Here is a 72,089-nt window from a genome sequence, read left to right on the forward strand (position 1 = left end):
AATTTGACTATATACAAGGAACAGCTCCGTGGAGTAAAGAGGAGACATTTTTGCACAGTAAATTTTCAGAGTAGAACTGCACTGTAACTTGCCTGTGGCTGCCTAACCAATAGACAGTGGCGAAGTATCACTGTTTTCAAACAATTCAAGAACTTCATTCCTTTAAAAAAAAAAGAATCACCCCAGAGGATAAATGTATGTGAAAACTTTACAAGAATGTTTAGCTGCAGCTGAATGCTTTACAGCTCTAACTAGATTTGTGTTTCTACTCTCCTGTACATTTACCATCAGGCTTTTAGTCGTTTCATGAAAATATCAATTCCTATTTCTAAAGAAATAATTTACTAACCCTGACCAGCTGCAAGGAATCCAAAATGTCAAAGGTATTAAGTCCAGAAATAGTTGTAGCCAGATGCAAAACATTATTCTTTCCAACGAAGGTCCCTTCTTGACACTTGGTATATGTATGTATGCATTTAGTTATTAAAGATATATTGAGCAATGGTTACTTGCACTTTTTAATATATTTTAAATTTGCAAACACTTGGTAGAATGTATTCAGCCCATAAGTTCTCAAGGTGAAATAAAACAATGGCTAAGATCTCTCATATGCAGAGATTTTCCAATAACTTTGTGCTTTAGGGGAAAAAAAAAACTCTGAGGACCACAGGCAAAAACAGTATAAACGGAACCATCTGACTGGGGATTGCAAATGACCAATGATGTCTAAACTATGCAAGTGTAGTGCCAGACTGGCCTGAGATTAAGTTACAGTGTGGAATGACCTCACTGCTTACACAGAACTCAGCTCTTCCTTAGGTCTGGCAATTAAATTAATCAGGAATTTTACTGTACCCATGTCTACATCTCTTTCTGTGAAGCTCTTCAAAGTTCATCAAATCACTGAGCCTGATATTCATACCCTTATATGCTATTTGGGACCTTGATTATTATGTTCAGTGGGTACTGTAGGCAGTGACTGAAAATGTTTATAAAAGAGACGATAAAAATCAGACAAAGAGGCTCCCTGTCTGCGGCCATCTGTTGTGTTACGTTTGACAAGCACTGGAGAGGAGAGAAATGTTATCTGAGGACTGAATAACTTCCTAAACTGAGAGAGATTTGGGTAAGTTCATTTGTTTTTTCTGTACCTTTTCTTCCTGTTAAACAACTTTTCCCCATGACTGACACACAAAGAAAGGAACCAATGATCATCCCAAGCATCAAATATTACCGAAAACAAGCATCATCTGGCGGTGACAGGGGAGAAGGGATTTGTGTTTAAAACTGGCTATTGTTGATAGTTGAGTGACAGAATAGCTGTTCTAAGCAGCTTGCCCAAAAATGTAGATATCAAAGATTCCAGCAGCTTTATTTCTTTGCTCTGTCTTCCAAGACCCATCCCCATTACTTCAGGTAACACCTTACGGTAGCTGAGCTATACCATTTGCTAACGTATTTATTCCTTTTAGGGGGAGATTAGTTTGTAAGAAGCACATTGTAGCCAACTACCAAAGACAAAAGCCTCCAAACTAAATCTGGAATCTGAAAGAATACTTAGCAAGTTACACAAAGGCAGAAAGAGAACGCATTTGCATTGACCCTCAGAGGAAAAAGTTGGCAGAACACTCTCAGTGAAATAAAACAGTTGGGGGGAAACACATGTCCTGCAATTCCTTTGCTTATGATAGCAAGTATCATTTTCAATGGTCTTGAGAGAGTGAAAACCCCTCTGCTTTTTTTGGATTAAAATGAATTGATTCAACTGTAAATTAGCAACAGATGGTGTGTGTGTGTGTGTGTGTGTGTGTGTGTGTGTGTGTGTGTGTGTGTGTGTGTGTGTGTGTGTGTGTGTGTGTGTGTGTGTGTGTGTGAGAGAGAGAGAGAGAGAGAGAGAGAGAGAATTTACAGTTTTGGGCCCTATTTTCCACTCCCCACAATTTTTTAGCACAATACAGTTAAAAAAATGATACTCCACATATGTAAATCAACCTAGAATTATAAACATGCCACATATTACCAGTGTCATCACTGCCAGACTTTAATTAATCCTTTAGCACAAGGTCCCAATTCAACAAAATACTTCAGTACATACCTCAAGCTAAGTTCTTTGCTGAATAGGGAGAGGTTTAAGCATGTGCTTAAATGTTTTACTGAATCAGGGCCCAAATCCTGGAATGATAAACAAAGGGTAGTTATGAAACACAGGTGAGCCCTCATCTGACAAATGAAATAGCTCAGTTTAAAAATATGTAAGTGGATTGATTTAACATAGGAAGCAGCCATTGTAACTGGCATGCAGTGGCTGCAGGTTGTCTACCTTGGTTAAAGAAAAAGGGGCCAACTTCTGTTCCCATTCACACTACTGGAGACCCACAGTGTCAAATTCACCATTGGCATAAGTGAGCACATCTCTGAGTTCAGGCAAGTAGCACCCATTTAAACAAGCAGGAAAGTTAGTCTGGATGGATGTGAATGTGGACAAAACTGTGCCTCAATTGATTATTTTCCTCAGGAAAACCTCAATTTAATTCCTTACAGAAGAGACCCATGAAGGAGGACATTTCCTCTCTGTTTTAAGTTTATGCATAAAGGGTAGTTATAGATCCAATCCTTATAAAGAAAAGGGTAGAGCTAGGCACAAAACCATCTTTTCTAATGCCATTTCCCCCCTCTTAGTGTAATGAAAATTTGTGAAGTTATTTTGCAAATTGCGTGCTCATTTTTGCAACCAGTTTGTGAATATCTTGTGGGGAGGGGTTATCTTAAAATAGAATTTGCTAGTTTCATTTTACACCTGAAACACCACAGGAAAAGCTAATATATGAGAGAGAGACTATTCTGATAAATATTATCTGTTTTAACTTCAAGATACATTTGGTCAAATTCTGCTAACACTTACAAGGCATCCAACACCATTGTACCTGTTTAACAAAGCACAATTTGACCCATTACTTCTTTCCTAGGTATATGTATTGAAAACCTCCTCCACACAGTGCCAAAGTGCAAACATATAGGGCTAGATTCTGACTTAAATTGTAATCCTACATAGGGCTAAATCCTGCAGCCCTTACACAGGAAAAGTCACCATTAAAGGTAATGCTGGCTTTGCCTGAGTAAGCACTGACAGGAAGTGGCAAAATTCTGCAGACATCTCCAACCTGATGCCAGAAAACACTGTAAGAAGAGTGGCACTCACTGAATCTCTGTTCTGATTGAAAGCTGAGTTTCCCTTCATTTACATGAAAGCACAACAGATGAGCTTTCCCCTCTCCCCCACAAAGTGATCTGGAATTTTATCTGAGTAGATCATACTTTGAGCCAAAATACTTTGACATTTTTAAACTGTCTTGTTCTCAGACAACCCTGTACTGTCAAAGGGCAATGTCATGCCAAGTAGTATTAAATTTACATCGTCCTGCTGTATTGTGATATATGGATGAGTATACACATTATACACGTGTGTTCTCTGCCTGTCTGCTTTGTTCTTATAAGCAGAACTGAGCACACTATGCGCAGTGAATTAATTCAATAAATATACCCCCTTTTCTCAGTTCATGAATTATCGTAACCAACTGATTTTTAAAAATGTATCTGTGGTTTGGAGTTGTTTGACAGAGTGGTTATGCGGGCAAATTTCAGTCTATCAGTTGTGTACAGATGCTATGCTTAGACTTGTCACAAAAGTCATGTTGTTGTTTCTGCTTCCTGATTAGACCACTGAAACTTTAAAACAGGCAAATAATTAATAGCAAACACTCTCATCCACACTTGAATGGAGGTCTCCATAGCCGCAGTCAAGCCCAAAGCATTTGCGTGAATAGCCATATATTTGCAAACGTAGGAAAACGGGCTGGAACTTCAATCAAGATTTTAAAAAATGAGTACTAATTGGCACTCATTTTTGAGCACCCAATTTAGCACACGCTCAAAGGGGATGGATTTTTTAGAACCATGGAGCACCTGCCATTTGAAAATTAGACCTCTGAAGTTGGTGTCATGTTTCATGGCACACAAACAAAGAAGCTAGATAATAAATACTCTTGCTGGAAAGATATAACATAACATAACATAACACTCCTTTATTACTTAGAAATCAGAATGATAACACACAAGAACCTGAAACCAGAAAGAGACAAAAACAGGCTGCTCCCTGAAAGAGAGAGGCACAACTCACCCGATCTTAATTTATATCAGAGGGGTAGCCATGTTAGTCTGGATCTGTAAAAGCAGCAAAGAATCCTGTGGATCCTTATAGACTAACAGATGTTTTGGAGCATGAGCTTTCGTGGGTGAAACCCACTTCGTTGGATGCATGAACAGCATCTTAATTTGAATATAGTAGCTGACAGTCTAGATTATGTGCTTTCCTACAGAGTCCCCTAGCCTGCAAGCAGGATTAGGAAAACACCCTGACCATTTAAAGTAGCAATTTACAATTTCAATACACCACAGTTGAGCACCCAAAAGTTGAGGCAGTCACTTTTAAACATCTTGGCCATTGGTTTAAACAACATTCTGATGTTGGACTCTCAGGCCATCAAGCCTTTGTGGTTGAGCAGGAATGGACCAAATGGAGAACGATTGCTACGGCTGATTGTCTGGCTAAACGTTGAAGAAGAAGAAGAAGGTTGGTTTAAAGCCAACAGCCATCCACAATCCAAGCACTGTAAGCAAACACTGATTGACAGCATTCAGCCAGTTGTACTTGCAAGTGGGAGGCAATCAAACAGAGAAACCCAAAATATCAGGTTTCTTATTCTTGCATATCTTGCTACACACAAGAAGCAAACAGGCTGAACTGTGTGACAATACAGCATGCACAGGGCCACACAAGCCAGCATCAGATTTGTTAGTGTAAGAACAATAGCATCCTAATAACTTTAATGTTAGCTATATTGCATCTTTCATCTGAGAGAACAAATAAGTTTATAAGTACTCTATGATATTTATTCCTGCTAACTTCCCAGCTATAACAAACAGCATCACACCATTTGTTATAACTGGGAAGACAGCAGGAATAAATGTATTTCTAAGGGAGATTGCATTTTGGTACTTCCAGCACCGATGAGTTAGCAGGCAATGTCAATGTAAGAAAGGTTACACACATTTTTTGAAATGGTATGAATGGGAGAGTAGAGCGGGGCAGATATGCATCTGGATAGACGCTTTACTACTTTGTCTGATAATGGAAGGAAGAGAAGGAATTTTAATGTTTGTTGCAAACTTTCTTATTCCCGAGCAGCTCAAAAATTGCATAATAGGCTATCGTGAGCCATGAAATATAGACCCGAACTTCCCCAAAGCTTAGGGCTTTTGGCTCTTGTGTTCTCATTTGGGCCTCATTTCTAACTCTTGTTATTTATTCATGTTTCTTGGATTTGGCTGTCGATTTGAATTTTCCTTCTGGAATAGTACTTGCCCACACTAGTTTCACTGAACCTTTCCAGGGGGCCGAGTTTGCATGATTTCATAAAAAATTATTTTTGCTGAGAGTTTCAGATTCATTCAAACGCAGAAACTCAACCTGAAACCAGCTAGTTTAATTGGATCTGTCAAACTGAGAAATGCCAGTGTTTCTCTAAAAGACCAACACATTGCTGGTCTTGCAATTAAACTCTATTGTGAAACACTCAATCCTCCCTTCTTGCTGCAATCCCAGGGAAGCCAGAATCTCTCAGCAAAGAGATTCAGCTAAATTTCTTGAGAACCTTCGGCTGCTTAGATAGTCAAGTTGAACCCCCAAAACCAGGCAAGTTAGAAACTGTTGATCACCAGTTTTGTTATGAGAGTTCTGCACAGCTCTAAATAGTACCTGGGTTTTGAATGGTGGGACTTTGTTTCTTTATTATAGAAATTGTTACATTTTCACCCCAAAGAATAGGGTGTTTGTTTTATATTGGGACGTTTACAGAATTCTCTTAATGGCTAGAACAGTTGCAGAGAGTGAATGAGCCTGATTAGCTGAACCTGGGTTTACTATGCAGTGACTGTACCAATGGTTCTCAACCTATTTACCATTGTGGGCCACATATGCAGCTCTCTGTGTGTTATGTGGGCTGCATCCACATAATATATAGTATGGACCTGAGAATGCCGCATGGGTCGCAGCTGTGTGCTGATTGGGCCACAGGTTGAGAACCACTACTGCAGACATACCCTCAGTGCCCTGTGCACTGCTCTGGCAATGTACAAGTGCCTTAAACTGGCACGTGCACTTTGCACTCACTTTAAGTAACAATCTGTAACGAGAACGATGTACGGCTGAGACTCAGGCCAAGTATGTTTTATTCTTCATCCTTCCTTGTGCTCATGTAAGGAATGTGAAACTGAAGCTATTTACAATATGTTGAAATCAAAATGCCTGTCTCCCTCTCTATCATCTGGAGAGCTGAAATATTGTGGCGCCTATAAACCAATCAAGGATTTTAGAGCACTGTTTTCCTATGAAAAGTGCCCATTTAGAGCCCAACCCCAGAAGTTCTGAACACCCACCACTCACAATAGGTTCATCTGCCAGGATCAGGCCCTCATGGTGCAAATTGTATTAAGAATCTAAGTTACTGTAGTTTTAAATCTGAAGTTAAATCTCAACTGAATGAAGCCCCAAAGCTTCCAAAAGATTTTATTTTAAATTGCTTTCCTATTTCAGACTCCCTGTTTGTGTACATTGTTTGTAAGCTCCTTTTACACAGTGATTCATTCATAGCAGCACTGGCTGCTAGATTTCCTCCAGCTAGTGCAAGTCATTAGTTCAGCTGCAAAGCCCTCTTGAATTCATGCAATAGTTTGTGTCTTGTGGACATTCTGTGGGTTTCTTTCATGCTTTAAGCTCCAGTTGGGCTATTTATAAATGTCATTTTCAAGTGTTGCACTCTGTTAAAACTGCAATCACGGTTGTTTTACACTGTATATTTATACAGAAATGTGGCTAGTCAAGAAGCATAGAAACCTCAGTTCTGAATATAGTAAGTTCAGTTTAGAGCTCCCTGTGCACCCAGAATAGACTAAGCTGAGGCAGATCCTCCCAGGTATGTTTAAAAAAACAAAAAAAAACAAAACTTAAAATGTATCATTAACTTACAAGAACACAATCAAGACTGACAGGAGAGAGCCAGATTCTTGTCTATTTCATGCCGCGTGTGTAGGCTGTTTGATCACAAACAGCCTAGGGCACTGGGAATGGTGGTGGATGGTCACTCAGCACACCTGGAGTTAGGACCATGTTACACCACTTGTTTTGTGACAGATGGTAGATTTTTCATTTTCAAGAGAACATTGATTGTAGGGTAGGTTATCTGTAGGGATGGTTAGCTATCGAGAGTTCCCATCCCTCAGAGCAAGACTTGTGGGCACTCAGATACCCTGCCTACACACAAAGGCCTAGCTGCTGTCCTGTGCACCATTAGCAGTGCTGGGGCCCCCGCCCCTCGGCATTTGGACTGGTGTCGAAATCTAGCTGAATCAGTCAGAATTCCTCGCAGGGGCTCTCCAAAAGCATGCACCAGTGCGCTTGTTGCACCCCCCTAGAAGAGGGTGCAGTATCCTTCCCTAGCCCAGCTCCATTGGCTGGTGTGGAACAGATGGAGTAGGGACCACAGACTTACCCTCATTCCTTTCCTCCTCTTTCTGAGCACCTATTGCCTGCAGAAGCCTCAGAAGGAAGCAGGTGCTATGCTCTGAAGGTATGTCTGCACAGCAGAGGGGAGCGTGCTTCCTAACACAGGTAGACAAACATGCTAGCTTAAGCAAAGTTGGCATGGCAAAAATAGCAGTGTGGCTACGGCAGCAGCTCAGGCTAGTCATCCAAGTACAAACCCACCCGACACCTGGGTATGCACTCAGGCAGCTAGCCCGAGCCACTGCCCACACCGCTCTTTTTCGTGCACTAGCTCGAGCTGAGCTAGCACATCTGTCTACCCGCCCTGGAAAGCAAGGCCCCAGCTGAAGTGTAGGTCGACCCCCAGCGTGATCCAGAACAGCCCCTGTGCAGGGGAGCAAGGGAAGGGGAGCTCCTTATGCCTTTCCCTGCTTGCACAGCCAAGCAGAGGCTTGCCAGAATCTGGCCAGCAAATGGACATGGAAGGTGCTGAGAGATAAGGGACTTTATGCTCTGTGGATCTGCCAAACAAAACAAAGCTCCACTAATTCTTCTTCCAGCTCCCCTCTAGGAAGAGCACGGTCAGAATTCCCATTCCTGGCTCCTCCCTTCTCTAACAAGAAAGGATACGCCCCCTCCCAGTTATACCCTAGCCGTATACCCCTCCTGTTAGAAAAAAAGGGCAGATTATCCACTCCCTACATGATTTTTGGCTGGTGCTGGTCCCACTTGTCCATACGGAGCTACTCTGGGTTCACTGCATGTTGCCTGCTCCCTGGAATGAGGATGGGGATTAGGCAGTTCATACTGAGAGGGCAGGTCTAGGGTTCCAAGTAGGGTGTCCTGGCCAGTGCAGGCTGAGACTCACTGCAGGCTGAGACTCAAACTTGTCCCAATGTTTCCAGCTGGCGGATGTTCTGAGTGTGCTCTAGGTCTGTATACGTGTAAATAGTTACTATTAGATGGTGCTCAAGAACATGGAGCATAGCCCCTCCTGGGTGTTGCAGGACCAGTACAACTTGTGGAATGCAAATAGGTTTCCTTATGCAGCTCTTCACTAGTGCCTGTAGTGGCCAACATAAGCCCGGCAGTTAGCCAGTCTGCAGTTGAGGAATTCCAAGTCTCCCAAGTGTTAACTGTCGTCTTTTTTTTTTAAACTATAGAAGGAGCTAGTAATAATCTCTATGTTGCATAACACTTTCCATTTTAAGAGTCTGGTGACATGTTTTGAGAAGCTCCACTACATCCATTGTTTGCAGTAGGCCTTTGAAATCTGACAGGGAGAAGGCCCTTGGGCTAAAGATATGCTTTTTCTTTGTTCCATGAGATTCTATTCAGATTTAAGTATCAGAGGGGTAGCCGTGTTAGTCTGGATCTGTAAAAGCAGCAAAGAATCCTGTGGCACCTTATAGACTAACAGACATATTAGAGCATGAGCTTTCATGGGTGAATACCCACTTTGTCACATGCATCCACGAAAGCTCATGCTCCAATACGTCTGTTAGTCTATAAGGTGCCACCGGACTTTTTGCTGCTATTCAGATTTAGTTGAGTTAAAGACATTTGACAATTGCTATTTCCCATTCTGTGCACCAAATGAGGCTGGGTCTCATGGAAAAAGTAAGTAGTAGTTAAGGTTGCCTGGGTAACCTAAACACTGGCAATGCCTAACTTCTGAGTGCTTGATTTGCAACCTAAATAATTTTAAATACAGTTTTGTATCTAATTATATGAAGGTTAATGTGACATTATGGGATGCAATCCAGGCCAGTGAGGGTCTGGGTCACCCCTGCTCTGAATGCCTTGCTCCAGTAGCTCCCACCTGGGCTGCTCACTGAAATCCTTCCAGCATGCAAGCCACACCCTGAGTATCTGTGTGTAACTGCAGCCTGCCAGCCACACTTGGGTTTACATGCTGTCTTTTACCGACTTCTGCTAGGTGACCCCAAAAGACTCCAAGTCCCCAATTACCCGCCCCCCGCCGAAATGTGTGTCTTACACTGCCCAGCCCTCTCCTGGACAGCCCAGGGATATTAGGTCTGTCCATTGTCCCTTTAAGAGAATATACAACAACTTGCCACCTTAAATGGTGTTACCCAGACCATCTAACTTAAACACACTGGGTTAGTTTCAGTTAAAGAATAAAATAAGTTTAACTACAAAGAGAGATTTTAAGTGAGTACAAGTAATGAGGGATAAAAGTCAGAAGTGGTTACAAGAAAAATGAAGGTTAAACACTTCCTAGTGCCCAGCTTCACAAACTATACTTGATTTAAGGTAGAGTCCTTACCAATCCTTCGGAATTCCTGACCAAACTTTTCATGTCAGGACCCCTCCCCCAAAGCCCAACAGCTGTTTCTTTTGTCTCCTCAGGTACAAAAGGGGAGATTGCTTGGAAAAACTACCTATATCCTGCCACTTGGTAGCCAGAGGATGGGGAAGGAAGGACCAGTGATTAGGGCACTATCCGGGGCCTTGAGAGATCTGTGTTCAAGTCTCTTCTCCATCACAGACTCTTCTGTGATCTTGGGCAAATCCCCAAGTCTTTCTGGGTATGACTACACTGCAATTAGACACCCACGACGGGCCCGTGCCAGCTGACTTGGGCTGGCAGGGCTCAGGCTAGTGGGGGGATTTAATTGCAGTGTAGGTGATCTGGCTTGGGTTGCAGCCGGCGCTCTGAGACCCTCCCACCTCACAGGGTCCTAGAGCCCAGGCTCCTGCCTGCAACTGAACATCTACACCACAATTAAATTGCCCATTCGCCCAAGGCAGCTGGCACAGGCTTTTTGATTGCAGTGTAGACATACCTTGTGTGTTCCCCATCTGTAAAATGGGGCTGCTAGAACTTCCCTGTACAACAGGGGTGTTGTGAGAATAAAATAAGATTGTGGGATATTCCCATAGTAGGTTATTGGGGGTCATGTAAATACCTTAGATAGATAGCTTCGTGTCAGTCTTATTTTAATATTGAATGTACCAGCAGATCTTTTTATAGAGAAGTCTGATAGCATAATAGATAGGAAGCCACTGTCGTTCCATGGAAGTCACTCTAAAATCCTGTAAGAGTTAGCAGAGATTACAATCCTCCTTCCTACAGGCTTTTGGAACCATCCCATAAATTATTACAGTGGGGAAAAAATATAAGATGGTCCAAAACCAATGAGTTAGTTTTTGTTAAATTCGTTAAAGTTTTTCCAAAAGGGCCTGTTACATAAAAATAAATTAAACTTAATGCAAAAGATGCACAAGGATCGCTCAAGGCACAGTAAGCCATTTAGACCCAGGTTTACCTTCCTTCCATCCAAGCTGAGGTTTTAGAAATGTTATTTAATAATTGGACCAACTTTCTCAGGATCCCCTTCCTTTTTAAGCAGCCTGCACTATTATTGATGGGTCCCTCATTTGGGGAATGATTACTGGAAATGGCCTTCAGATCACCTGCAATTCAAGTGACTAGACAGCTACATCATACAGTTTGCCCTGTTTCCATTTCCACACATAACGCTGTGGCCACAGAATGAGATATCAAATTGAAGCTCCTTTCAAAGCATAACTCTGCCCTAGCCACGCTCACATGTGCCAGATGGGCATGTGAAATGGCTGCTTTGTGACTGGAGCTGGCCAGAATTGCCCTTAGGGAGCACACACCAGAGCAATAGCTCACTGCTGTTGGAGAGGGTGCAGCATGTTCTCTGTTCCATATCCTAACAGCTCCACGCATCGGTGCAGGGTGATGGGATCATTGTCCTGTTCTTACCCAGCACCTACAAGGGTGCTAGAAGGCAGCAGAGACTGAGCTCCCCAGTGGTAGCAAAGGTGTGTCTTTCTCTGCTCTTGTGCACTCATGCAGAGGCTGACCCGGGTCTGGCCCAGAATTGTGCCCTTTGGGTCTTTGCCCTCTATCAGCCTGGAAACAAGAGCATCCAACATCTCAGTGTCAAAGAACAGACTCCCTAATTAAATAGGACAAAGTCTTGATTAGAGACAAAGAAAACATCAATAAATGTTGGAGACCAGCAGCTGGTAAATCTCTACACAGGAAAACCAATGACTGTGGGATACCATTGTTAAAATTCACAGCAGAGATTACTTACCTTGGCAGATACATATTCGAGACATACAACCTGTAGCTCTTTAGCTCAGAGATGGGCAAACTACGGCTCCCGGCTGCTGAGCTCCTGGCCTGGGAGGCTAGCCCCGGCCCCTCCCCTGCTGTCCTCCCTCCCCCACAGCCTCAGCTCGCTCGCTCGCTCGCTCCGCTGCTGGTGTAATGCTCTAGGCGGCGGGGCTGTGAGCTCCTGGGGCAGCGCATCTGCAGAGCCCAGCCTGTAGCGGCGCCAGCCACCAGTGCTCCAGGCAGCGTGGTAAGGCGGTAGGGGGGTTGAATAGAGGGCAGGGCAGTTCAGGGTGGTGGTCAGGGGGCGGGGGTGTGGATAGGGGTTGAGGTGGTTGGGGGGGAACAGGGGATTGAATGGGGGCAGGGGTCCTGGGGGGGCAGTCAGGAAGGAGTGGGGGGTTGGATGGGGCAGCAGCAGGCAGTCAGGGGCAGGAGTTCCAGGGGCAGTCAGGAATGAGAGGAGGGGTTGGATGGGGCGGCGGGGGTCCAGGGGCAGTCAGGGGACAGGGAACGCGGGTGTGTGGATGAGGCAGAGGTCCCCGGGGGGCTGTCAGGGAATGGGGGGGGTTGGATGGGGCAGGAGTCCTGGGGGGGCAGATAGGAGGTGGGGGCTGGGCCACGACCCCCTCCCCTAACCGGCCCTCCATATAATTTAGAAAACCTGATGCGGCCCTCGGGCCAAAAAGTTTGCCCACCCGTGCTTTAGCTAGTACTAAGCAAAACCATGTGTTTGTATAAAACCATGGGAAAGTTTAGACTCAAGACGTGAAAGCATGGAGCAGCGCTCATGACCTGCACGGATAGCAAAATTAAATTGAATGTGGTTAACAAAACAGAACATCTAGGCTCACAGAAAGAGAAAGAGGAACTAATGAGAATCACGCTGTTGATACTGGCGGTTTGAAAGTGAAATTAAAGGCTCATTTCCATCCTGGCCACTTGTGAGTGATGAAGAAAATGGGCATCAGATTGAATAATTTAAGTCTTAGTGGCAGTAGTGGGATCAAGACTAGACTATATTTCCACAAGGAGAAGAAGAATCAATGCTTCCCAGCACGTTGGGGACTGGAGGATGCCGTGCCCACTCCTCTGTGCCCCACCAGCTCCCCACTTCCTTTGGGAAGGCTAACGGCAGCAGTCGTCCTGTTCCTACACAGCCCTTGTGTTTCCCGACATCTGCGCCATAACCTGTCCATGCCTCTGGGATTTCTCTTTCAGTGCGTGGGTTACTACTACTTACCTAGCTCGAATGCTTCGAATGGGCTGTGAGGTCCTGAGAGAGAAGGTGTTCTAGAAGCACAACTAGCCTTTTTATTACTGTTATACAACATAAACCTACTCCCACAGACCATAATGGGAGCATGACAGGGCCCCACACAGGATAGTCTCTTCTCCTTTCATTGGATGGGTTTGCTAAAATAACCCCCGTAACAGGCTGTGTTTGATACATCTTGAATGGGTTTTGCCACGGATGGGTCAAACTCAAGGTCATTTTTTGGTGGTCATGGTTTCTGTTTGATGGTATCTGAAGTCCAATTATGTTGTGCTGCTAATGCAAGTTTATATCCAGAGATCACCTGGCAATATTAGCCTCGTTAAAATAGAGCACAATTAAAAAATTTTTGTGTGGAAAGTGAGAGACATATTCCCATCCCTTTAACCCCTGGGGCAAGTTAGCAACTAGCCCTGCTGTAGCTGTAGCTCTGCTCTGGCCAACACCTTTTAGTACATGCATGCAGCTTCAGTGCTAAGAGCTGCCAAGGGTGCTATACAGAACTCTTCTGATTATGGATGCATCCATCATCATTATAAATTAATAGGAGCCAAATAAAAGTGAGAAGAGCAGGCGAAGGGGAAAATGTGATAGCTTTTAACCACCCACTTTGCAACCTGGCATCCCATGAATAATCCCGCAGTGGATCCCACATGAGTAGGTGAAACCATAATTCTTAGTGTTATTTTGACACTTAGGATGCCCTGGGAGGTGAATTGACAGTAACCCCTCAAAGAATAAACCTAAAGAAACAAAAATAGAAGAAGTGTTTACAGGAGAGAAATAATAGGGCCATCCTAGAAAAGGACATGTCTTCCTCAACAGTTTCTTGGCAGAAGAAATTCTGTAAGATCAAAGAACTATTTAGGAGGGCTTTGTTATTTTTGAAACAGGTTTGCAAATACTGCATTTCATTACAGTAATCATGGCAAATCCTTTAAACAGAGAGCCTGTAACAGACCAGCCTATTTAAAGATGTGTCAGCATTAGGATAAATATAGCACCAGTTGGTAATGGCCCAAGAAGCTGCTTTAAATTCACTTGAGAATATTTATCATTTAAACTCCAACAGCCTATCACCATACTATTAGATCTCACAGCCAAGCAGCACTGGGGTCTGGGAGACATCCAGCAAACGTATTGCTGGAAAAAAACCACCCACGTGCTGGAAATGTTGTAGATGGGACTTTTATTTTCTTATATCAGCATTGAGCTGATGCTCCAGCTCCATGATATTGGTGGATGATCATGTTGCTTGAGATACCATCATGCAGAGGAGACATCAAATTGGGGTTCTGACCGACCACATGTGGTCATTAAAGTTCAGCTGGCCTGGCAGACATTGTAAGAGACAGGGTGACCTGGTTGAATTCCAGTTTGTGTAAATACTTTCTGCCTCCAAGAGTTCATCCCAAACTTCTATTTGGATTGTCTATTTTTTTCTTCCTCTTCTGAACTGTTCTATAGTGTGGGTGCCCATTTTAGAAGATGCTTATTTAATTGAAAATGTATTGTATTTCATTACTGGGAGCTCCTGAGTTGGTAAATAAATGGGGCATGGTGTATAGGGCTTGTACCAAAATAGCTCACTGATACCCCAGAAAGACTCTGGAGCACCCATAAAGTTGTGCAACTCTGAGAAGAGCAGGCTGTGTATTTTCAGCCTGATTCTCTTCTCCTTTGCAAACCAGGAGGAGTACCACGGCAGGAAATGAAATTGCACTTTTAAAGCCTACATAAGAGAGAGGAGAATTAGACCTTTCTTCCAAAAGAAAGTAATCCTCAACAAAATAGGTCAAGTAGGAGCAGGGCCGGCTTTAAGACGATTCACCCGATTCCCTGGAATTGGGCCCCGCGCCGAAGAAGGCCCCGCGCCTGTGCCTAAGGGGGCCCAGCTCCGGGGGTCTTCAGCGGTGGGGGGGGCCCAGCTCCGGGGGTCTTCGGCGGCATTTCGTTGGCTGGGGGGGGGGTCCTTCGGTGCCACAGAAAACCCGGCGCGGACGCCCCGCCACTGAGTATTCTAATGGGGCCCTGCGGGTCATAAAGCCGGCCCTGATTAGGAGCAAGGGGCTCACACATAGCTCCCCATAGAGCAAAAGTGAGGGAAGCCCACTTAAAGGTTGGCAGAGCTACTGTTGACAGGCCCAAAATGGTGTTTCCCTCTGCATGTGCCTTCTTGTCAAGATGCTACATCAGCATGATGCAAATCGGGATGAGGTAACGTCAGCTCATTCTCCCACACAAGCAACTTCCCCTGCCCTTGCACAGCGGAGAGACCAGACACCCCCGCAGCTGCGCGGCATACTTCAGCAGCCAAAAATCCTGAGGAGATAAGAGAGCATAGAAAGGGCTAGAGTCTGCAAGGGGTAAATATGTGTGCTCACTAGGGCAGGGAAAACACCCAAATGCCTCTGCCAAGGGAACAAGGAAATGCACTGTGTAACCTCTGTGGATGTAACACCAGGATGGATAGCACAAAACAGCCTTGTAATGTGTGGCCATATTGTTATTTGTTGGTACTGCAGTAGCACCTACAGGCACCCATCAGAGGCCCCAGTGCTAGGTGCTGTACATGTATTTAATAAAAAAAAATCTTTGCCCCAAAGATCTTACAGTCTTGGTTGTAAACTGGGATTCCCATCACTGGGTTGGCCCTTCAATAGGGAGGCAAGCTTAAACCTAGGCACAGGAACTAGGAACACTCGGATCAGGCCATTTGGAAGCTTTCTGTACTGCATTTGGTTATAAAAGCCGCCTCAAGGTGCCTTAAATAGCTCCATACCAAAGCTCAGCAAACCCACAGTTTGTAAAAGTATCAATCAGTAGCTGAATTCAAATACAAATCTTTCCAATTTTGCTCCAAAATCAAACTTCGAGTTCTGGCACCCAATCCAGAACGACTGCTGATCTAATACAAAGTAGATTATCCTCAAACAGGTGAAAGTACACCATGCGAGAGGGTGCTAGCTTCAGCAACGCAGGTGCTGCACACAGCTATTTGAACAATACAATTTTTAAATTAAATCAAACAATCATTATAATGGATCATGGCCCTGGAGAAAAGAGCAAATTATGATAAGAACAGCGTTCCTAGACTTAATGTTAATGATAATGTAAAGGGGAGGGGCAAGTGCAGTAAAATTGGGTCTATGCCCTTTATAACCATTTTGCAGTGAATAAAGGCGGCTTGAAAAGTGTGTGTAGGTGGGTGTTGCATCGCAGGAGCAGGAACAAAGTCTGACCAACCAGTTTGATCACAAGCAGAGCTCTGTTTATTCCATCCCAGCATGCTCTTATATACAGTTATCAAGCAATCAGGCAATAACAAATTGGTTAATTAGATTCACTCAAGCACAGCTGTGACCTCATAGGGTAATTATCATCCTATACACCTGTCTAACTTTCCCAGCACACTCAACTCATCCCAGAAGCCTAAACATCTCACATTCCTTTTCCCACACCTCCCCCCTTTATTCAAAATCAAAAGGAGAGGGGAGAAAAAGAAAAGAAAAAAGAAGAGAAAAAAATAATAAAGGTATTAACAAAACATTTCCAACTCATAACAACATAACACTATAATCTATCACAAACCAAAATTAACAAACAATATTTTCTGAGAAGTTACTCTCACTTTGTTCAGGAGAAATATGTTCTTCTATACTTCTAACTACCACTTGATATAACCTGGATAGCAATGTCTGCTGGCATAATTTCCAATATTTTTTCAAGGTCTATAGTACCACAGCGTGCAATAAAACTTAACAAATTGATATTTAAAAACATTGTAAAGCCATTTAAGGCTTTTAATTCTGAACCTTATAAAACCAACCTATATGATCATGCAATCCTTAACATATAACCCCAAAAACACCAAACAAACAAAAGAGAAACAAAACACAACAAATAGTCAGGATTCCCCCCTCTCTGTTAACATCCCTCAGATGTCAGGCGATCAAACGGACACTGAGGGTGGGGGGAGGTCCTAAAGAAAACACATCATACTTAACACCACAACAACAATTCTGGCCAGAACAAACAACACAAAACACAACAACAAACACAAAACATACTCTTAACATCAATTATCCCTTATAGTATGCATACTTTTAGTTAACTCATGGTCATTAGATCAGGGTTATACTCTATGTGTACTCTAAATAATAATTGCATGATACATTAAATGCTATACAGCCAACACAAAATTTCTTTCAAACACAGCTCAAACAAATAACTCATTCACAAAAGATCAAACAAGAAAAGTCCTGGCAAAGTTAACAAACAGTTCTCCTCTGAGGGCTCTGGTTCCGCGGCGATCTTTGCATCTCAGCCAATCTCACGTCCTCTGTCTTCCAGCAGGTGTGCACTCCCTGCTCCAGGAGCAGCACCTGCACCTCATCGTTCAGCTGATTGTGCTGCTCTACCAGACCAGCGCACTCCCGCCCATTATAGATGATGTAAACTCTTTGTCCTGAGTAAAACTGTAAGCGGTTCAAGTCTAGAAAGCTGAGCATCATGCTGCTCTCCTCTTCCTGCTTCTTACACCAATCACCCTCATACAAAGCCAGGTGAAAAAACACTCTGCTGAGCTCTGCCTACAACGTGGGGATTTGAACTGTCCCCAATATCCTGTCTGCCAAAGAACTGGGCATGGAAACGCGAACACCCAGCAGAAAGCGCTTCCCCAAGCGCCCAGACAGCACACTCGCCATCTTAACACTCTCCTGCTCCGCTGACACAACGACTCCCATATAGCTGCTCACTTCTAGGTTCGGGTGTGCCTCCCTTTTCGGGCGTCCTGCGGCTCCCAGCCGCTTAGCACTGAGCTCAGGTACGCCCCTCTTTTCGGGCGTCCTGCGCCTCCCTTTTCGGGCGTCCTGCGCCTCCCTTTTCGGGCGTCCTGCGCCTCCCAGCCGCTTAGCACTGAGCTCAGGTATGCCCCTCTTTTCGGGCGTCCTGCGCCTCCCTTTTTGGGCGTCCTGCGCCTCCCTTTTCGGGCGTCCTGTGGCTCCGCTCAATACTGAGCTCAGGTGCGCCCCTCTTTTCGGGCGTCCTGCGGCTCCCAGCCGCTCAACTGAACTCAGGTGCACCTCCCCTTCGGACGCCCTGCGGCCACCACTTAACACTGAGACTCAGGTACGTCCCAGCCGCTCAACACTGAGACTCAGGTGCGCCTCCCCCTTTTTTTTTTTTTTTTTTTTTTTTTTCCTTTCTTCTTCTTCTTCAGGCCACCGAAACCATTACAAGCACATCCGGTTCAGAGATTTAAAATTATAGTCTGGCTATACCTCTTAAACACAATATCTTTAAGGGAGTCTATACAACGGCTTCGGAGCTCCATTTCATAGATGTCATGGTAATTGAAAGCATGAACCAATGCCTTACAAGGTAACAGGTCCTCACTGCCCGCAGCTTCTCCACCATTTGTTGCATCGCAGGAGCAGGAACAAAGTCTGACCAACCAGTTTGATCACAAGCAGAGCTCTGTTTATTCCATCCCAGCATGCTCTTATATACAGTTATCAAGCAATCAGGCAATAACAAATTGGTTAATTAGATTCACTCAAGCACAGCTGTGACCTCATAGGGTAATTATCATCCTATACACCTGTCTAACTTTTCCAGCACACTCAACTCATCCCAGAAGCCTAAACATCTCACATTCCTTTTCCCACAGGTGGGTGGGTTTTTTTGTTTTTGTTTTTTCAAGATGACTTTTCTCCCCTCTCCCCCAGCATTTCTGTTAGAAATTCAGGGCCTGTCTGGCCTGCCAAATACTAACATGATTGGAGAATTAGTGAAATGGCACCATAAGGATCAAACGAGTGAAATATGAACAACAGACCAGAGATGGGAAGGAAAACATAAATTAAACTAATAAATTAGACTCATTAAAACTGTGGGGTTTTTGTTTGTTTTTAAAACATCTATTTAACATCAAGGCCTAGATTCTGGAGAAAGGAAATCTTAGTTAAACATTCAAACTCCTTCCTTCCATTAAGATGCAAGAGCTAATATCGTCTGAGATCTACCCTCTTCCATTCCTCCTTAGCAAAACTTGAGCTGACATACCTGGTAATTCTGAAGAAAAAAACAAGCAGAATCCCTCCCCCACTTCAAAATAATAATAAATTAATAATAGTTTGCCGGTCACCTTTAAGAATCAGACTTCAGGTACCATCAAATAGGAATTAGTTTTAAAACGTGGCTATCACCATTTAAACACAATCATTTGCCCAGCCATTGTTGGTTTTCAGTGGTTGCATCTGGTCCACACTGGCCAAACAAATCGTGTTTGAAATGTGAGAGCAAGAAGCGTTAAAAAAAGCTCCTAATCCACAGTGTGAAAAGAGGTCATTAGTAGAATTATACAAAAGGGTGAGAGAAAGAAACACAAAACCCAGAAAACTCTGTGGCAGTCCCTTAGTTCTCACTTCTGATTAAAATGTGATTTGTTATGAGTTACAGAAAGTGCACTAGTCCTGTACCAGCTCATTTAAGGATAACGGCGTGAGAAGATTCAATTATGAGCAATAATTGCTACAGTCACATTTAACTGTTCTTTGCAGGACTGTAGTATTTGGTTCTTCAAAGCACTGTATACCAGCTGACCCCACAACTGTCACAATAACAGCTGGTAGCTTCAGATTTGGTCATGGTGAGAGTACTAGCAAAAAGGGATACTACAAAAAGGTATGAAAGCCCCCCTATAAATGCAAAATTGAACCATGTGATTTGCACGATAAAGGTATTTGCATTTGAAATCATTGTTGCAGCTTCTGAGTGATGCCCTGTACAACATTAGCTTTCCGGTGAAGATGCGTCAAAACCAGAAACATCTCGGACAACACCTTGGAATTTCTCCAAATTTCAGATTAGACTCCTCAAATTTATCTGTCTTGTAATTTGGGTTCCAGGTTGTATCTAAAACCAGAAGGGCCATTGGTTTCACTTTTGATATACCCAAAGTCTCAGGATGAAAACTGATCTTAGGAGATTTCTGGCATTTGGGCTGTAACCTCATGAGAAAAATTCATGAGATTGAAGTGTACTTGAATCCTGTCCTGAACTTTAAACAGTATATGGTTTTATACTTGTGGCCTACACTAAGCCTAGTTCAGATCCAATCCCAGTCCAACCAAACATTGTCTCTTTGATCCACAAGTACTTTTAAGTGCAGATGACAAATGAAGTGAATTAGCATTATAGACATATTAATAACTAGATACCAATTTATCTCATTTATCCTGTCCACTGTCACGGTGGATCAGATGCATTCGGGGTAAATGAAAGCAGGATTCAGTGTCCTAGAAGGGCAGCTAGCAATGAGTGCAAGATAGGTGTTAATATTCCCCACGTACATCAGAATTAGGAGAGAAGGCGTTGGTGGCTCTGGGATGAGGACATGTTTCACCAGAAAAGTCATTTTAACATCCTGGTTCAGGAAGAAAAAGAGCAGGGAAGAAGCAAGGTACCACAGATTAGAACAACTGCAATTGAAGCAGATTGAGTACAACGAGGTCTTTCCCTTTTTTCCTTTTCTCTGTGGTGAGGGATAGCTCAGTGGTTTGAGCACTGGCCTGCTAAACCCAAGGTTGTGAGTTCAATCCTTGAGGGGGCCATTTAGGGATCTGGGCAAAAATCTGTCTGGGGGATTGGTCCTGCTTTGAGCAGGGGGTTAGACTAGATAGATGACCTCCTAAGGTCCCTTCCAACCCTGATATTCTATGAGAGGCAGACGGTGCACTGACTACTGATATTCTCAGAGCTCAGCCCCAAAGGATCCCACCAATGCCAGAAGCCCAGCCCTCAAAAGGTTATGTAAAAATTCCAGACGAGTTTGCATTGACCATATCTATGTATCTACTATCGCTGCGGGGGGTTGATATCTAATGCAGGCAGACATGAGCAATCATCAGAGTAACAGCAAGAAGAGTCCAAATAACCCCCATATTGGTCTCAAGAGGTGTAGTGCCTGCCCTGATAAAAATGATTAAAAGGTTTAAACTTTAAGTGTATTATCCCCTTGATAACATTTTACATGATATAGAGATTTTCATCTTGATCTATGGAAACAATGGACAGAGTAGCCTTTCCCCTGCATGACTGGCTGCCTCTCAAAACTCCTTTTACAACCCCTCCTCCCATAGGAAGAAAAAAATGTATTTTAGAAAACACCTTTTATTCAGATATTTTTCTTGTTTGGTTGGTTGAGGTTTTATTTTTAAATCTGATGCCACAAGTATTATGCCTATATCTTACTGAAAGTGAATGCTGGGGACTAGATCTCCATACTCATGTTGAACACCACTCAAATCCACAAGTAATCTTATTGACTTCAGTGTGACCACTCACAGACAATGGTGATACTCAGCATGGTTGAAGGTATCAGAATCTAGCTGTATGCTTGTGACAAGCAAAAGGAAGCAAGGAGAAGACAACTTGTATAGTCAAATAATCTTTTACCTGAGCAAAATACTCTTGCTCACGTCAAGCCTCCACATGACAGCATATACCAAGCTAGGTCCTTTCATTAATCACCATCTTCCTATCCTTAAAAGTCAAAGCACCGCAATCAATGTGAAGTGACAAATGTGGACAGGAAATGGCGCTCACCGTGCCACAACTTGCAGGCAGTCTGTAAGTGGTATGCAGATAATAAAATGCCAACTACATCTATGAGCTTTCAACCCATCCCTGTGTTCAAGGGAATCCAGATTCTTAACCACCTGAATTAAAATTAGGCCACCCTGTAATCAGTGACATTATTCTCTTAAGCTAGGTTAAATCAATTTCCAGTTAGCTCATTCTAAGATAGCAGGATCTGATCACTTCAAACTATGGGAAAGTTAGTTTTAAAACTTTGTGATTTGGATTCATCTCTATTTCCAAACTACAGAGGTTGTTGAGTTGCTGCATAGTCTATTTTAAAATTACTGAACTAATTACAGACCTGTCTGGCTAGGCTTTGACCAATCTGGTACTAAAGATATACAATTAGTTATTTGCCATTGTCTTTTGATTGGTTTAACCTTCTTGATGAGTGTCAGCCCTCTTGCAGTCATTAATTACTTTGATACAGGTGGCTCCATTTAAAAGTAATCCGTTTTACTTTCTAGAGAACATCTGGCAAAAAGTAAAGTACAGTATGACATGCTACAACCATGACATTTCTTAAACACTTAAGCTTCAGTCTAGGCATGAATTTGGAACTGTTAACTGGATGCTTTGGGATTAATTTGTTATTTAAAGCTGAAATTCCATTCGTCAGGTATCTGTTCAGAGGTCCTGAAGGAGGTTAGAACTACATTGTGGGGGAGAAGGAGGATGTAGAGTCCTGGTAGCTTTGTGAGGGATTTTTTGTGAACTTTGTGATGTATAATTTTGCCTCGTTTTTCTTTTCAAAAGGGTTTCAGTATTAAGCAGGCCACAGTTCAGCACAGAATACACTATCTCAGGGGGCTGGGGAGTACTCTATTAAAGGCTAGCAGAGTGAATGCAAGAGCCTTTTCACTCTCAGAAGAGAGCTATCTTCTGTTATACTATAGGTGTTGCCTTTTCATTTAATGGGGGAGGGGTCCATCCTCAGTGCAAGAAAAGATCGGTTGATATCTTCAGCTATTACTCCCTTTAAATCATTGCAAGTAGCCTCTAGCGTAAAATACATGTAATTGGCCAAAGCGTACTCTAGCATCTAGTGGTTATTTTATGCTATTTTAGCATCGAGACAAATGGCAGTTCATATAATAACTGCAACATACAATATAATGATCCATAGTAAAGTGTACTAAAGCAACAAGCTTTAGGTCATGGACAATCTGGCACTAAGTCAAACAATTTAAAAATTTATATTGTTTCACCCGCTGTTTGTGTTGTGTTTCTGGATTAAATGGACTATAAACAAAAGAGGAGGTTGGAACCATAAAGACCAAGGGCAGAAAAGGAGTTTCTCCATTTATTTTAAGACTGAAGTAAAATAAAACTGGACCTATATAATTCCACTAAATTGCATTCATTTGAAAAAAAAAAAAAGCCAGTGCCAAAATATTCTCTAGAGACAGAAAAGTGTGGATTTAATTATTCGTTTCAGAATATAATGCAAAATAAGGATTCCCAGCTTCTCTCCAGAACCCAGAAAATTTAGTCCTTCGCTAGGTAGGTACTGCTCACCTAATGAATAGATCATAGACTGAAAGAAGCTGTTTGATTCTTTTAATTATAACTCCATTTCTTGTTGAAAGTTTTGCTGTACGAAGGCATTCAGCAATCTTTATCTGCAAGTAGGGTGACCAGATGTCCCAATTTTATAGGGACAGTCCCGATTTTTGGGTCTTTTTCTTATATAAGCTCCTATTCTCTCCCCCACATCCCGATTTTTCACACTTGCTGTCTGGTCACCCTATCTGCAAGTATAATTTAGTCTAATAATGAGTCACAGGCTTTTTTGGATACTTAGACAGCTCTCTCTCTAAATCAGTCTTCTGTTTATAGCATTTCTATCGCCCTTATGCACATATCCTACTTTTATTAAGAACATAGACATTTTTTATGACCTTGTGATAAGACAGTCTTTTGCCAATAGAACAAGCTTTAGGAAAACTGCATTATTCAAGAGACTTCCCCACTGCTACAAAGAAGCTTTTTTCAGTCAACAGAACTGATAATTCAGTGCTAAAATGGGCTCACTGTATCACCAACAAGGATGATGTTAATGTTTTAGATGCCATACTCTCTGAAACTTCCATTGTGGAGAACCTTGCAAACTTCTGGATCATGAACAATTAAAGCCAGCACAGATAGACTATGTGTGACGGGTTATCCCCCCACCCCCCACTCCTGGGGTGACACCTCATGTACTGGGGTACTGCTGAGCCTGCCTGTTCCACCAATCTGGGCTCCCTTACACTGTTCTGCTGAGCCAGGCCCTCAAGCCGCCTCCTCCAGTGCACACACAGATAGGGACACACCCAACTACAGAAAGACAGACAGAGAAAGACAGATCAGCTCTGCATGGGAAGACTTGGGGCTTGTCTACACTGGCACTTTACAGCACTGAAACTTTCTCGCCCAGGGGTGTGAAAAAACACCCCCGGGCACTGCAAGTTTCAGCGCTGTAATGTGCCAGTATAGACAGTGCTGGTAGTTATGCCCCTCATGGAGGTGGTTTCAGATTGCCAGTGTAGACAAGCCCTCAGCTAGGGATTTGCCTAGTACTCAAGTGCACTACCCTTCTGGAGAGTAAACCCAAAATTGTATTGTCTTGCTCTACACAGTAAACTGTACAGCTTAAGCTCATGAAATTCACTCCCTCCCTCAATGTGGAAGAAGATATGCACAGCTTTTTGCCCCTCAGTTATGGATTCTACAAACTGGGTTTAGAGAAAACAAAACAAGTTTATTAGCTACAAAAGATAGATTAAGTCCTGGTCTAATCAGGGAGTGGGGGGAATTGATTTAAGATACGCAACTTCAGCTACAAGAATAGCGTAGCTGAAGTCAATGTATCTTAGATCAACTTAGAATCACTTACTTCACGTCCTCGCGGTGCGGGATCGATGGCTGCCGTTCCCCCATCGACTTTGCTTCCGCCTCTTGCTGAGCTGGAGTTCAGCAGTCAACGGGAGAGCGATCAGGGATCGATTTATCGCGTCTACACTACACGTGATAAATCGATCCCTGATAGATCGATTGCTACCCGCCGATCGGATAACAAACAAATCAAAGCAGATTACTGAGCAAATAAAACAAATATGCAAACTAAGCTTAATACATTAAATAGACCAGTTGCAAGTAGTAATTTCTCACCCTAAATTTTGTTTTATGCATTTCTTTCACAGGCCAGACACCTTTTCCAGCCTGGGTTCAGTCCTTCTCCCCTCCTTTCTCTTTATTTCTTAAATGTTTCCAGCAGTCATCCTGGGCGGGGATTCAGTGAAGAATGAATCTTGATTAACTCACTTCCCTTCCTTAAATAGGATTTACATATGGCAGGAATCCTTTGTTTCTCAGTTTGATCCCCACCCCGTATTAGTGGAAAAATACTAGTAGTCCAAGATGGAGTCCAGTACAAGTGACATGATCAGATGACCCTGCAGTGTCAAAGCAGCCATAAATCCTCAGTAAGACTTCCCAGGAAGGTGGGAGATTAACATCTTCTAAATCCCATTCTCCCTAATGGCCCATCCACACTGATTGCATGCTGTCTGATGGGCGTTCCCCAGGTGTAAACCCATCTGTAATTGTTACGCAATCCAGTGGTTTTCAATTGTTTTTTTCTGGGGACCCAGTTGAAGAAAATTGTTGATGCCCACGTCCCAACAGAGCTGGAGATGAGGGATTTGGGAGGGGCTTTGGGCTGAGGCAGAGGGTTGGGGTGCAGGGTTGAGGGCTGCAGGGTGGGGCCAGCAATGAGGAGTTCAGCATGTGGGAGGGGGCTCTAGGCTGGGGCAGCGGGGTGGGGGATGGGAGGGGGTCAGGGCCCTGGGGTGGGGCCAGGGATGAGGGGTTTGGGGTGCATGGACTCTGGGTTTGAGGTGGGGACTCAGGGCTGAGGCAGGGTGTTGGGGTGGGAGGGGATCAGGGCTCTGGGTTGGGGCCGGGGATGAGAGATTTGGGGTGTTGGAAGGGGTTCCAAGTTCGCGGGGGCTCAGGGCTGGGAATTGGGGCCCGGGGTTGGGAGGCAGACTTACCTCCTGGTCAGCGGCACAGCGGGGTGCAGAGGCAGGCTTCTTGCCTGTCCTGGCACCGCGGACTGCTCTGCGCCCCGGAAGCGACCAGCAGCAGGTCCGGCTTCTAGGCAGAGGTGCACAAGTGGCTTTGTGTGACTCTCGCCCGCAAGTACCCCCCCCCTCAGTTCCCAGACAATGGGAGTGCAGAGCTGGTGCTCGGGGCGGGGGCAGCACATGGAGCCCCATTGCCCCCCCGTCTAGAAGCTGGACCCATTGCTGGCCGTTTCTGGAGCACAGCACAGTGTCGAAACAGATAGGTACTAGCCTGCCTTAGCTGGGCAGCACCCCTGACAGGACTTTTAACGTCCCAGTTGGTGGTGCTGACCAGAGCGACCCAGTGCCTGACATGCCACAACCCAGTACTGGGTTGTGACCCGAAGTTTGTAAAACACTGACATAATCCATATTCCTAACTTCAGATACAGAAATAATACATGCATACAAATAGGATAATCGTATTCAGTAAATCATAACCTTTCCAATGATACCTCACGACCCATCTTGCATAAAACACATCTTAGTTATGCCATATTCATATCATAACAATATCTCTATGAAGAACACTGGGTGTAGTGTCACACCATGTGAGATGATTTTTAAAGAGATTTATTTCAATCAGGTTGATACAATAAAAAAGTACTATCAATCATGGAGTTTTGGAGTGCAGCAATGAACTGGAGATACAACAATAATAAAAATCATGCTGCCACTTAGTTCTTTATCACACTTTTCACCTATAAATCTCTCTATGCAGCAAAGTAGCACAAGAACTTGAAAAAGATTAGCTTTGGTAATATACGTCACCAATAAAACAAGCATCTATATAGAGATGTAGATACAATATAAACCTGCTGAATCTGTAATGGGAAGATCATAGACAGACCCTTGCACCTGCACATATCACTTTGCACAGTTGGAGCTTTGGTCATGGTCTCCCACTGCCTTTTCTAAAATAAGTAGTGTTGTATATTAAGATATTATAACGTGCCAACCACTAACCAATGTCTGAGAAGTAAATGAAAATCCCAGGCTATAACAACTATTAGACACTGTAGGCATGGAATCTCAAGAAAACTGGAAACCTGATTTTTCGTCCTTCTTAATATATATCTTCTAAGCAAGTCATGTGTTGATATTCATAGATTCCAAGGCTAAAAGGGACCATTGTGATCATCTAGTTTGACCTATTTGATAATAGTAGCTAAGATATTGTGCGATACTGTCACACCTGGTGAAACTGGATACCATGTTGAGTCCTCTTGCTTACATCAGTACAGATGCCAATACACATTCTATTAAGAGTGCAAAACTTCTGATTTCTGGCTGCAGCTCTGTCACTGTGGAATGAATATTTCCATCTGACACTTATCTGATATAATCCAGAAGGCTGGAGAAGCTAATATGTTATGAATCAATATTGCACCAGCCCTCTGCATCTGGTGGTGAGAGTTGAAATCCCACAAATTCTGTAATGTCATGAAATGTAAAATGGCAAACAGAAAACATTGGCCAGGATTGAAACAACTGTTTAGGAGGGAAGCAGCTGCCCTCTAGAGGGAGACAGGAAAAGGATTAGCAAAGGATTCCTTGTAATAAACCTGAAAGCACCAAAACTAGGCTGCTGTTTAGGATGTGTTTGTCCCAGAAATGGACAGGTACCAATTGTTCTAATCCACCTCACACAAGCAAAGGATCCGTGAGAGTCGAATAAGGCAAAGCATAGTAACAAAATTAAGTTTCGAAATCTGCAAAACGTATCCTTAGGAGGAATAAAGTAGTATTCTTAATAGAAAGCACCAGTACTACTCTCATTAGATGGAAAAGTGTGTTGTGGATCATAAATTCATTCCCTTAATTCAGGATCCCTCTCTAAAGTATATTCTCAATTGCTTTATCTAGTCTAATTGTAAATGATTCAAGCCATGGAGTTTTGCCACTTCCCCTGGGAAATTATACTGAAGCCCAAGAGTTCTCATTGTTTGAAAATGTTTCCTGATATTCACCTCCCTGTTCCTTGTATTCATCTGCAGCCAAATTGTAATCTACTGCATGGTTGCGCTTTGGATTGTCCTGGACCCTCCAGCTCCTTTTCACACTCACAGATGTTAATACTTCCCATCACTACATGGGCACCACGATTTTTTATTCTCCAAGTTAGTTTTGTTGAAAACTTAATTTCCATATACTCCATGCTGAATTCAAACAGTTCCTGGTCACTTGATCCATGCTTCTCTATAACCCTATTTACCTGCTATGTAGGACCTGTCACTAAAATCTGAGGGCTAAGTTCTTGTTCATTGTACAGGTTTTAAATAGATAGTGCAACATTACTTCATAATTCATTTTTCAGAGAGTTTCTCACATTCCTTTGGCAGGACTCAGTGTATTTCAGTTGTCACCATTAAAAAGCCATCATTTAGCACCGTAGACTAGCTCAGATACTGCTGAAACTTCCTCCAACTGCACATTTATACCAGCGTGGTTACTGCTGGTAATATGGGCAACCAACTAAAGAAACTTTTTTAATATACGACTATGTCCTGCCATATCAGAACATGCTCCAAGATGCTTAAGAACTAGGACAGGATACAATAGTAGCTTGACCACAATTAGAATACGAGTGTTTTTTTTATAATCTCTTCTGAAAACCATATGTTCGCAGTTAATATCAGTTCGGTTTCCCTAGACCAGAGGTGGGCAAACTACGGCCTGGGGCCGACATCCGGCCCACGGGACTGTCCTGCCTGGCCCTTGAGCTCCTGGCCTGGGAGGCTAGCCCCCGCCCCCTCCCCCGCTATCCACCCTCCCCCACAGCCATGCCGCCACATGGGCAGTGCTCTGGACAGCAGGGTTTGCCCACCCCTGTCCTAGAGAGTCGTAATTCACTGAAGAACAGTGACCACCATTTCACTTCTCTTAGGAGCGAGAAATGACATGCCAAAGGATTCTCCTCCAGTAAAACAAAAGTAATAATACTGAGCATTACAATCAGGCACCTACTCTTCTGATGCTGGCAGTGTCCCACAACGACAACGAAACCACTTTGTAGGAAAACACTAGCTCCATTTTCCAGAATTTCTCCATAACTGGTGCCTCTTGTTAAAATAATATATGTAAACCAAGTATTTATTCTAGGGCTGTCAAGCAATTAAAAAAATAATTGCACTGTTAAACAATAATAGAATACTATTTATTTAAATATTTTTGGACGTTTTCTACATTTTCAAATATATTGATTTCAATTACAAAGTATATTTATATTTATTTTTATTACAAGTATTTGCACTGTAAAAAAACAACAGAAATAGTTTTTTTTCCAATTCACCTATACAGGTTTGGGCAAACTTTTTGGCCCGAGGGCCACACTGCGGTTGCAAAATTGTATGGAGGGCCGGGTAGGGAAGGATGTGCCTCCCCCAAACAGCCTGGCCCCCGCCCCCTATCCATCCCTTCCCACTTCCCGCACCCCTGACTGCCTCGCTCAGAACTCTCGACCCATCCAACCCCCCCTGCTCCTTGTCCCCTAACTGCCCCCTCCCGGGACCTCCCCCAACCACCCCCGGGGCTTCACCCCCTATCCAACCCCCCTGCTCCCAGTCCCCTGACTGCTCTGACCCCTATCCACACCCCCACCCCTTGACAGGCCCCCCCCAGACCCCACTCCTATGCAACCCCCCTGTTCCCCATCCCTGACCCCTATCCACCCCCCCACCCCCTGACAGCCCCCCAGGACTCCCACACTTATCCAGCCCCCCCATCCTCTGTCCCCTGACTGCCCCCCAGAACCTCCACCCCATCCAACCGCCCCCTGCTCCCTGTCCCCTGACTGCCCCCCCGGGACCCTTACCCAACCCCCTGGCCCCCTTACCATGCCATTCAGAGCAGCATGTCTGGCAGCAATGCTGCCAGGCTGGAGCCAGACACACTGCCATGCTGCTCGGCAGGAGCGTGCAACCCCGCTGCCCAGAGTGCTGCCCGTGCGGCGGCATGGCTGCAGGAGAGGGGGGAAGGGAGGACAGCGGGGGAGGGGCTGGGGGTTAGCCTCCCTGGCTGGGAGCTCGAGGGCCGGGCAGGACGGTCCTGCGGACCGTAGTTTGCCCATCTGTGACCTAATACAAGTACTGTAATGCAATCTCTTTGTCATGAAAGTTGAACTTACAAATGTAGAATTATGTACAAAAAATGCATTCAAAAATAAAACAATGTAAAATTTTAGAGCCTGCAAGTCCACTCAAACCTACTTCTTGTTAAGCCAATTGCCCAGACAAACAAGTTTTTTTACATTTGCAGGAGATAATACGGCCCGGTTCTTGTTTACAATGTCACCTGGAGTGAGAAAAGGCATTTGCATGTCACTGTTGTAGCCAGAATTGCAAGATATTTATGTGCCAGAGGCACTAAAGATTCATATGTCCCTTCATGCTTCAACCACCATTCCAGGGGACGTGTCCATGCTGATGACAGGTTCTGCTCAATAAGAACCCAAAGCAGTGTGGACCGACACATGTTCATTTTCATTATCTGAGTCAGATGCCACCAGCATAAGGTTGATTTTCATTTTTGAGATTTCAGTTCTGTTGTTTCCGCATCGGAGTGTTGCTCTTTTAAGACTTCTGAAAGCATGCTCCACACCTTGTCCCTCTCAGATTTTGGAAGGCTCTTCAGATTCTTAAACCTTGGGTCGAGTGCTATAGCTACCTTTTGAAATTTCACATTGGTACCTTCTTTGCATTTTGTAAAATCTGCAGTGAAAGTGTTCTTAAAATGAACAACATGTGCTGGGTCATCATTTGAGACTGCTATAACATGAAATATATGGCAGAATGTGGGTAAAACAGAGCAGGAGACATACAATTCTCCCTCAAGGAGTTCAATCACAAATTTAATTAACACATTTTTTTTTAACGAGCGTCATCAGCATGGAAGCATGTCCTCTGGAATGATGGCTGAAGCCTGAAGGGGCATATGAATGTTTAGCATATCTGGCATGTAAATACCTTGCAATGCTCGCTACAAAAGTGCCATGCACATACCTGTTCTCAATTTCTGGTGACATTGTAAATAAGGAGCATTATCTCCTGTAAATGTAAACAAACTTGTTTGTCTTAGCAATTGGATGAACAAGAAGTAGGACTGAGTGGCCTTGTAGGCTCTGAAGTTTTATATTGTTTTGTTTTTGAGTACAGTTATGTAACAATAAAATCTACATTTGTAAGTTGCACTTTCTCGACAAAGAGATGGCACTACAGTACTTGTATGAGGTGAATTGAAAAATACTATCTCTTTTGTTTATCATTTTTACAGTGCAAATATTTGTAATCCAAAATAATATACACTTTGGTTTTAATTACAACACAGAATACAATATCTATGAAAATGTAGAAAAACATCCAAAATATTTAATACATTTCAATTGGTATTCTATTGTTTAACAGTGTAATTAAAACTGCAATTAATGCTTTGAGTTAATCGTGTGAATTAACTGCGATTAATCAACAGCCCTAATTTTTTCAAGTAAGAACTCTGAAGAACACACAAATAGAAAATATAAAGACTAGTCCCTTTCGGATAAGAAGAATCGACCCATCCAGTTCTCTCACTAAATAAGGGCACAGCAGGTTTGTGTTTTGGCTGATTTCTGATGAGTGAGTGTTCAGGTACTTCTTGCTTGAAGTAATTTTTCAGCACTAAATCAGTCATGGATGCAGTTTCTGAAATGAGCTGATGTTCCATGCTAGATTTGGTGATGAAAAAATTGAAACTGTTCCAAGCTAAAGGGAAAAATGACCTGCAAGTGAGTTGGGAACTTCTTAAATGAATTAGTCCTCAGTGGAGAAGAAAAATTAGAGACTTTGAAACTGCTGAAGTACATTTGGAAGAGTACAGTTAAATCACTGTGAGATGGGAAAAGCGAGGATAGGCAGATGCCACGAAGCATAGAGAAGACACTGTCCAAAAGACTGGCAGTGGCAGACTGCCTAAGTCTATGCTCCCTTCAAAATAAACTGTGAAATGAGTAGCAACTGCAAATCCATTTTTGTTTTTTTAAGAAAAGGAAATTTACATGAAGCCTTTTCCTACAGAAAGCACCTCGAGGAGAGATCTGTTCTAATATCAGACTATTTCAATTACTGCATAGTTAAGAATATTAGTACAACTAGTACAAATAGTGGAACTAGAACTTGGGAATGATTCCTCCCCCCAACTCCCCGAGTTAATTTTCAAAGCATCAGTGTTTAAATAACTGTGGAATGAGTCTTTCATATCTGCAGTACTATTTCTAGAGGGGAGCATTAGTGCATTGCTCATGCACATTCACACTCTGGCACATCACATTGTTACACTACAGTACACAATCATTTTAATACAATTATTTTAATACAATTATTTTAATACAATTATTTTCTTAAAGTCTGATTAGAAACACTAGTTTATTAAAATGGTTTCCCATGTTCTTTCTTCAAGGCACCTTGACATTCATCCTTATCATTCCAATTCTTATTCATGGCCTGTTTGGTGACCTTGGGGAAGTCACTTCCCCCCGGCCCTCCCCATGCCTCAGTTTCCCCACCTATAAACATTAGAATAGTGATACTGATCTCCTTTGTAAAATATTTCGAGATCTACTGATGAAAAGTTCTGTATAAGAGGTAAGTATTAACCACTATTATCATCCTAGTTTATTGAGAACACGTGGCACACATGGAAGACAAAATCAAAGGTTAGGAAAAAATAGACAGCTTGGGTGCACATGCAAATCCAGGCATTTAGTGTATCTTGAGATTTTTATGCTGACTGATCTAGAAAGTTCTATAGTTTGCTTTTTTTTTCTTTCCCATAATAAATAAAATGTACAGTGGTAGTTAAAAATCTAAGTCCTTTGTACCCAGTTAATCATGCCTAATACAAGCGTGGGCTAAAGGCTGATCTACATGAAAATAATTGCTGTTTGATGGCTCTGAAGTCAGAAAATGGGTCTCAGCTAGATTGACTAATCCTATTTCTTAGTGGATTATGTACATTGGAAAACAGTCAGACAGGGCCTAGTCTGACAGTCCTTGTGTACCTTCAACTCCCACTGAAGCCAAAGGCAGAGTTTTGGATGCACAGGAACTGTAGCATTGGTCACTAAGTTGACACAGTTTGCAGTTTTTTCTGAAAGGAGGGTTAGGTTTAAACAAACATTTAGAGAAAAAATATCCTCTCGTTTTATTAGAGGAAAACCCTGGTCAGAGATGTAGGGGAACATTTAGTTCTGCCAAATTAACAAAACATATACATTTTTAAGTGAAGAGTTTTAAAAAACTTACAGGAAACCTAAATCCATCCAAATGGTAAATCTCTATTTTTTATTGTCTAGCCCTAACTTTTAAAATGACTAAACTGATCCCTTCCAAACGTATATTTTAAAAAAGCTTCTACAACAGGGGTCAGCAAACTTTTTGGCCCGAGGGCCACATCTGGGAATAGAAATTGTATGATGGGCCATGAATGCTCATGAAATTGGGGTTGGGGTGTGGGAGGGCTCTGGTTGGGGGTGTGGGTTCTGGGGTGGGGCCAGAAATGAGGAGTTCTGGGTGTGGGAGGGGGCTCCAGGTTGGGGTTCGGGAGGGGAAGGGCTCCAGCTGGGGATAAGGAGTTTGGGGTGTTGGAAGGTGCTCGGGGCTGGAATCTAGGGATTTGGAAGGCAGGAGGGGGATCAGGTCTGGGGCAGGAGGTTGGGGCACGAGAGAGGCTCAGGGGTGCAAGCTCCCGGGCAGCGCTTACCTCAAGTGGCTCCTGGAGCAGCGGCACATCCCTTCTCTGGCTCCTATGCAGAGGTACAGCCAGGCGGCTCTGCACACTGCCCCGTCCGCAGGCACTGCCCCTGCAGCTCCCATTGGCCGCAGTTTCCAGCCAATGGAAGCTTCAGGGTCAGTGCTTGGGGTGGGGGCAGCATGCAGCGCGGAGTCCCGGGGCTGCCCCTACGTGTAGGAGCCAGAGGGGGGCCATGTCACTGCTTTCAGGAGCTGTGTGGAGTGGCCTCCGACCCCGCTCCCCAGCGGGAGTTTGAGGGCCGGATGAAAACAGCTGGTGGGCCAGGTAGGAGAGCTGACCTAGCCCAAGCCCAAGAAGGTTTGGTTGTTTTCCCACCCAACCCAACCCAGACCTAGCACTTGTAGTCTCATCCCAGTGGGTTTGGGTTGGATGCAGGGCTTTATCCCTCTCCGTAATGGTTGCGGAACCACTGGTACAGAGAGTCTGTCTCTCAGTTGCTCCAGTTGGAGCAGATCCACATTGTATAAATATTCACTGGGGGTGAGAGACAGAGACTCTACAGCCCAGTGGTCAGGACGCTCACCTGGGATCCAATAGGCTGATGGCTAGTTAGAGCACTTGCCTGGAGCATGCAAGACCCTGATTTCAAGCAGAGACTTGAACCTGATCTCCCAGACCCCAGGCAAGTGCCTTAGGAACCAGGCTATTAGCTCCTTTGGTCTCCCTTGTACTCGTATGGGTTTGTTTGTTTGGGTAAAAACATTTCAAGAGGTTTCATTTACTTTTTGCATCAGAACAAAAACTGATTTTGAAACCTTGAAATCTATTGTGAACCACAACTGGTTTTCAGGCAGCCCAGTATGTCCAAACACATGGCGTTCATAAGCTCACAGCAAGATTGCCCATCTTGCCAAACCAACCATCCTCCAAACCAGGATGACAGTAATCTCACAAGTATTGCCTTAATAAACAACATCACCACACTGATGGACTGTGATGGTCACCCACCTGCTGCGTGAGGACACCCTCTCCTCCTCCTTCACATCTCTCCTCCAGGCTGACTTCACCCATGGAGCTTACAAGTCACTTCAATGGCTAGGCCAAAGGGTCTTGGGTCAGGGGCAGTTGGGGGAAGTCAACATTTATGTAATTACAAAACTAAAGTAAATTGAGTAGTGACTGTGTGTGGATAGCAAATGCCAGGAAATCGAGAGAGAGAGGGGTGTGTGTGTGTGTGTGTGTGTGTGTGTGTGTGTGTGTGTGTGTGTGTGTCACTTCCCCTGTAATACAAATGGTGAATATTTCATTGCCTCCATCTCCTCCTCCCTTTATACATGGTTTGTCTTCAAACTGTACACTCTTTGGCACACACAATATATTTACCTCTAATTTTATACAGCACTTAGCAAAATGGGGCCCTGATTCTGAATGGAGCCATTGAGAGCTAATGTAATATAAATATTTAATAATCATAATAAGAATTACAATAAGAATTTGTAAATACTGTAACAACGTGCCTGGAAGTATCACCTTTAGCAAATGGTGCTTTTATCTTTGCTGCTTAGACTTGTGCATGGTTTTGATAAGAGGTACAGATGCTTTTTTATAGGGGCCCAATATAATATTTCAGAATGTATGGCACATGGTACAATACCCAGCAATGATTCATGCAGAAGCTAGTCACAAATTAAGTCTGTTTTTGTACAAAACAAAGAAAGGAAACAGAAATCACTCATGTGAAAGGAGGAGAGTTGGGACTCGTTAATGTCTATAGTGTATATATATTCTAAGGGCTTTTAAAAATGCAAGTTATTGATTCAATACCCTGTTTTGGCTACTTTGGAAGTAGAGTTGAGTGAATAATAGATTTTTTGGTTCATTTGCAATTTTGAAAAAAAATTGTTTCAGGTCAAACCAAAAACAAGGTTTCTCAACATTTTTGGTAAATTGAGTAGTTGAAAAAATATTGTTTTAGATCAAAACACGTTTTGTTTGACACCAAACAAAAATGTTTCCTTTAGATATGAGGCATTCATGTTTTTTAAAATTTTAAATAAAGTTAAAAGATTTTTTTTAAAAGTCATTTTGAATAAAAAAATCAAAATGGTTTGTTTCTAAAATATTGAAACAAAATGTTTAAATTTTTTTTTATTTTGAGGGTTTTTTTTAAACACCGAAACAATTCAGCAAAAGCGACACAAATTCGCAAAGCTTTTTAGTGTTGCCAAATCAGCATTCCCCCCTCTACCAAAAAAAACCAAAAATGTTACTTGAAAAAATTTGACCGTTTCTACTAATAAGTACCTCGAGGCAGAGAAAACACTTCCTGTGCACGTATATTTTGTAGGCACAATTGGGTATGAATTCTAATTGAAACCAATGGCATCTTCAGCAATAGAAGTGAGTGATAATTTGGAACTACAATATTCCATTCTTGGGGGCAAAATTTGCCTTTGAAACACAAAGCAACTCAGATTAAATTCAATGCAAGTAATGCGCACCAATGCAAGGCAGAATGTGACAGAGTTATTGGATCCCTGACATGATAATAGATATGACAGAAAAGAGCACATCAGTAGGGCTTCGTTGTACAAACATTAACTACGTGTGCTCTAAAAGCATGGTGGTAATTTTGCTGAAAACGTTGTGTATTCTAAGCAATAAGATAACAGGCTAGGTTCATTTGTTTTTCAAAATAGCTGGAGATTGCTGATGTACTGTCAATATTTTAACAAGAGGTGCCCACAAAATTCCATGCTCCCCCAGTCTATGAACAAACCAATGGGATCAGGGGTAGGGAGGATGGGTTGCTGCAGAGAGGAGGGGTGAAGACCCATGGGATCTATTCATTTGTTTTTCCATTTTAAAGAAAACACTTACATATAATCATAACCAAGGATGGAGTCAACACCCTCCCGCCCTCTTTTTTGTGTTTTTGTTTGGTAAGTAAACTTGCATTAAAAGCACTTTGTTGGCTATTTTTATACTTTATTGCTGAAAAAGTTATACTGAGCTTATTGATAGTATAAAACAGTATTCAGCTTGTTTAATTAGAAGTGGGGAAGGATAGGGGCAGTGTGTGTGTTTGAGAGAAGGCCTTGTGAGGGAACCAGGTATATGCCACCCTGGGAACATTTTTGGAAAATAAATGACATTTAGTGTAATCAGGTACTTTCCACAGGGGAAGGTTTGTTTTTTATGAGCCCTAGGAATTGCAATAGTGGACCAGCACAGGGACCCTTCTAGTCCAGTCTCTTGCAGTTGCCAGTAGAACATGCTCCAGAAAAAAGAAAAGCCCATAATAGATAACGGAATAACTTGCCTTTGTGAGAAGTTTCTTACCAACTCCAGAGAGAGAGAGAGAGAGGGGGCAGGAATTATTCGGAATGGTTAGAAAGGGGGGTGAACTCCCTAAGGGGCAGGAAAGCCATCCCAACTCTCCCTTCAGCATGGCAGGAGAATTTTAATAAGTGGTTCCTGAGAGTCCCCTCGAGCCCGCAGCTGCTAAAGATACCTGTTAATCAGTTTATAGTTAATAACTAAACCGTTACCTTGAGATAAACCAACAGCCCCAGATTAGTGCAGTGGATTGATTAAATTCCAAAGGTATCAAAATCACTGGTAAAGTTGCCAGGTTCTGGCTAAATACTGTAATTGGCTGTTTTTTAAAAGATATATCCAGTGTTTAGTCTTCAAAAGGAAACGTGGGAAAATTCTTGCAATGGCAGAAATACAGTAATTCTGGGGGACTGACCCAGTGACTGATATCTTTGAAGGGCTTTTGCCAAGTACGTTCACCACCAATCCACAGGGGTTTCTAGCCTCTTGCACTCTGCTTGACATGGGTACAGCAGTACAAAAGCTTCAAATCAGCCAAACTGCATTTCTTTCGCTGAACACCTTCAGGATGGCCTCAAGTACAAATTTCAGGTTTAGTTAATTGTACTGAGGGCACTCAGAGGCAATATAATGAAACAATTTCTGTTTTTCAGTCTGAAAGGCAGAGAGGCCCAATCGGGCTCTCTCTGAAGTCAGTTGTAAAATTCCCATTGCCTACGATGGTAAAAATCAATTTTCTTTATTGTCTCTTTTCCAGGAAGCCAAATCAGACTTCCCTATGTGTATAAATCTATGGATACAATTCACTCTGGCGCAATAAACCAGCATGAGGTCCTCCACACCATTTAAACTAAAGCATGCAGCTGAACTGGAGTCCCTTAGTTTACCCATACTGGTGTATGGATAGGTTCTCTGCAGACCTGTGTGCTAAAGAGGTTTGTGTGTCAGCCTAGCATAGGCTGGTTTGGGAAGTGGCAATCGGAGGAGAATACAAGATAGACCATACAATCTACCACTATGTGGTCAGTTTCCCTATTACCTAGAAGTATGGAGGGACAGCAGCTACTATATTCCAGCCCATAAACTGCGGCACTGACCACAGAAATGGGGGATCAGCATGTCTGCAGCCCTACATCCTGCTTCTGGATTGGGATAGTGGCTTTTGTCTCCTCAACCCCTCCAGTCCCATATCCTTTGCCCACAAAAATGTGATGAATCTGATTGTGGGTGGGTTACTAGGGGAGCTTTGCCTTTCAGTTGTGTGTTGCTCTGTAAATTAACACAGCTGCTATCTCCTCAGCAGTATCTTCATTACTCATCTATATTCTCACACACCTTTAAATCCCAGGTACAAAAGGGAAAACTGACCCATTTTCACTTTGCACCTAAAAGCATTTGCAGATTCTTCACTTGCCATTTGAATCTATGTAGATCTTTTTATGCAGTCTAAAGGGAGAATAAGTGAATCCTAAGAGGATGAAATTCAAAGGAAGAAGGGCTACCACAGTGTCTGTGCATTTGAGAGTTAACGCTGCTATAACGTGAGATTCAGAAAGTTATTTGAGAGTCGACTGGATAAAACCCCATGGCAGCTGGTCATGAGGCAAAAGTCTCTCTCTCTCTCTGTAGGAGCAAGACAGAGAATCCTCTTTTTGCAGTGCCCTATCACCCGTCACTAGTCCAAGGAATAGCATTCACTCCAGCTTCACAATGAGTTGTTTACTAACCTTGGCTGCCTGTGAGAGCAGTCAGAAGAGAGCGGAGAAAAAGGAGAATAAACAAAATGAAATCAGGGCATGTGAGCTGTTTGGCTAAGTTTTAAAAACCAAAGTTTAAAAGCAGACTCAGGATCCCAAGCAGAGGGCTGGAGAAGGCTGGGAGAAAAGAAACTGACCACTACTTGCCATCAGAAAGCAAAGCTGAATAATTTGTCCACTAACATTGCTCTTCCTCCCAGACAGAAGACACCCCGAAACCTTTTCCTAGCTGAAGGGCCGGCACTGAAGGTAAGAGATAGAAATAAAACTCCTGGTTAATTGGTAAGTCAGGAGCCAGATTTACTGAGACAATAAGATTTAGCAGACTGGGCTATAAAGACCTGAGAAGTGCTACCTCTCTGGAGGTTGTGAACTTTATAATGATCTCCATAAACATTTGACATTCTAACTACCTCCTAAACTTTTTCAGCAGGAACCTAAGGCTTTCAGAGCAAACTGAAATCTGTTCTAGCTCATTTTTAACTAAACAGTTGCACATAGAATTGAATTATCTTGATAAAGTTTCATTTTGCAGCCAGAGGGTGTTCCCTGGCGCATGCCTGAGGCAGAAATCTCTTCTTGCCCCTCTTTTTTAATGGGGGGGGGGGGGGGAAAGAATCACTGTAGCTGTGGAAACACAAAGTTTGAGCTTCCCGACCTGGGTATTCCCTTGCTTTACATTTGCTAGTCTAAAGCAATACTCTGCTACAAGCACGCACACACCGGCTGCGTCAGCCAACCAGCTGCTCAGGAAATCAGCTTTATCTATTGTCGAGCTGTACTTAAGCTGCTAATTCTTAACTGTGAAGGGTGCTTTTCCTCGGCAAGGCGCTTCGGGGAAAAACACAATCAGCCCAATGCCTGGTGACTAAAAGCACAGAGGACGGGGCGGGATCACAGCTGCTAATAATACCTTCTTATCCAATGAAAAACATTTCCTATTGAGACCCCCAAGAGTTCCCCCTGCCCACAGATCCTGCATAGACATTGGGCCTTTTCTTGCGTCCTGTTTCCTAAGGCATGATGGCTGCAACATTGAGCAGTTTTTCTCCCCTGACAAAGGAATGGAGATAACTGCTAGTAGCCTCACATTTTAAAGGATGAACGACAATCAGTAAACAGCTAGAGCAGGCAGATTTTACTTATGGGATTAAACAAACCTGCATTTTAAAAAAATGGATAAGTCTATGGACTGCCAGAGAGGAATCTATCTGAGATCTCCTAACTAAGTAGCTGTCTGGAGGCATGATATCTCTAGTCTGTATCTCTGGGGTAAGTTTCTATTTTTATTTATTAATTTTCAGTAGCGTTATAAAAGTGTACAGATTTAATGTCAGCTCTGAGAATCTGATTTTAATACTTTTTAATTTACTGGGTCGGACTGATGCCTGCTGTAACCAATAGAATGATTTCAGTAGAAATCATTCTAGCCCACTAGGTTTGAATTGTGGAATATTTTAGTACTAACCCCTAGCAATACTTTTATCTGGGGAAAGATTTCATTTCTATTGCCCAAGCCATAATATTGTTTCTATGAAAGAAGTGCTAGTTTCTCACAGTGATGTAGCAACATGTTTACAATGAAAAGATTATCTCCATGTTTTTGGAATGCAATTACTCTGCAAAACTACTTACTTGCTATAAATTATTGCAATGCAAACCATTGCAATGCACGCTATCTCCTGAAGTCAGAATGACAAATTAAGGACCTCTGTCAGAGTTGTGTTTAATTAGCTAACTAATGTGTTTCAGCTAAGCCAAATAATAGCAGCTTGTTCAATAATAAATTGCTTAGAACATTTTTTAACATTTTGAATTCAGTATTTCAAAGATACAATTTAACATAGGTTTAAACAAGTAAGCTCTGTATTAAACAATCCTAATTTGGGCTGTCATCCTGCAAAGATTTATATGCTTAGCTTTACGCACTGTGACAGTGCATACAGTTAAGCACATGCCCAAATCTTTGCAGGATCAAGGCCCCAGAAGCTATAGTTCCAGAATAGAGTATAAGAGTCAAAATTTCTCATTTTGTAAAACTGCTTTATTTTAAAGAATTAAGGGGCATTCATTTGCAGCCAAATTCTGCTCCCTTTTAATCAACGGAAAAACTCCCATGGATTTCAATAGGCCATGGTTTGGCTATAAGTATATATAAAAACTTATCAAATGTAAAATTTATTAGGCATATAAGATACTTAGTTACTAGAATGTGATGCTTTTAAAAAGACAATTACAATAAAAATCCCTTGGTGAAAAAACTATCTCGAGAATGATTTGCAGCAGATACTTTTAAATAATGGTGCTGAGTTTTTCTTTAAGACAAGGCAGTTCTATAATTTATTATTACTCCAATAGATGAATATAATAGTTAGCAAAACCTAAAGGATGAGGAAGTTCAAAGCTCAGTGAGGATATCCTCTCAACCTACAATACTTTTTCCGTCCTCCTCCTCTTACTAGTATTATGAAAGCCAAAGCAAACCTAGCAGGAAGCTAACTGTACTACTTTAAAGAGTTCAAAGCTTATTAACTTAAAGAGTCCTGAAAAACATGGGGAAGGGGAGAAAGGACTCAGTGTACATTTCTTTTTACTCCTTTGGTATATCTCCAATTATTACCTATCTCCTAGAACTGGAAGGGACCTTGAAAGGTCATTGAGTCCAGCCCCCTGCCTTTCACTAGAGCAGGACCAAATACTGATTTTGCCCCAGATCCCTAGGTGGCCCCCTCAAGGATTGAACTCACAACCCTGGGTTTAGTAGGCCAATGCTCAAACCACTGAGCTATGCCTCCCCCTTAGTCTTTAGAGAGTAAAAATGAGACTTCTCCTGAGTAGGGTTTAGGTCAGTTGATAAAACCAGCGTCCTTTAAATTCTGGAGATGGAAGTTCAGAACATACAGAGAAAGTACAAATAGAACCATGCCTGAATGCAGTTACCTATTAACTTTCATTTCAGAAGATGTGGTTTGACAAGGAACACTAAGAAAATACATCAACTTATCTCTCATCATGTTTTCCGGCAGAAGTGAGATATTAATGTTAACAGTTTCCAAGTGTTGCAGATCACAAGCAGCAGAAAAGATGCAATCCTAGCAGCAGCACTTTTTTTTTTTAACTAGAGGCTGTGACACATAACAGAACATGGGACTAGGAATAGGAGACTTTATATTCTAGTACTGCCACTTTTAAGGGTATGTCTGTACTACAGAATTAGCCCAGGTGTTGCTCCTAGCTTCTGTCCTATCCACCCTCAAAAACCTCTCACCTGAGAGAAGTGCTTTCAAGATTCTGCTTTCACTCGAAGTGATAACCCACCCACTTTGTAGTGAGGATGCAGGGTAAATCACTGCAGTATTGATAGTCCACCAATGCCTTCCCACAATTTCACCCATGTGCTCAGAACAGAACTTCTCCCACAATTGACTGGGAAAGAATCAGAGCAGCTCAGCTTACCGTAGCATGAAGAATCATGGGATGTGCCTGCAGAAGTCCTAATGACACACATGGGGGAACACAGCATCAGTGAGGACACAGTAACTTGGATGTGGTTTTACAGTGTGGTCACTCACATCCAGGCCAACTCTGCAGCGAATTCATACCCTTACATGCAGGTTGGGTCTGAGCCTGTCCCCATTGACTTCAGTGGTGCAGAACCAGACCCGCTAAATTCTGGATCTGTTTCCAAAATAGGGGAAGACCATAAGTAAAACCCTGACATATCTCATAGGATTAACAGCATTACAGGGTTTACTAAATGTTCGCAAAGAGCTGTCTATGTGTAAATCACTATTAAATTACTCTATATCTTTATTAATATTATAGGATTTCTTCAGTCAATTGACCACAATTGTCAAAGTATTTATATTTATATTCTTCCTGATTGGTCAGTCTGCTTATGTTAATTTTTCAAGATATATTTGTGTTTGTTAGAGTTCACCAAAATGTGAAATCTGGTTATAGAAGATTGCAGCCCTAGCTTGCTTGCTGGAATTTAGACCAGGTTGGTACGGAAGAACATTGATTACCATGACACATTGTTGGCCTTCCATACTTAAAGCAAGCTGATTAAATCAATCCAGTCCCTGGCTATTTGCATGGACAGCTGTCCACTGCCACAAATGACATTCTATTTAACTATCCCAGACAGACAAACACAGGACTGAATGGGTATGGAGCCTGAAATCCCCATCCATCCCCAATGGGGTCTTACCAGGTCAAGTGGGTATAAAGGATTGCTCTGCTGCTGCTATGCTTGTTCCATAAATAATATGACTTTAGTCTCTGGGGACATGAAACCACCACCTTTCACAAAAGCTAAATTATTTTACTGGAAACAGAAGTTATCTATTCACCAGAGCAGACAGTGGTGGTACATGTTTTGCTCAAATGCACCATCTCCTGCTTTTACTCAAGAGAGACTATGCTCTGAAAGGGTGAAGACCAATTCAGTTTCAGTAACAGTTTAGCCTGTCTTGATCCTCCTCAAATGAGAGAGCTTTCTGAATTATTTGTAGTTTTGTTTTCTAGAAAATTAAAAAACTATTTTTATCTTGGCAAGTTTGAGCAAGTGAATTTGTACAGTGTTCATCAGTCATTCAGCTTTAGAAATGAGTACATACGAAGGCAACAATAGCTTGCTTTTGTATCATAGGTCTTAATGAAATACATACAATATGCTTTTTTGTAATACTTTAAAAAGTTGTGTATGTTCACAAAGAAAGTCACATCTGAAAAGCTAATTTTTTTAGCATTTTTGGGGTTTCACTTTGGAACCTATGGATATGGTCTTCTCGCTCAAGATGTTTTTGTTTTCAAGTTAAACATGAGTTGCATTGCATTACTCAAAAATAACACCACCTCCCCTCAAACCATGCTGTAGTTTTCCCACTATTCTGTCATTCGTGGAAATATGGCATCTAGAAATTGAATTATGGGAATGAAATTATGGTGTCTCTGAATCTGCGTTTTTGTAATGACAAATCATTCTAGATTTATTCCATTATTATAGCTTTGCTCCCTGTAGTTTATTACTGAAGGAGTAAGATGTCACAACTCTGTCTGTTAGCTTTCAGCCCTGGGGTGTGTTTTCTCTTACGTATTTTCATTATAATTTACTGAATTTGTTTTCAGTTTACAAAACAAAATAAGAGCCTGATTTACTGGAGAATGGTGGTTAGGAATATGACATTTTGCCTGTGAGAGGGTAAAGGTGCTTCTATGAAAACACCAATCAAACCTCCAGGTCAGTTTATATCAGTTTTGGCAAAGGTACCTGTGACATATAAGATATGGATGCCTAAGGCCCAAAACCATGTGGTAATCGAACTCCAAGAAGGTGCTGAGTACCTTCAGCTCTCAGGATATGTCTAGACTGCAGTGTAAGCCCAGGGTTCAAACTCAGGCTGAAGCCTACCCCCCTTCTGTCTACACACCAGGGGCGGCTCCAGGCCCCAGCACGCCAAGCGCGAGCTTGGGGCAGCATGCCACGGGGGGCGCTCTGCCGGTCGCCGGGAGGGTGGCAGGCAGGCCGCCTTCGGTGGCTTGCCTGCGGAAGGTCCGCTGGTCCCGCGGCTCTGGTAGACCTCCCACAGGTGTGCCTGCGGAGGGAGCGGACCCTCGGCAGGCATGCCTGCGGGAGGTCCACTGGAGCCACGGGACCGGCGACCGGCAGAGCGCCCCCCCGCGGCATGCTGCCGTGCTTGAGGCGGCAAAATGTCTAGAGCCGCCCCTGCTACACACAAATCATGCTAATGCAGGGCTCGGTCCCAGGAGCCCATGAGTTGGAGGATCCGAGCCTGAATCAAGCTGGGACCCTGTTGCTCTGCAATGTAGACACAGACCTATTGGACTCATGATCTGGGAGTCCGCTAGACATATCTCACAATCCCACAGGCCAACTTTCTTTGTCTTCTGAACAATCAAGTTTGATGGACAGTCAATTTTTCCCCCGCACTGCACCACAAACAAAGAGTTAGTGCAGCCGTATTTTGGGAGGGCACTAGGAAGTCTCGGATATGGGTTGTTGGACTCAGGCCCGAATAATGCAGTGTAGATGCTGGAGCCTCATGTTGGGACCCTGGGTTAAACAATTCCTAACCTGTGGTTACAAATGAATGTAGACCCTCAAGCTCTGGGTTAACAAACCCAGGGTCTGCTAACTCAAGTTCTACTAACCCTGAGTTTACATTGCAGTGTAAATGTACCCCAAAATAGTCAGCTCCTCGGCTAGTACAAAGCAGCACCATTCCAGTGCAGTAAATGGTAATACAGTACAGAACCATTTATGTGTGAATCTGCTTAATGCGCGGTAGCGCTGTGCCTCCCAGTGCTACCTATTTAACACGCGAGACTCGTTAACACGTGGTACAGGAACTTGCTATGTAGAGCTACAGATTTGCTCAGTAACTCACTGACGTAGAAATCGACAGGAAGTGCGGAGTGGAAATGTGCTGTACGTCTTTACCACCAACGGGAGGGGGGGAAGGGGCAGCAATGTTAAAGCGCTGCCACGGCAAAGGGCCATCCTTAAAGTGCTGCCACGGCAGCGTGTTAACGTTGCTGCCCCTCCCCGCCCCGGTGGCCCTGCCGGTAGGGACCCTACCAGCAGGGCCACCAATGGGAGAGGCAAAAGGGGCGCTTTAAGGACCGTCCTTTGCCACGGCAGTGCTGGGCCGCCAACGGGGGGGGGAGGGGAAGAGAGAGCAACATTAAAGCGCTGCCGCGGCAAAGGACCCTGCAAAGCTTTAAGGTTCCTTCCCCTTTTGCCCCCACCTCGGCCACTGATGGGCGGGGGGGGGGAGACAAAGGGAGCAGCTGCCCCGGGGCCAGCAATTTAAAAGGGCCCGGGGCTCCGGATAACGCAGCAGCTGCGTCCGGAGCCCCTGGCCCTTTAAATCGCCATGGGAACCACGGGCACTGCAGACCAGGCGGCCTGGAAGGGTAGGTGACCCCCTAGCCCTGCCTCTTCTGCCTGAGGCCCCACCCCTTCCGGGGGCCAGAGCCACCCCCGCTCTGTACTGGTAAGCGTCCTGAGTTACTTTCACCCCTGTGTAGTAGTAATAATGTTTTTATTAGATTACACATTTGAATTTATATTCTTGCAAAATGCCATTAACAGCTACACCTGCAGTATTTGGGACGCTGTGAATACGTATGTAATCCTAGATAATTATACATGTGTGTATATATAGATATCTTAAGATATTTCCGCATGGCCCTCTTAACCTGCGGTCCGTTAACACGCGGTTGTGATGGCTTGACTCCCGACATCCTCACGTAAATGCGTCTGTACTGTACATCCATTTATACCAGCTGAGGATCTGGTCCGTAGACTTTAATGGGAGTTGCGGGTGCTTAGCACCTTTCAGGATCAGGGCCTTTGAGAGAGCAAAGCCTTATTATATCAATAAGATCACCTACCAAACCAGTGCAGGGTGCACATCCTGCAAGATCTGGAGCACTCCTGTGGGATGCTGAGTTCTCAAATCCCACTGACTTCAGTGGGGGAGGAATGAACTCAGCACCTCAAAGGAGATCAAACCTATAGTCCCCTCACCACAGAGTTTTATAACTGCAAAAGCCTGAGACTCTCATGTATTCTGATGGAGGTGAGTGAAACTTCACTGAAGCTGGTGGGCAGAAGACACTATTCATTCAGGATAAATGTAAGATGCAGCTAAGCTGTTTTTTACAGTAAGGTAGATGAAAGTGTAGGAGCTACTTCTCAAAACACAGGCCATGTGCAAGGCTGGTCAGAAATTTGACTTTTTGGGCAGTGGGATTTTACTGGGAATTATTTGATAGAAGCACCCAGAGAACATGCAGAGAAGCAGGCCAAAAGCCAAGCAAGACAGCAAGAGAAGCACTGAAAACATGGCTGAGAGAGAAATCCAAAAGAGAGAGGGAACTTTTTGCGCAGAGTGCTGGCCGCAAAGAGACTTTGAACTTCAAGCAAAGAAACTCCCTCCGGTTTGATTCCTCTTGTGTTCAGGGAAATAGGACTTTGTACATTCTTTGTAAATAAATAGAATTGCATCAAAGAAATACCTGACTCCAACATCAATTTCTCCTTCTAATGGAAACAAACTGCTAAACTCCAAACATTAGCTAACTGCTTAGGTCACAAGCATAACAGGGTTTTTTAAAGAATTTTTCACCGATTGTTTTCTGTATTACGTTCTCTATTGGATTTTCCAGATTTTGCATGGTCTAGTGCTATGCTGGCCAACAGCAGCACTATATTAGATCTAGGTATACCAGTGTAAAAAGAGATCCATCCAGTAAGAGACTTGGGCATGAAAAAAAGACACACTTAAAATGGCAGTCTCAGTCTTCAGAAATCATATTGAGGTTCCTTTGAAAGCTGGGCCCAAAAGGTTGGGTTCTCTGTATACTAATAATAATCCATTAATATATATGAATTGAGGATCAAGTTTACCACATCAGTATACACACACATTATGGTGACAGTTTGAAACATCTACTGGAAGGTAGCTCTAATCTTAGAATAGGTGAGGGGATGAGGTGTTTGGGAAGAAGGCATTTTTAGTGAAAAGAAAAAAAAAAAGGTATCTTGCCCTGAAGGTTAGCATATGATCATTGGATAGGTCAGTTCACCATTCCTCTAAAAGGAAAACGTTTTAGTGAGCTAAACACAAAACAGATACAGCATAGGGAAGTCGCCATGCAGAGGAAACACCTTGAAGCTCTCCAAGGACTGTTAGAAGAATCAACAACAGTGCTGATCAATCCAAAAGGAAACAAAGCGTGATCCTTTAGGATTATGACTTATAGAGATCAGGTTTCCCTTTCCACATTCAGTGAAGAAGAATCTCTAGGAAGAACAACCTTAATGCTGGCTCCTGTTTTATACTCCTCTGCTAGTGCAAAAAGGAGCTGTGGAACCATGGGTGCAGGTTGGGGGAGAGGAGGGGTTGCCTCCCCAAACGGAGGCAATGAGTGGGGGACACGTAGGGTTACATGCCACTGCTCCCTCCCCCAATTGCTGCAAGTGCTGGGGGCTAGGGCAGCTTGGTGGGGAAACCCCAGGCAGGCCCAGCCATCCCTATGGGGTGGGACCCGCTTGTTCACCAACACCCCTCCCCCTGCCCCACAAGCTGGGCCCTGGCAGGACACCAGCCTTGCTCTTCACTTGCTCGGACTGGTGTGCAGCCCTTTGTCAGGCAGCCACAGGCCAGCAATGGCAGCAGTAGGGTGCTGGGAGGACAGGCAGGGCTTGTCTCCAAGGTGACCAAGCCCTACACCATGTCTGTGCCCACCCATAGCCCTGGCCAAGGCCCCAGGGTTCATGCGGAGCCACTGCAGGTGGGCAGTGCAGGCACTGAGCCATCATGGGCAGTGGGAGTTGGGCCACTGCCCAGAACCACCATAGTTTCTCCTATCCCACCCTTACGTGGGAGAGGCCAAGAGAAAGGGGGTGCGGCCCCGGTGAGTCTACCCCTGGCTGATTCCTGGCTGCTAGAAGGGCCTGTTGGGACCCAGGATTATGCCAAAGGTTCAGATGCCCCAGATCTGGAATAGTCTAAAATTTTGCTTTGTGTCTAATGCATTTCATCTGGGCTCGACAGCAGTTAAACATGATGAAATCCTGGCCACATTGAAGTCAATAGGCTTTTTGCTACTCACCTCAGTGGAGCCAGGATTTCACCAATTATTTCAGCCTCAACACCCATGAGGTAAGTAGCATTTGTGCTCATAAATATGGGAAAATTGAGATAATATAGGTGCTGAAGATACACAGCAAGTCAATGCCAGAGCCATGAATGAAAGCATGACTCCTTCCCTTATTCTAAGGCACTAGAAAACTCTCCCTTTCACTGTAACCTACATGGCATCTTCCTAACAGTAAATTGCTTTGTTAAAATATGCATGTTTGTGTGGGGGAGGATCTTGTTTGGCTCTTTAGGGTGAGAGGCTTTAAAGGGACAACTTAAAAGTCGCACTCTATCTGAATAGGTTTTCCTACTATTGTCACAGATAGCACCTAGGATTACTGGAGTTGCAAGATTAGAAAAAAAAGTCTCTTTTCTGCTTTCAGTTACTTTGTACATTTAACAGCACTTTGTTTATAGACAGTTTAATTGTTTCCTGTTGTCAGTCAACCAGTTTCTTCTGTTCGTATGGCTTTTTCACACATCAACAGGAAACAGAAAAAAAACTTTTGAAAATAGGAAAAAGTTATTTTAAAACACAGTAACTGGCAGGGGAAGATGTAGTGCCTGAATCTAATTCTAGATTAACCTTATTTCAAATAAATGTCCAATGAAAAAAAAAATGCTGTTTCCTCTACCAGTAGCCAATGGAGTCAGTGAATACCTACTTCTGCTGTGTGACAGGGGGCAATCTTTTGTGACTCCACTCCATGTTATGTGACTGAGGCCAGGAAATAAAGATCAGTCTTTTACCGGCACTTGTCTCATATCTTTACAATATTGCCAGACCTGAGCGTTCAAAAATCACAAGTTCCCGAAAAGCAGATTTGTCTGAGCCTTTAGACTGCACTTAGATCATGTTTTCAGGCTCTCTCCCCAAAACTATAAGCAGGGACATCATTTGCTAAAGGCAAGGGGGTAGTTGTCTCCCCCCTCACCCAACTTTTCATAGGTCTATATGCTCCATTATCTCTTCCACTTTTTGCACATCCTTTCCCCCCTCAATTTTGGATGACATCATTAGGAAAGCAATAATTACCTAGTTTCTCATTTGTGATCCTCTTTGGGACAGAGAACACCCTATATGCTGACATGACTTTGCTCCCACCTCAGAATTTTTCTGAAATGACCCCCCCGAACCATAAGGGCAATTTTTTTTTAAATGGGGCTTTAAGACAAAAAACATATATTGCAAGACTCACAATAAAGTCGTGTGAGCTGGCTTTATTACTATCCCAAATGCTAGCTGGCATTCTGAATTCAGGGTTGTTAATTTTTTAATTTAAACCTTGTAAGACATTAGAAATGCTTGATAACTAGATGCTACCATGACAGGTCCATTAGAAATACCTTAGATTTGTCACACAATCTCATTTTGCATTTAGAAAACAAACCATATCTGTAGAGTCCATACCATATCAGTAGTTCTCATGCAAGTCTACAAGAATCTACATCCTGCAGCCCTTACGCAGGATTATGCCCTAATAAATCTGAAGAAAAACTAAAACTGTCTTTAGAACAAAATAAATTCCCATCCAAAATCTCTACCTAATCCAAGTAACCTTAGAAATAGGCAAAAGGGAGAAAATTCCAAATCAGTGATTATAGTGACATTGACCTTAACTCATCTCACTAGGCTTCAGCAGACATGATGCATGAGACATGTTTTAGTGCAGTGTGTAGTGTTACACATGTGGACTCATATTTTTATATTCTATCAGCTGGATGCACAATAATGATGCAAAAGCCTTTTCATGCATACCACTCTTGCCAAGAGTAGGAAAAGTTGTCATGCTTTGTGTAAGGACAATACATAAGGGTCTACTACGGGGACAGAGGCTGTATGTACTGAATCATACAGCCAAGGCCCCATGACCCTTAGATCCCTGACTCTTTGGTCATGAAAGGCCTCTACACTAGTCTATTTGCATGAGGAAATCCAGAGCAATTCTGTCACATCACCTCTTGGCCTATGGCTTTTCTGTCATCCACACAGGTACAACTACCTTCCAAAATTTGGTCCTATTTGTGTAACACTATTTTGTGTCATGAAGTGCATTAAGCACAATAATTCCATCAGAATTTTGAAAGCTTTTGATTTTGTCAATCTGAGTCAAACTAAGAAAATCAATAAGCCATGTAATTTTATTTACCCACACGACCTCTTAAATATTCATGCTCACAAAGTTCAAATCACTTTACATCTCCACTAAGTTAGTATAAAAAGCAAGGAAAAGGAACAAATGTATTGAGAAGATGTGAATTGTAAGTTTTGATTCTCAAGTTGTTTTGCAAAGTAAAAGTGACCTAATTAATGTATATTTTATGCATAACATATAAAACAGACATATAGCACCGGAAGGGATCTCAAGAGATCCATCTCCATCTATTCTGAGGGGGATTGAAGTATACCTAGAATTAAGGTTGCCAACTTTGTAATATTTGAAAACCAGACACTCCATCAGGAGTTCTGGAACCTCCTCCTCAGTGCATCTTGCCTGCCCTGAGGCCTCCTTCCCCTCCTCGGTCCTCTTTCCTCTTCCTGGGTGAGGAGGGACTCATCTGTGGAGCCGCTGCTGGGAGCAGTAGCTGCCCAGTGTAGGTAGGAGGCAGCTTTGGCCTAGTAGGGGCTGGGCGTGGGTGATGCCCACAGTAACCAGCGCCTTCCTGCCCACAGTAACCAGACTTTGAGTGTCCAGTCAGTAGATCTGATCAAACACCGTCAGGTCCCCTTTCTGGTCAAAAACCGGGCACCTGGCCACCCTATCTAGAATGTTTAGGTATACTTACAGTTTACACTGAGTTCATACTGTATTATACTGGGCCTCTAATGGCTAACGTGTAGAGAAAGAGACATGTCAATAGCAACAAAAGGCGGCAGCTTCATGATTAAAATAAGACAAGAGCTCAGTTTCTTTCCTTTTTCTTTTTTTTTGGAACAGTCCATTTATTGTGTGTCAAGAGCAATATTTTCAGTGCAAATATACTTCTTTTCAAATTAAAAGCTCTTAGGATGCCAAGTAAATATATTTGATAATTACAGTGCCCCGAGAAGCTACGACATGGCAATTATGAGTGTCATAGTGCATAAGGACAATGGAGTCAGAAACAAAGGGATCATTTATTTTAGGAAGGAGAAGAGATGTCCTTAATTTTCAGTGCATGGCAGGTGAAAGTGATCCCTATAACACATGAGAATTGAGTGAGGGCAAGCTTGCCTGTCAATTATCTGTTGCAACACTGCTGGCTTCCCCCTCAGTGGGGCTGAACTGGCGTAACTGACAAAAGATGTAGAGTCAGGTGAAGCTCCCCCTTCACATGAGATGTAATGCTCACAGTAATTCAGTACTCTCGTGTAAAAGCACTTTTCTGTATTCCATTATGGCATCACTTCTAATAACTGCTGAACTAGAATTTGTACATTCTGTACAGCGGACAATGAATCTAAAGATCTGGTCTGCCTGAAAAACAGAATTCTAAGTTATTTTGTTTATTTGATGTGCGCTGAACTTGGCATGTTAAAAACATGAAGCTAAATCTTCTTAATCTTTCCCAACAGAGTGATAGGGTGGTGAGCATGATAGGCAGGGAAATTTGGTGTTGATTTAATTCTGGTTAGAGAGAAGGAGAATGTATCTAATATTTAAAGCATTAAAATTATAGACCCTGACAACTTGTAACTGAAAGTGAATGACTCAGTTTGAGTAATTTGTCAGCTTGTTTAACCGCCTCAGTGTTAAATATGTAAATAACGTGGACTCATATTTTCAAGATCATAACCTAGTTTGAACAATAGTTGGTAGACAATTCTCAGACTGATGCACCAGGAAAGTGAAATTTGTCCATGTGACTCCTTGTTAAATAGGGGGGAAAAAATTAAATGATCCAGCATCTTTTCTCCAGAGCACTGGAGCTGCATTGTATGCAGCTCAGACTGCTGGCACATAACATAGCTTGATTGTGAATAATAACGATAAATATTTCAAAATACCCTTTAAATATGCAAGTCTTGGTTTCTGAATGCACAGTTTGGGGCTGCCAAAATGCAGGACCACCTGCACAAATTGGGAAAATTGAATATCCAACTATCTGATGTAAGTTTTGGTTGAGTAGAAACATAGGTTCCCAGAATTGTGCCTCCAAAATTTGGACATATATGGAGCCAACGTTGAAGCCACGTGGAAAACCTGGCTCTCAGTGAGGAAAAAAAAAGAAATCTACTTATGCAAGTTAAATTTCAACATAAACATTACAGATTGCTTCTCATGGAGATAAAGTGCAGTCTGTTTATGTACTGTATGTGGGTTAGAAGCCAAGAAGTTAATATAGTAGACTGAGGTTTCAGTTATGAGGCAAACCATCCCTGTTGGAACTACATATATTTGTGAACCTGGTTACTTACTGCCTTAAAGGCAGGCAAAATATAAAACCTATACAAATGCATTTGATATAGATATAGCCAGCTAAATGTCTAGCTCAACCTATGATTATTTTTTAGATTACTTCACAATTAAAGAGAGTGCATTTTTGCATAGCTTAGTACCACCTCTTCCAAAACGAATCTCTGTGGAATTTTCTTCTGTGTTCTGTTTCCTACTGGTTGGCAATGAAATTCAATTTGTCATGAATTTAGTAAGGCAGATATTGAAATAGTGAGAGAGAGAAAATGTGTGGATTACAAAGCTGAGAGATACCGGAAGAGCATTTTGCCCTCTACTTTTTTTTTTTTAAAGATAGTTCATATAAGGAAGCATCTGTTTATGCTGTAGAAAACATCTGAATGTTGGCTTTGAACTCATTTGTCATTCTACTCAGCCGGCAGGTATCAGATAAAGGTATGTCTACTTCTGATTTGAATGTGTGTTAACCAGGATCCTCATAGCAACTAAAAAAAAAAAAAACCCAGGATCCTCATAGCAACTGTGCATCTCAGACATAAGTAAAGATAAAGAAGTTTACTGAACTGTGTTTAAAAGCGTGTGCCAAAAACTGCCAGGAGACCACAGGCCAAATTCAGACAGAGCGGTGCACATACAGTTAGCAATGGGTAGAAAGCCCATGAAGAAATGGGGCAGCCTGGGATAGAAGTTTTTTGCCCCAATCCTGGCTCCTCCAGAACTTAGAGAGAGGCTGTTGTGTAAGCCCTCTGTGACACAGGTGCAGTTCCAAGGTAAGGCTTAGAGATCAGGGCCATGGTCCATCTGATCTGACTTCACACTAACCCCTATACACCTACTTATACACAGATTGGTGCTCTTAACAGGAATACTCTCTAAGGGACAAGGCAGGGCACTGATTAGAAACCTGGCACATAATGCTGCTTTTGCAGTGCCTACCGTACATGTACAGTTTTCTGGTCACTCCTAGATTGGGCCAGAATTCATGTCTGTCATTTGGTGAAGTTTTGTGATGAGGAAAATGAGAAGTTTCTGTTCTTTTCACTGTAGTAGAGTAAGTTTTAGTAAAGTTTTGAGCACTGGACATTTTACACTTGGCTTACAGATAACTTGCATGCAAGAAATATTGTCTGAGAATGTAACTTTTCCCCACTGGGAATACAACACAGAAAACACTTGATTTTACTAGTTAGACAATATGCATCCAATTTTCCTAATTCAATCCATGCTTCGTTTCAATTAGTTGTTTGCTTACATATTCTAATTTCAAAAGTGTTTTCAATTATTTCAGAGAATCGTAATGTATCCAATACCACCTAAAATTTGCTATTTAATCTGTATTGCCACAGGATCTCTTTTTGATGCAGCTCCAGCTACGAACTAGTGGTTCTATCTGTCAAAAATGCTCTATAGTTTTATCTACCAGGTCAGTTGTTAGATCACAAGAAACAAGCTTTACATTCTCTATTTGGTTTCCTATATTTTACAGTGCAGACGCTCCTCCTGCAGTTGTCTGACCTTGTTCCACTTTCCCCAGAGATACAACCATGCCCAAAAAATTATTCTCTCCCTAATCTGAGAAACTTTGATTGCTTCTTTGCACAGGCCTTAAAAATAGACTCAAGATAGAACAGTTAATGAGGGTACCTCAAAAGGGTTCCAAGTACACCTCTACCCCGATATAACGCTGTCCTCAGGAGCCAAAAAATCTTACCGCTTTATAGGTGAAACCGCGTTATATTGAACTTGCTTTGATCCACTGAAGCGCGCAGCCCTGCTCCCCCCCCCCCCCGCCCCGAGCGCAGTTTTACCGCATTATATCCGAATTTGTGTTATATCGGTTTGCGTTATATCGGGGTAGAGGTGTATTTAGTTCCAATAAGTGTAAAAAACCAAATGCTTATCAGAACTATCCAAATCTCTAGAGCCTGCTAAATTGGGTTGGAAGTCTCATGAGACCAGATTTTCTATGGTATTTCCAATACTTCCTGTTCTGATCCTAGTCAAAGACCAGAAGTGAAAAAGGAGCTTTTTAGAAAAGCTTCACTAGAACCCTTTTCTAAGGAATACAGTTTAATCATCAACACACTTCATGAAATCATGTTTTTGTCAAAATCTTGTTTGAGAAAAAACGAAAGAGTTCCAAACAATTTCAGAATGTCCCATTTGGCCTTTTCAGAATGAAATGTTTTGATTTTTTTTAAAATTGAATTTTTTTTAAACAAATGCAAATCAAAACAAAATGTTTCAACTTGTAACTAAATATTTTTCAGAATTTTCTTTCACAGAGAATTTCAAAATGTTGGGATTTCATTCCTAATCGGAAAAATGACAAATGTCAAAATCCTTCACAAAATGGAATTTCCATTCTCTGCATAGCTCCAAGAGCTTATCTGAACATTTCAGAATCTTTTTTGGTTCTAGCTGTGGGTGATATGTTAGGGTTAGGCTTTTGTTTCCCAAACCTGATGGTCCATTCCTATTTAAGATTTTAGGGGGAGATTTATTTCAAGAAGTTGCCAACTCTGACTGAAGCTATTCTGGGAGATTTCCCTCCCCCCCCAGCATGACGTAATGTCATTTTCTTAAACTATCCTATTAAAATCTCCTGGATTGCTTTCAATAGTCACGGGGAGATTGATGCCGATTCCGGGAGACTCCAGGCCAATCCTGGAGGATTGGCAATCCCATTCAAGGCACAAATGTAAATTAGGTACCCAACTCCTATAGACTTTCAGTAAGAATCTGGATGCTTAACTGGCCTTTGTGACAAACTCTCCCTCCTGATGTATTTCCAGATCATTTCATATTTCTTGGTTTAGTATATAAGAAAATATATTGTAAGCCAAATACTACCATTATCACAACATTTCTAAAATAAAATAAAGATACCTACTCCATGATACCTATCTGTGGGATGTATCTTTAAGAAAATGTACCTGATAAACATTTAAAAAACCCTGAACATCTACAGCGGTAAGAATATGCTCCATAATGTGTGAAAGTGGTGGTGGTGGGGAAAAGGGGCTGTGTGTTTTCATGTACCGAAACTTTAAATGATAGTTGGGTTGCAGAACTGACTGTTTGTGTCTTCCTCAGGATGACAGGACATCACAAATATGAGGCACCAGAGCTTCAAGCCACAACATTAGAATTCTTAAGGAAGAGTGCGCTCACTAACTTATTTTATGGATGCCACTGAATTCAGCTTTGAAGGGCTCCAAAAACACATCACAGACCTGGAATGGGAAACCACAGCAATAATCACACCTGTTTGACAGATGATTCCTTTAAATACAACCTGTATGGGGCCGTATACAGCGTGGTATTCATCCTTGGCTTGATCACAAACTGTGCCTCTTTGTTTGTTTTCTGCTGTCGAATGAAAATGCGAAGCGAGACAACTATTTTCATGACAAACCTTGCCGTCTCTGACTTGCTCTTTGTATTCACTTTGCCTTTTAAAATATTTTATAATTTCAACAGGCACTGGCCTTTTGGGGACACTCTTTGCAAGATTTCAGGGACTGCATTTCTCACCAACATATATGGCAGTATGCTGTTCCTCACCTGCATTAGTGTCAACCGTTTCCTGGCTATTGTCTACCCATTCAGATCTCGTACCATTCGGACAAGGAGAAATTCAGCCATTGTGTGTGCAGGAGTCTGGATACTAGTCCTCAGTGGAGGAATTTTAGCCTCATTATTCTCCACAACCAACGTCTCCAACACTAGCACAACCTGCTTTGAGGGTTTTTCCAAAATTGTTTGGAAGACCTATTTGTCTAAGATCACTATATTTATTGAAGTGGTAGGATTCATAATTCCTTTGCTAATCAACCTCACATGCTCTTCACTGGTTCTGAGGACTCTCCGGAAACCTGCTACATTATCTCAGATTGGGACAAACAAAATGAAAGTACTAAAGATGATTATTGTGCATGTGGCCATTTTTGTAGTCTGCTTTGTGCCCTACAATTCCATACTTTTCTTATATGCTCTTGTGCGATCTCAAGCCATAGCAAACTGCTCTTTGGAGAGATTTGCTAGGACAATGTATCCAATCACATTATGCATTGCAACAATGAATTGCTGCTTTGACCCCTTCATTTACTACTTCACATCAGAATCTTTTCAAAAGTCTTTCAATATACACCCCCAAATACAAATGGACTCCATTTCCAAGACTGAAACACCTCTAACAATGAAGACCGCACTGCCTGCAATACAGGAGGAAGTGAATGATCAGGCTATTACAAATGGAGGTGATCCAACTGCTGAATCACATTTCTAATGGCTTGTCTACATACAGAGTTATTCCTGATTAATTATCCCTGATTCACTCCCAGGGATGAAAGTAAGCTGGTACGGGCTGGTATGGTGTACCGGTAAGAAGCCATGGCAGTGCTTTAATGTCACTGCCACTTTTGCCCCCCGTCAGCAGCCCTGCTAGAAGGGACCCTATCGGCAGGGCCACCAACAGGACGGGCAAAAGAGGCAGCTGCCCCGGGGCCGGTGATTTAAAAGGGCCTGGGGCTCCTGGCCACTGCTACCACGTCAGTGGCCGGAGCCCCGAGCCCTTTTAAATTGCCGCTGGAGCCCCAGGCAGCACGGGCCAGGCAGCGAAGATGCCCCTTCCGCGGGCCCGGAGCCAGGCCCCCATACTAGTAAGTGTTTAATATTACTTTCACCCTTGTTCACGCCACATATGGATATTCTTATTCCAGAATAAGAGTGCCTTGTTCCTATTTAGCTTAACTCACTTGAATTTAGCTTTCAAAGTGTCCACACGTGGAGTTAATCGGAGATTTCTCCATGTGTAGATAAGCCCATCAGATAACAGGTTTCTCAATTTTGAGAACTCAAGATATGTAAGTCCAGGTAGATCGCTCTCTGGAGATTATTTATGGAGAGAATGGAGCAGATTCTTGCATTGAACGATGCCAACATTTGGTATGTTTTGCTAGGATTAAACATGGGACCAATCGGGAAATATAAAAACTTTATCTTACTTTAGAAATCTCAGTCAATTTTTTCCTGCCTTCTGAAAATACAGGATATGTTAAGTCAATTTCACACATGTGTATGTTTTCTTTCAAACATATAATAAAAACTTTCCGCTTTACTATGAGTGTATATTCTGGGTTTACTAGCTACGGGGCTCTTTTTAAATGAGAGTAGGTATGGGTTGGTTTGGAGTTTAATTAGTTCTCTTACAGAATGCAGGAAATGGTTGTTTGTTGTACTAATAGGAAAGAGCAAATAATTAAAGGACTTTGATATACAAAGTCACCTGCAAGCTGCTGTATTCTTTTGAGCTGCATGATTAAGTTAGCTTTCAATTGATTTTAGCACTGTATTAAACACCAACTGTAGATAAAAGAAAAAGCATATTACAGCATTGTTAAGACTGCTGTTTCTACAGCCCGTGATGTTACTGCAAAGTACAGGACCAGTCCTTACCCAGCACAGTCAGTTCAAAGAAAGGATCTGATCCCACAAAGTTCTTGCTCCAGCAACTCTCTTAATAGCATTAAGAATACATATTTTCTGGCTGATGGTATAAGTCTTTTTCTAATTCAGAGCTATCAGGGATAAAGACAGTGAGACCACAATGAACTGAAGAGAGAGACTTCCATTTAACCATTTGTTTTAATTCTCACATGTTGAGTCTCCTGTGACATTTCAAGCAACCCATTAAGTCTAATTACGTCTTGAAATGGTTGGAGTTTAAATCCTTACTTACTAAGTGGATTGCAAAAAAAAATTAACTTTGAAAAGAATAATTTAGCACTGCCATTGTTTTGAATGAAAGAGAAACAGCCATACACTGAGCAAGACACAGAAAGATCTTGTAGTTCAACATATTTTAGCTCTTAAATAACTACAGCACCTGACTTCTGGCCCTCAGGTACAGAATGGCGATATGATAAATTCCCGGTACACAGTCTCACAGTCAAAATGATAGAGTGGCCAAACCTTGATAGCTTGGCTTTGTGTTATTGCCATCTTGACTAGAAACTAACCTTTCATACTGGGATTTACTGCCGCATAAGTGTCAGGGCAACAATGGGCAGTCAGCATTTCCAGACAAGAAAGAAAACATGACAACAAGGAGAAAGGATTCTAGCCACCTGGGGGTGTAAGTCAATAGCTGGAACAGGTGGCGGAGCAGGGTACACCAGCATTGCCCTGGTGAACTCATTGATGCTTTGAGAAATACAGGCAACTCAAATGATAAAATGAATTAGCTGGCATTTTATAAAGTTGCAGGGTTTGCTCAGCAACCAGACACCAGGCCTGTTTTGCATCACCAAAACCACCATCAAGTACAAAACATGCATCCAATTTTAACCAGATTGTTTTGCTCCCCCTTCAGCAAAATGCTTGGACCTCTATAGGAACATGTGCGCTCGAGGAGCAGTTTGTTCCTGTAATTCAATACAGCCATTTGAGTCTTATGCCAAGCGAAAGAAAAGTCCCCCTTCCATTCCCCCCTCAATCTACACCTGCACTGTACCATTTACAAGGATTTCTGCAATCTCTCTTTCCTTTGGGTGATCAACCTGTTTCAACACTTGCCATAAGTCGTATGCATTTCAGAGAAGCTGCTTCCATCGCTTCAGATCAAAATCCAAGATGTGGCAAGAGAGATTTGTTTGTGGCAAACTATCTTTCACACCTGAGCACTGACAAGGAAGCAGTCGGGTCTGTCAAATCAATAACAAGTCTGGCACGCCTTTACAGTAGGTATTCCAGCTTTCCGCGTGCCCTCCCTCCCCCTATTAATGGCTCTTGAATGTTGATACCTGAAATGTTAAAAATTGCATGTACTGGGGAGACAGAACTTTGTGTATGGGAGGGAACAAGGAATGAAAAGGGAAAGGGTTATCGTTGGAAGCTAGATTACTGAATTAATGATGCATTTCTAAACTTTTAATCAAGCCCTTTTCCACTGAGTAAGGAAAAACAGGGTAAACAAGTAAGCTCAGATCTCAGAGGCAGGGTCCATTTATATTATTATTTCAGTCTTACAAAAGAGAAAATGGAAACGTCTGTCTAGATGCCAGCTCACTCTTAATGGAAAGCTTTGATTTTCAGCTTCTGATGCTCTGTTCATTAAATCTTCTTTCTACTTTCATGCAATAAGCATGATTCTTGAATTATGTGGGGGTAGTTGGGATGTTCTTAGGCCAAAATCTGTTCTCAGCTAATGAAGGCAAGGGAGTTTCATTGGTGAGAACAGAATTTGGCCCACTGTGTCAAAGTTGACTACAAAGGAATATCTTGTTACAAATGATCTTGGGAAACCTCATGCTCTACTCAACTCTCTGCTTTTACTAGTTAAATTTGCAAGACTTTTTTTAAAAACCTAGAAACCACTGTCTAGCCTTCTTAAGGAAATGTTAAAAGAGGAGGGAAAGAACTGTATGTGACTGGATACCATCCAGCCTGTACATGCATAGCTTAACTGTAATGCTAGTATAATGGTTGTCTTTTTCTAAGTGAAACTAGTGCCAATGCTTACAAATTTCTGTTTGCAGTTTTATGGGGTGAGAGCTGTGGTTGATACTCTCACATAAAATGTAATACTATCATCGTGTGCCAAAATGCTAACTGAAAAGATTCATTATTTTGTAATTTAATACGTTATAAGTTATATGGAGATCATATGCTGACTGACATATCTAGGAGGACATATTTTTGACTGATTTTTTTTTTCTAGGTCAGGTATACCAAGTAAATGTCTGTATGGTTTGTATCTAAGAAACCAATTATGCATTGAAAGGGAGGAAAATAATTTTTCAGATGCTAGTAAGCAGGGCTGGAAGGAACTCTGGTGGCAAATGAAAAAGTGGATTCCGTTTGCCTGGATAACTTGCAGCTGGGTCCTCTCCCTCTTCCCTTCCGCGCCTCCTCCCCCCCCCCCCCACACCCCACTCCGGCCAACAAAGGGCTTCTGTTAACCAATAGCACAAAACAGAAACATTAATTTAGATGCAAGAAACAAATTAAGGAAGTTGATGTTCTCATCTAGCTGAACCTGTGAGAGACAGGACTCAAGCAATAAACTTAATCAAGGATTCCATCTATTCGCACCCAACTTTTCCTTTTTACAAATGCCACTTCTGCGAATCACTAAACTATAGCTTACTACATAATTTTGGGCCACTTAATCTTTCTTTAACTCCGGTGCTAAGCTGGAGCATTTGCAAACACTGATGTGCGAAGAATATCTTCCACTTGTGTATATATGCATATCTATGTAAAATGCCATACGAATCTCATCTAAGGGTTTTGGATAGTAATGTTGTGAATTTCTAAAGAGGTTGATTATATTAAGGCCATTATGTGCAGCGGTGGGACCACATTTTATGTGGTAGTTCGCAAGACAGAGCTACTTTCATAGCAGAAGAAAGGTGTGTGTTTATCTGATGGGGGTAAGTTTTCATTGGCTTTGCAGAATGAAGGGAGACTATCCAGACCAAATTTTAAACGGCCTTCAAGAGCAGACAGGCACCAGAAGGTCACATAGAGAATCAGTACATTGGGTCAAGGTACCCAGAGGCCATGCTGGCTTGGTGAATAAGGAAGAAGGGTGAAAAGCACCCACACCACAGGTGAGTTACACAGCTGATACATGAAAGTAAGTTCTCTGCCCCATGAGTACCACTATACCCTATTAGCCATACCTTCCTCTCAGATTTTGTGGGGAGGGACTCCAACCCCTAAACATCTCTAATAATCCCAATAACATTCTTAGGGGCCTCTCATACTACACTGCTTCAGGAACAACGGAAGTTAGAAAGCCTACTCTCATTACACATCTAAAGGCAGTGGGCTGTAGCCGTTGAAGGGCTTCCCCACCAGCGGGGAATTTCCTCCTTCCCTCCACAACCTTTAAAGAGGGGCATATTTTCAGAAATATGGGTCCTTATCCCCAGCCAGCACACTGGGGAGGCACCAGCCATGCTGTCCCAATTTGGCTTCCCCTCAGTAACTCCTCTGTCATTCCCAATGGGCTCAATTGCTATAAATTTAGGAAGGAGACAGCCACTTCCCGGGGGAAGTGCCATCTCAGGAAAGGGAATGACAATAGGTAACAGTGACTGCTCTCAAGAAGTTTCTGTGGGCCACACAGTGCCCCAAATGTTTACAGAATAAAGAATGACTAGTGAGGTAATCAGATCAGGACCTAGCTGTATATTTAGTATCTTAGGAACCGGCAAATACAAAGGCTTTGCTGCATCTGAAGGGATGTGTGGTCCATAGTTCACTTCAAGAACACATGTCAAAGCAATGATCTGTTCATGGGGTATGAGATGTTGGTTTCCATTGATCAACTAAGAGGGGAGTATTTATTTTGATTAAGATTAAAGGCCTAATCCCTTTGGAAATGGAAACCCTCCTTTTCTCCAGATTGGAAACAGCTGTAATTTGAACTACCATACACTGCCCTGAGACCTGACAAAGCCCTCTAATAGAGATCTACTCAGAACTGGGAATTGGGACTCGGATGCACTTCTCAGAACCAGGGCTGTAAGTGCCAAGTGTACCCGCTTGCTGAACGAGGGGATGAGTACTGGAGTTGTTTTAGCTGAGATCACTGTACTTAAAATGATGCACTCAAGACCTGAAAAGTGAAAAACAACTAGTTGGTATCTGAGGGCTTGTCTACACTGGCAATTTACAGCGCTGCAACTTTCTTGCTCAGGGGGGTGAAAAAACACCCTCATGAGCGCAAGTTTCAGCGCTGTAATGCACCAGTGTAGACAGTGCACCTGCGCTGGGAGCCGCACTCCCAGCACTGGGAGCTATGCCCTTCGTGGAGGTTGGGTTTTTTTTGCAGCACTGGGAGAGCAACAGCAGCACTTTAGCGTTGCCAGTGTAGACTAGCCCTTAACATTTTTATAAGCTTCCGGTGGTTTTTTCCAGAGTAGAACACCGGTTGAAATAATATTTATTAAACTTAATGCTACATGCAGTTCTCTTTATGAATCTTTAAACTTCACCCTTATCATATTAGATGCAAGATGCACTAACAGTACTAACTGATGTAAAATATATGAATGTAAGAAGGAAAGTAGCTGGTTTCCTCTTCAGGATTAGGTAGCGCAAGTTTTCCCAAAGACGCCAAGAAAAATCTTGCATTAGCACTTGTGTCTGTGGAATTTTGACTATAAATATGTAAATATTGTATATAATTTTATTTAGCATCTTGATTTTTTTGCGGTGTTCATTATATTTGCATAATGAAGATGGAACACAGTTTGAGGAAAAAAAGTGAGAATATATTCGGCAAAATAAATTAATATGAACGCACATAGGGAGTATTTATTTTGATTAAGATTAAAGGCCTAATCCCATACAGATTAACCAGAACAACATTTAAACTGAAGCTTTTCTATAAACCATTTGAAAAAACAAGGTCCATCATGCAAGCAGAATTTCCTGGAGAGCATTAGCATGGGAATCTGGTCATTCTCATCTTGTTGTTTTATATAAATACCCAAGTCTTTTTTTTGTGGTAGCACTTCATTTGCCTTAGGTCTCCAGGACCAAGCAACACTTCCTTTGATGTTGCTCTTATTCATTAAACCATTTCTGAAAGTCGGCATCATAAGTAAGCAGAAGTCACATGATGACACATCCAGAGTGGTTGCCAGAGAGAACTCATTTAATGTAGTTTATTTCCTTTAATTCCCAGCTGTCTGTCTGGCAGAGGACAGTAGAATCAAACACATACTACACTAAAGGACCACAGCAGTGTGTCTGAAGACCAGAGTACTATTTTGTCATCACTTGTATAACACATTAATTTTTTCCCCCGGGGGAAAATGGATCTCTGGTTTCCCCATTTCACTCCTTCTACTCCCTATTTTTGATGAATTGCTGGGTGATGTTTCCTGTGGAGCCTGTCAATACCACTATGTAAACCAGAAAGAGACGATTGCTCCATAATAATGGTTGGAGATTCCTCCAACAGCCACTATTTTAGTTCTTGGCCTTTTAATTGATTTCAATTGGAACATTGGCACAGACCTGGCCTGAAGACTGGATTCTATTGTTCAATGAATTCTGAAGACTCTTCCAGAAATTGGATGTAACGTGTTACCCAAAGTCAGCATTTTGCATATGTTCTCTTTGAAAAGCGAGCTAGCAGAAAAATGTCTGGCCCTAAAGCAAAGATTGACCCTGAGTAGCTCTTCCCTAGGGAATCTGAGTCCCAGGCATTGCACTTGAAACCTATGTCAACTTCTGTGATCAAGTCATCTAGGAATAAACGGTGTTTCTGAACTATTTCATTTTGCTAAATTCATATTAGCTGCAATAAGACTACCAGAGAGAGAATGCTCACCAGAGAATCTCATTGTTCAGTGAAAAATCAGTGAAATCAGAACTTAGCTACTGAGATCATTCCAGTGTTGCCTTTTACAAGAGTGTCTTTGTCTGGATGATACTCTTATACATAAACTGAGGCACATTAAATTCAACTTCTGCCAAAGGAACACTGGTGAAAGACAACCAAATCCCTGCACTTATTTACTGGTGTCAGAACAATAACTTTTCAGTTGATCATGTCTTTGCAGCTTCATAATATTGATAAAACGTAACCTCCCCTGTCAGACTTCATATGGCCAGAAGAAATAAGATCTCTGGGGATTACTGATGTCAGGTATGATTTTTCAAAATCAGGTGCTAAACCTCCTGGCCCTAATTCTGCAAGGCTTGAGCATGTAAGTATTTAGATTTACAAAAACACCCCTAAAGAAGAGAACTTAAGTATATACTCATAATGACCTTGATATAGGGTTTAAAAATACAACAAAATTAATACTCAACGGTAACTAAAGTGCAGCAGTACAATTTCATATAATCCATCATCAGCAAACCAGGCGATTTACAAGCTAGAAGTCATGTTGTCCTTCAAACAATTCCCTACATTTTCAATCACCTGATCAAAAAGATGAGCTTTGCAATAAGGACTTTTTTCTAGAATCAAATTCAGGTGCCTTTTTTCTTATCAAATCATAAGAAGCAAGAATGTGAGCACAGGTAAAGCCCTCTCTCTGCATTCCTGTTTGGAGAAGAGTCCTCCTGTTCTATATGTAACATTCAACCCCCTTCCTTACCTCCTGCTTGATGAATTGGCAGGATTGACACTTGCCAAATAAACCAACTTCTTAAGCTCTGCTGATCCTGGATATAGCTCCACAGGAGGTGCAGAAGTGTTGGAGGATGTTTCCGGCGGACCAGCTGGTGTAGGATCCTTACAGCCCAAATAAGCAAAACCCCTCTGAATCTCAAAGGGCCTATCATACATCCCATCATACCAACCCACCACAGAACTGAACTGGAAAATAGAGTTGGCCTATAGCATTCAAGTAACCCTACAGTTTTTTTCTTGCCAAGTTTGTATATGCATATCAATACTTGCAACAGAATAAAGTTTGAACCCCGCTGAATGTTCCTTTTACTATCCTGGTCACTTGGGGACATTTACCAATCAGCACATAGTTCTAATGTTGGCAGGGTTTTGCATTTTACATTTGCAGGGCACCATCAGAATTCCATTTTTGCATGCGCTCATCCCAAAGATTCCCAGTCTCTCACACAAGGTGTTCACATCTTAGAAAGGGAAGGAAAACTGCAGAAATATCTGGTGTAGGGACAACCCTTCCTACATGGTAATCACCATCTGACTTATCTCAACTATGCCATGTGACTTAAATTTTAAATCTCAAGTAACATTCACAACGAACTGGTTTTGTAATCCAACCAGAAAGTAAAATAGATCCCTGAATAAATTTGGATGACAAATAGATCCATGATCTTCATTTGCTCTCAGATATTCTGCAAGCCAAAATTAATCCCAGTTTTGGCAATTTCATCCCTGCTTTCTAAAAGCTTCCTGTACAATATCATCAGATACTTTTCACTTCCTGTCCTATGTTATGTAGCGTAGCTGTTCACTAGTAACCAGTAGCCATATTACACTCTACAGCAGTACTGGCTGGAAAGTTCTCATTGGGGCCCCCTTGGCTATGCTCTATCACTAAACTAAAGGTTGAAGGGAGAATTGGGTGATTTTGTGTTGCCTCTTTTCTGGTAATGCTTGAGAAAAAGCATTGTTCTTTAAATGGAAAAAACAAGTAAACAGACTGCCCTGTCCCACATCCTTCCTGTGTGCAGGCCCATGCATACTTAGAACACAGAACTTCTCAAGCTAAGATAGGGTGAAACATCCGTAGGAGCTCATTCTTAGTGTATTATCAGTGCCCTAGAGGCACCTGCATTTCAGTGGCAGGAAACTGATTCCAATATATTATCATAATTAAACAACAGTATTGCAATTGCATCAGAGACCTCGATCAGGAATTGGGGCCCACTGTGCTAGGCACTTCACACTCAATAGAGAGGGATGGTTGCTTCAGTTTGAATGGGCTCAGTAATTAAGGGCCCAGTACTGCTGTCCTTGCACAGGCAAAATTCCTATTGATTTCAGTGAGGTTTGGGCTGGGTGAGGACTGCACAATTTTAGAGAGCGAGCAGAACAATATGTTAACTGCTAAAATGGAATAGCTTTGGAGGAGGAACTCAGACTCCAGGATACAAATAAATAAGATACTTAAAAAAAAAACCAAAAAAACCCCCTAAGAGTGCCTATGTGTACTTATGGAAATAAGTGATACCCGTACAAGCACCTTTATATCCCCATTACCTCATCCACACTAACGGGTTGTACCACTTTAACTACATCCCCTTCAAAACCAACATATTAAGTGTACAAAAGATGGGTGTAGATCAGCCCTAAATAAAATCAGTTTTAAAAAACAGGTCTACACTTAAAATGTAGCCTAGTGATGTCAGTTAGGGGGCGTGACTTTTTAAAACACATACTTATACTGATGTGTGCAAGCGAGACCTCAAAGAAATAGGCACGGATGTGGACAAAAGATCACACTCAAGACTGCAGCCTTTGGAAACAAGAGCTTAACAAAGGTCTCCGGAGTTACGAGAGGAAGCAGTCCAGCTTAGCAGAGGAGAAAAGAGCTCGCAGAAGGCAGAGCGCAAAGGGTTGAAACATTACCTTTAAATGTGACAGATGTGGCAGAGATTGTCTCTCTCGAGTGGGTCTCTTCAACCACGTTTGTGGCTGCCATAAAACCAACAGAGTACGTTCTTTACCTCTCAGGGGCGCATACCCATGGTCTCTCGAGACTGAAGGATGCCTACTACTACTTATACTGGTCTAACCCCTAGTGTAGATGCATTTATACAAGCATGGAAGTGATTTTGCCAGTGTAGCTTATCTTTCTCAAGGAACTGGTGTAAGCTATCCCAGCAGAAGCACTTTTATACTGGTATCTACACCAGAAGGGCTTGCCTGAAGATAGTTATGCCAGCAAAACTTTTCTAACTTAGACAAAGTCTTAGGCCTGGTCTACACTAGGACTTTAAATCGAATTTAGCAGCGTTAATTCGAACTAACCGCTCAACCGTCCACACCAGGAAGCCATTTAATTCGAACTAGAGGGCTCTTTAGTTCGAATTCGGTACTCCACCCCGACAGGTGGAGTAACGCTAAATTCGACATGGCTAGCTCGAATTAGGCTAGGTGTGGATGCAAATCGAACTTAGTAGCTCCGGGAGCTATCCCACAGTGCACCACTCTGTTGACGCTCTGGACAGCAGTCCGAGCTTGGATTCTCTGACCAGCCACACAGGAAATGACCCGGGAAAATTTGAATTCCTTTTCCTGTCTGGGCACTTTGAATCTGACGTCCTGGCTGGACATCGGGGCGAGCTCCGCAGCACCTGCAACGATGCAGAGCTCTCCAGCAGAGGAGTCCGGCCAATCCAAGAATAGAAAGAGGTCCCCAGCATGGACAGACCGGGAAGTCCTGGATCTGATCAGTGTGTGGGGCGAGGAGTCTGTGCTGTCAGAGCTGCGCTCCAACAAGCGGAATGCAAAGACCTTCGAGAAGGTCTCCAAAGCAATGATAGAGAAAGGATACAGCCGGGATGCAATGCAGTGCCGCGTGAAAATCAAGGACCTGAGACAAGGCTACCAAAAAGTCAGAGCGGCAAACGGACGCTCCGGAGCCCAGCCCCAGACATGCCGCTTCTACGAGGCACTGCATGCCAGTCTAGGTGGGTCTGCCACCACAGCCCCACCAGTGACTGTGGACTCAGTGGATGGCATAGTGAACCTGGACAGTTCCTCCTCGATGTTCGCCGATGGGGAAGATGAGGAAGGGTCTGTGGAGGACGGCGCAGGCGACAGCGAACACAAAACCGCTTTCCCTGACAGCCAGGATCTCTTCATCACCCTCACAGAAATCCCCTACCAACCCTCCCCGGCCGTTAACCCGGACTCTGAATCAGGGGAAGGATCAGGCGGTAAGTGCTATAAACATGTAAACATTTATTTTTTATAAAACAGGTATAAAAAAAATAGAAATACTATATATAAAATTTTCAATGAAAAACTATATGAAAAGTAGGTCCACACATATAGGGATTGAACAATAATCCTCCAGGGACAATTCAACAAAGGTCTCATAGAGGTCCTCGAAAAGCCTCCGCAGGAGGTTCCTGGGGAGAGGTGCCTTGTTGGATGCTCCGTGGAAGCACACTCTTCCGCGCCAGGACATCCTTATGTACATGGGAATCATCGCCTCCACAAGCATGGCCGCATATGGTCCTGGTCTCTGCAGGGCTTCCCTTAGCATCCGCTCTTTGTGACTCCGAGGGACCCGCCTCAGGGTGATCTCGTTCATGAAATGCTGCATCTAATTAGGGCAATTAGTGTATTGTTACTGTTGTGAATGGTTGACTTTTACTTTGCATAACAATGACCCTCGCTTAACAGCCACGTGTTGTAGGCCACATAGGAAAAGCATACATTGATCTTTCCCGTGCACTGGCGGGAGTGGCTGGAAAAGGGTCAGAGTATATGATTTCCAGATTGCCTTTAGCGGGAGGGCACAGCTATCCATTAACTGATAAGCAGAATGTACTGTAAGGCTTACCAGGACTGTCTGCTAGACGGATTCAGCTGTCTCTCCCCACTTGTCCGCTCTCCTGTGCAATGCCGCAGCCATTGAGAGCGTATTCCGAAATCTCGAACTTGTCCTGAGATCTCGTGAGACTTGTTGCCCTGTATGGTCTTGTTCAGAGAAACTGACTAGACTGTGTTCACTGTTCGCAAACATGTATCTGTTCAAGGAAATCACTTACTTTTCCCATCACACAGCTTCGGCTCTTTCCCGGACTGCCCCGGCATCCCCCTCGCAGAGGCTGGCGCAGATTAGGCGGCGAAAGAAAAAGACTAGGGACGAGATGTTCGCGGAACTGATGGCCTGCTCCAGAGCCGAGGCGGCAGAGCAGAGACAGTGGAGGGAGACCCTATGTCAACAGCATCGCACACACATCGAATGGGAGGATAGGTGGCGGCAGGAAGACCAGCAGGCGACTCAAACGCTGCTTGGGCTAATGAGGGAGCAAACGGACACGCTCCGGTGCCTTGTTGATGTTCTGCAGGACCGCAGGCAGGAGGACAGAGCCCCCCTGCAGTGTATCTGCAACCGCCCTCCCCCGCCAAGAAGTCCTGCCCCCCCCTCACCCAAAAGTACAAGACAGAGGGGCGGTAGGGGCCGTGAGAACTGTCACTGCACCACTGCATAGCGCTAATGTACCACACACCTCTCACGCTATAAATTTGTAGAAGTGCTTCCCTTACAGGCTCACCCAGTCCCAAATCCAAGTTTCATCCCCCCACTGTGTATTAGATTATTAAAAGCTGTTTGCTGTTATTCACTGTTTCGGTCACGTCTTTCGTGTCAGAGGATTTTTTTGTGTATGGGGTGGGAGGGGATTTATAATTGCACGGTATAGCCTACATTACCAGGGTACAGACTTGGGGGCATGATCAACTGCAGGGCACACACACACTGCAGTCAGTAGGCACCAGGGTCACTCTGTGTGGTGTATGCTGCCCCGGGTCATTCTGTGATGTGTATGCTTGTCCAGGGTCCTAGCGCCTGCCACCCCCTTAATGTTAAGGCACGCTGCCCTTACCATGCACTTCCACCGTAGCAACGAGCCTCTCCGCTGCCCTGAGCCCCAACAAGAGCCCTCATCCACGGACAGATACTCACCCTTCCCCCACACCCCTCACCCCTTCCTACGCCCAAACCCACAGCCCACTGCCGTCATCCAAACCCCTATTCAAAGAAGGCACCACTCGCCCCTTCCTGCAAACCCACCCCTTCCTGCAAACCCTCCCCTTCATGCACAACCACTTGCAAACGTCCCCCACCCCAGAGACCTATGTAGGAGCAGGAGGATGTCATTCCTCTGTGGAACAAGCGGTCTGTACATCAGTGCACACCGTGCCCAGCACAGTATGCGTCCATGTTTCAACACCTGAACAGAAATGCAAAGTAAAACAAAGATTTATTAATAATGAGTGTTACAATTAATTTGCTTTAAAACGTGCTTTGGAAGTGGGGGAAACTTGGAGAACGGGGTATGTAACCGCAGATCGAAATCGACACATACAGACACAGGCCCAGGGTCAGTTTCTCTTGAAAGCAAGTGGAGAGTCATAGGTTACCCTGCTCTCCGAGGAAACTTGCTTTCAAAGCCTCCCGGATACACAGCACTTCCCGCTGGGATATTCTCTCGGCACGGGTGTCTGGCTGAGCGTAAACTGCAGCCAGGCGATTTGCCTCAACCTCCCATCCGGACAAAAAGGTCTCGCCCTTGCTCTCACAGAGATTGTGTAGCACACAGCAAGCAGCAATAACTACGGGGATATTCTTTTCGCTGATGTCCGAGCGAGTCAGTAAGCTCCGCCATCTCCCCTTGAGACGTCCGAAAGCACACTCCACCACCATTCTGCACTTGCTCAGCCGGTAGTTGAAGAGTTCCTTCTCTCTGTCCAAGGCGCCTGTATAGGGCTTCATGAGCCAGGGCATTAGCGGGTAGGCTGGGTCCCCGAGGATCACTGTAGGCATCTGCACATCCCCAACCGTTATTTTGTGGTCCGGGAAGAAAGTACCTGCCTGGAGGCGTTTAAACAGACCAGAGTTCCTGAACACACGCGCGTCATGAACCTTGCCCGCCCACCCAACGAAGATGTTGGTAAAACGTCCCCTATGGTCTACCAGTGCTTGCAGCACCATTGAAAAGTAGCCCTTTCGGTTAATGTACTCACTGGCCTGGTGGGCTGGTGCTAGGATAGGGATGTGAGTCCCATCTATAGCCCCACCGCAGTTTGGGAATCCCATCGCGGCGAAGCCATCTATGATGTCCTGGACATTTCCGAGAGTCACTACCTTTGAGAGAAGTTGCTCAACGATTGCGTGGGCTACTTCAATCACAGCAACCCCCACGGTAGATTTGCCCACGCCAAAGTGGTTCGCTACTGACCGGTAGCTGTCTGGCGTTGCAAGTTTCCAGAGGGCTATGGCCACTCGCTTCTGCACACTCAGGGCTGCTCGCATCCGGGTGTCCTGGCGCTTCAGGGCAGGGGACAGCAAGTCACAGAGTTCAAGGAAAGTGCCCTTACGCATCCTGAAGTTTCGCAGCCACTGTGATTCATCCCAGACCTGCAGCACTATGCGGTCCCACCAGTCCGTGCTTGTTTCCCGGGCCCAGAATCGCCGTTCCACACCATGAACTTGACCCATTGCCACCATGATCTCCATGGCGCAGCGTACCCTGCTTTGTGAGAGGTCTGCGCCACTCTGTGAATTCCTGTCCTCACCGCGCTGCCGGAGCCTCCTCGCCCGATTTCTCAGCAGCTGACTGTGGAAGAGGTGGACGATAAGGTGCGAGGAGTTGACAACAGCCATAAGTGCAGCGATGATCGCAGCGGGCTCCATGCTCGCAGTGCTGTGGCGTACGCACTGTAACTGACAAGAGAAGGGCGCGAACAGATTTCCCGCCGGAGCTTTCAGGGAGGGAGGGCGTGATTGACGGTTCAATGACAACAGTTACCCAAAAGCACCCTCGACACATTTTTCCCCCAGGAGGCATTGGGAGCTCTACCCAGCATTCCAATGGGCAGCGGGGACTGCAGGAACTGTGGGATAGCTTCCCACAGTGCACCGCTTCCAAAGTCGACGCCAGCCCCGTTACTGTGGACTCAGAAATTCGAATTAGTGTATTTACTGTGGATACACAAATTCGACTTCATAAGGTCGAATCCACAAATTCGACTTAAGTAGATTCGAAATAGTCTTGTAGTGTAGACAAGGCCTTAGTTAAACCAGTGCCAACCCCTGTGGTCATGCTACAGGCATGTCTACTTATGGGTGCTACAGCAGCACAGCTCCAGTGCTGCAGCTATGCCACTGTAGTGTTGGCACTTCCTACATCGATGGAAGTGGTTTTGTCTGCTGGTGTAGATAATCCACTTCCCTGTGGGGTGGG

General features: G+C 43.2%; 1 protein-coding gene across 5 annotated transcripts; it reads left to right on the forward strand.

Annotated features, from left to right (window-relative positions):
* The first annotated feature begins 38,462 nt into the window (after positions 1-38,462).
* Positions 38,463-57,268, forward strand: LPAR4 (lysophosphatidic acid receptor 4). Of its 5 annotated transcripts, XM_045029309.1 has the most exons (3): positions 38,463-38,821; positions 52,980-53,081; positions 55,743-57,268. In XM_045029309.1, the coding sequence occupies exon 3, from the start codon at positions 55,888-55,890 to the stop codon at positions 56,935-56,937; it is 1,050 nt and encodes a 349-aa protein (XP_044885244.1). In that variant the 5' UTR covers positions 38,463-38,821; positions 52,980-53,081; positions 55,743-55,887; the 3' UTR covers positions 56,938-57,268. The 5 variants fall into 5 exon arrangements, with proteins under 5 accessions (XP_044885244.1, XP_044885242.1, XP_044885240.1 ...); XM_045029307.1 differs by lacking the exon at positions 52,980-53,081; XM_045029305.1 differs by lacking the exons at positions 38,463-38,821; positions 52,980-53,081 and adding an exon at positions 39,398-39,844.
* Positions 57,269-72,089: the final 14,821 nt, after the last annotated feature.

The sequence above is a fragment of the Mauremys mutica genome, chromosome 9, assembly GCF_020497125.1.
Source record: "Mauremys mutica isolate MM-2020 ecotype Southern chromosome 9, ASM2049712v1, whole genome shotgun sequence".
Lineage (NCBI taxonomy): Eukaryota > Metazoa > Chordata > Testudines > Geoemydidae > Mauremys > Mauremys mutica.

Bases quoted from the DNA above. Each gene is read 5' to 3' on its own strand.
- LPAR4 (XM_045029309.1), top strand. From the start codon at position 55,888: ATGGGAAACCACAGCAATAATCACACCTGTTTGACAGATGATTCCTTT.